Source organism: Pinus tabuliformis, chromosome 3_1, assembly GCF_031772625.1.
Source record: "Pinus tabuliformis cultivar Carrire ecotype Pingquan chromosome 3_1, CPIR1, whole genome shotgun sequence".
In the NCBI taxonomy this organism is placed as follows: Eukaryota; Viridiplantae; Streptophyta; class Pinopsida; order Pinales; family Pinaceae; genus Pinus; species Pinus tabuliformis.
This window is the reverse complement of record NC_142301.1, coordinates 130,268,320-130,340,408: the sequence shown is the minus strand read 5'-3', so window position 1 is coordinate 130,340,408 and position 72,089 is coordinate 130,268,320.

Below are 72,089 nucleotides of genomic sequence, written 5' to 3'. Positions count from 1 at the left end.
ATGCATCTAACGGATATCTATTGCGAAGAGCCCGTTGCGCTTTTCGTCATTAAACCTGTCTACAGGAGTAAAGTCAATTTTATTCCTACTTCCATGACTGCCCACAGTGTATTGAGTGATTCTTTCGGCATTAGCCAGGCTTACATCAAAGGTAAAGCTTAAATACAAACTTCCTTTGTAATACAGTTTGCCTTGTCGCTATTAAGCCTGCGAGTAGCCACGAAATACGGTGCGCTGGTCCTGGTTCAAATGCTTCAAGTGAGTGTATGCATTTTAGCGCATGTAATGTCTACTCGGTGTGTTCAGATTTTCTTCAATCAAATGCCTGAATCGTATTTTCTCATTTTGTAACGTCTCTGAGTTCTAGATGAGGAGTTAGACCTGTTGCAGCAGTATATAACGTGAACATCATCGGTTCTTCCATGGCTTCCAGACAGTATGATAGCAAGAAATGGCTATCTAAGTCTATCCTGCTATTCATACTATCTGGCAAACATGGAATATCCGTGGAAGAGAATCCATACAAGCCTCGAAAATGAATGTGTGCGGGCTTTACTTCAGGTCTTTTAAAGTGGTTATATATATGTATGTTTTCTTTTTATATGAGCACATTATATATATATTTATTCTTTTCTAATAGACTAGACAGAAGTCTTGGCTCTCTATCTCCGTAACAGTTCTCCGTTGGGTTTTTGCCAAATTTTAAACAGATCTATGGGATCTGCATACAGAATACATGTCGAAAATGAATGTCTGCCGTCTTTGTTTCAGATCCCTTGAGGAAGTGTGACACCTCGAATTATTTTTAATTCTAATCGTGTAAGGTATAACATTAGCATTGATAAGAAGTACATCACTTGCATAGGGTTTTACTAACTACGATGCAATTGGAAACATTCATCTTCTGAAGTTGATTTAAGGATCCCAACCTCCGGGTTCTACGGTTTGAAGCTTTCTTCATGGATCTTAATTCTTTGGGATATGTTAACATCTCAGCATATTGTGGGCATCAGACAACCTTAAATATATTTACAGTTGGCAGAGATCTAAGTTATCTATGCTAAAAATAATCTCCCCTGTTAGCTGAATCAAGTAAGACAATTAGATACTTATTTTTAAAAAGTTATTTTTAGCAGCTATCCCTTATGCATGTGTGAGGTAGAAATAGTAAGATTAGCATATCTATTTTTAACGGTTTTTAGTTTATTTCATCATGTATCTTCAAGTAATTGATTGAATGCAATTTACTACGCATTAGATTTGTTTCCTCATTCCCTCTTTGCGTCTCTGTATATCTTTTCATAACATGAGAGTTGTTGCAAAGGCAATTTTTATGTGTATAGTGGACTTTAGTATTTTCACTTGGTTCATGTTCATTTTTTTCTCTTAGTATAATGGGTATTTCATTAACAACTGCAACACATTACTGAAAGATGTTGCTCTTTTCAGAACATTTCAATTTTTTTTGATATAATTGTTGTTGCACTTTTGGGAAGAATATTGTCATCTAAATTTTTGGAAATAATAAATAATGTTATTGCATCAGTTTTCTTTGTTCATAAAGAGTTGATCCTTTTGATCCTGTGTCATGGTCTCCTAAACTATCTGATTTGAGGGTTCCTGAGACTCGTTCAAAACAAGGTTTCATAAATCATCTATTTCTAATCTGACTCTAGTTCTAATGGTCCAAAATTCATAATTTTTACCAACAAAGTACAAAGTTTTGACCAAAAAGAAGAAAAAAATTATACATACAGAACAGAAAATCACTTATGTCATCATAGAGAATTAAAACTAATTTTTCAAATCAATTTTAAATATTGTAAACCTAACTGACACGTAATAACCCGAAGGCAATAGTATTCACAGTTAAATAAAAGTTGTGAATAGTAACGAATGTAACCATTAGAATTAAAAGTAGTGTTACGGAAAATCTATCCAGTGCACCTTCCTTTGGAATTTAGAAGTGAATAACGAATTTTTTATATATGGTTTTAGGTATTAATTTACAATGTTTAATTATTCATTAGCAATTAGGTCATAAAATTGTAAGCTTAAATTTGATTGAGTTTTTCGAAATCATATTAACGGGGTTCATATTGATTTTTTCACATAAATTTCACAATAATATAGTTTTGGACGAATTAAGGTAATTTAATGCGATTTAGAAAATTGAATTTTTAATTACTTAAAATATTTTTTTGAATAAAGGAAAAAAAATTGTGTTTATGCAGTTGTTAATTTAGTTCATGAAATGATGTATATTTAAAAATAATTACATATTTTAGTTACTATGAGATGTATGTCGGTCTGTCCAGCATTTTTAATCAAATATTTATTTTGATGATAAAGAATAAATGTAAATAATTTTATATACATCAAATAATTTTTTTTAACTGTATAAGTAATTTGGATAAAGATTATGATAATTAAGTTTTATTAAAGTAAAAATGGTTTATTTGATTATATAAAGGTAAAATATTACTTGCGATTATCTAATATTTTATTTATATATTTGAAAGCATTAAGAGAAATTTTCTAAGATCACCATAGTTTTGCTAGTTTAGAAAGTTAATAAGGTTGGTAGTGTAAGAAATATTTTAAAATTTAAATTTAATATGAGTATAAAATGTGTTTTCATTCTCAAACCTCTTAGTGTCATAGAGACAAGATACTTTTCATCCCATAATTTTTTGAGAATTCACCCATGCCTAGTGGTAAGAGAAGGGAAATTTTTATTCTAGAGATTTTAGTTGATCATATTATTACAATTTTTTCATTTCCATTTTCCCTCTAACTCTTTATAGCCCCAAAATTTCTCCTGAAATTTTGATATAATAATATTTTTAGTATTACTCTTATTCTACAAAATGATCTCCTCCTTTTGTCCCAAATGCTCTAGCCAAGGCTATGTTAAAATTCCATAAAGAAATCTATATTCCATTAATCAGATATGCAATTACATATATACAAGAGTATTGTCTCAAGATAGGAAAACTATCTTGGACATACAATCTGTTGGTTGACAGAATATCTCAACCACATACCAAACTAGGGAAACCACTCCAATAGAATAGGAACAAACTCTTTACATAGAAAGTCACAACTAAGACATGTAGGAATTAATATTCCAACACACCCCCTTAGTGAGTACTAGTCTCGTTATCAATCTGCAAACTCTAATTGTGGTCAAACATAAAACAATATGTTGATGTCCATATAAAGGAGCAACCATCCACCGGAATGTATGGGTGCCAACCACCGCAACCGCCAGCCTTGTAGGATGTCCTTCACATACATGGTTCTTTCAACCATTATAACTACACACATGTACCTCTACCTATAAATCCCCCTCCAATATCATCATGTGTTTTAACGGATTACCCGTAACCATACTAATCTAAATGGATCCTTGATGCAGCCCAGGTCTCTCCCAGACCACTCCTACCAGGATCTTCGACAACCAAGCACATAGGAGCTTGTTTTGTAAACGCACATAAAGGTTTTGCTAACAAAACAGCTTGAAGTTTTCTTTATTTCATTCAGCAACATGCATATATGGTTTTACTTGAACGCGGTTTTTCTTCCCAACCTCCGTAAACAAAGGCGCCATATATTAAACCTGTGTCTCTGCTTGTCCATACACGGTCAACGCTTATGCATCCTTCGCAATCGCCAGACTGAAACGGACCCCATACGCATGCGGTTCTCCTCCATACTTTAATATAGCTGACAGATGTTCTCTGCTATCGGCGCCGGCTATGGCTGGTTGTTACTCTAAACAAAGGCTCACATATATATAGTTGCAATTGCTCAACCGACCAACGGCCTACACAATTCAGGGATCAATACTTTCACCGTGCTTGCCGATTGGCCCACACAATTCAGGGATCAATACTTTCACCGTGCTTGTAAATCAGCATTCAACCAACAGTTCCAACGAACTGTCGACACCAATCTATGCAATTTGTCATAGTTATATATATATTTCCACGCGCTTAAAGGATACCACAGATTTACCATAGATTGCCAACATACCTCTGTCCCTATGCCGATTTCGGTTAATGAATATATGTGGTAACTGTTCAAACGACCACAGCTGTAACTGCTCAATCTTCTACGGCCGATATATTTGTATACGGTCTTTGATAGGTAGCCAGTTCTACTGGTTGCGATGGCTCAACTGATAACGTCCGTTCCACTTCCGCTGCGCTCTCCTTCAGAAATTTGTTATGCTGGTTTGGATTTAAATGAATTTCCGTTGACCAGAAATCGGAGTTATTTAAGAACGATGGCCTGTACGCATTTAATATCAAGGAATAGCGATACGCATATCATAACAATACAGCGTGTTAGAGATCTTATGCTTGGCGGATTCATACATACGCTATATCATATAGCGTTGTCTCTACACGAGCCCGCATACAGTGCTATACCCAATCTTCCTTCCCCAACCGAGGCACATGCATAACAATTTTATGGAACCTTGTTACGCCATCCATACTTCCGCCGCAAGCAAACATACAGCAAGTATGTAACCAACTAATATTCAAATGGATTTTAAACACATGATACGCAGACAATATATCTATTCACATAAAACAAATATTTACACAGGATTTTCTATTCACGGGCCAGATATGCAATTCTATGGCCTTTTACAAACTGCCAAGGCTCCCAAGGAGAAACCTTGCTCACTCCTCACTCCTTGCACAATGCCTTTGAGGCTTCTTAATTTATTAACTTAGCATGATCTAAAAATCACTCAACTAAAAGCTCTAATTCTACATGCAATGAATACACATGGAAAAGCATCTTTTTAGCTTTATTCTGTCTTTTTCCTATTCTAAAATAGAAAAGCTATCCTTATCCCTTAATGTCCATATCCACTCCTTTATGCCTAAAAACTCTCCTAGTTTTATTTGAGAATATCTAATTAACTAATGCATGACCCCTATTATTTACAATAATTTCCCTTTGGGTTGGTGCTCCCGCATCATACTCCCAAGGTAGAAAATTTCATGATCTCCTGATCATGTGTTCAGCTCTATGTTTGTCTGGATCCCATATCTTGTACTGTAACTTTGCATTTTCCGCTGCTTCTGTCTGTTGTTCTTCTCCAGGTCTCCATACTTTATGCTGCTTTGCTCCACTAGCTATACTCTTGCAATCTTCTGTTGTCTTCCTCTTGCTGCTTATGCTACTTCTCTTCTTTGCTAATGTCTTTTTCTGAGACACTTTCAGCATGATTCTTCTGATTAATTCAATTTCCTTGTCCAACAAATCTTCAAGCTGCTGATTTCTTGCCTCTATGTTGCTCTCTGTTCTGACTTTCTCAATTCTTACTGCCACCCAATCATCCACCCCCTCTTGTTTTCTGGAACAGAGAACTTCTTTTTCCTTTATTTGACTGTTCAGCTGAGTCAAATGTTTCTCAGCACTAGCGACCATACCTTCATTTACAAAACACATGTTAAAATTAAAATCACAAGGAATCAGTGCCTTACTTCCCTCTGCCAGTATCTCAGTATGATGTTCCATCCCAATCAGCACATCAGTATGCTGATTTGCCTTCACCATGAGACTGTTAGCTAGTCCTTCCTTCTTACCATCTTCAGCTTTATGAATGTCATTCCCAAAGATTCTCTTCCCTTGTTTCTCCATCCAATCATTCCTCTGTCTCTCCAACTCTCTTCTCTGGAGATCTAGTTTCCTATACAATTCAACAACTTCATTAGGAGTAGACCTTGGAAATTTCACAGGATTTTCTATACCTCCACTAGTTTTTGACCAATCATCAGCTGGTCCTTCTCTTTCTGCCTCAACTTCCTGATTAGACTCCTTCTCCTCCACCTGCTTCTGAACAGCCTTCAGGTCCAACTCTTCTTCCACAAACTCTAAAGCTTGTTTATCTTCATGTTCTGTACCTGCAAACATGTGCAACTCATTAGTTTTTAAATCATGAGACCTTTCAGTCTTGACTGCTTCCTTCACCATTTTTCTCTTAATATATCTGCATGCGGGAATTTCAAACTCCAACTCTGGTGCAAGAACTCTAAGTCCCTTTTTCAACAAGGCAATCATAATTTGCTTCAACCTCTTCTGCAACTGTCGCCAAATCACTCTCTTTCCTTTCAGTGGAAAGATCCATTTTCCATTTTGATCTTTCTGCTCTTGCAGCCATTCTTCCAGCATCTGCAATTGTACCTTCATTACTGCAATCTCTCTTTCTCGAACTCCTGCAGTCATCCCATTTCTTTGTCTTTCACCTGCAAACATCCACAAATTGTCAGATTTAAAATCATATGACCCTTTGGTCTTACTTGAAGTTTCAGTCTTCAAGCCTTCATCTTCACTATCTCCCAGAAATTCTCCTTGTTCTGGTTCACAAATGTATTCTTCCATTTCAACTTCCTTTGGACTTATCTTCTTGCCATTTACCTTGGCATCCTCTTTCTTATGTCCTCTACCGTGGCTTTTTCCTGAACCTCTGCTATGACTATCAGTAGTCATCTTCTCCCTCGCCATGAGTTCCTCACCTATGAGTTGCATGAAGCCTCTGCCACAACAAACTCCCTTGCTGCCATTTACCTCACCAATCCTTCCCTTCGGATCTGGTCTTTTGGTAATCATTGGTCCTCTGCTGGAACCTTCCGAGCATTCTCCACTGCTCTTTCAGGCTTCTCTTATCTGCAACTTTCTTCAACCTCTGTTGATTCTCCTTTGCAACAAGCCTCTGCAACAGCTAGTCCTCTTAGCTGCAATCTTACCTCACTAAGCTCTCCTTACTTAGTCTTTTGGTAAGCACGGTTCTTTGTCTGGAACCTTCTTCTGAGCAACACCTTTGCTCCCTCTAGGCTTCTGCAATCTCCTTCTCTCTCCTGAGAACACTTCAGTTGTCCTCTTTATCCAATTCCTTATTGGATTCTTCAGGTTCACTGCCACTTTTCTGCAACCACAAACTTCAATTCAAATCAGAAAATTATCTCACCTCTTAAGACCTTGCATGATCTTGTCTTTTTTCTTCTTCTGCTATCCTGTTCACTTGTGGAGTTTGCATATTAGAAAAAAAATCATTTATCACACTTCAATTCTCAAAAAAACAAATATCTTCAGCTGAGCATTCTAGCTCTGATACCACCTGATGCAGCCCAGGCCTCTCCCAGGCCACTCCTACCAGGATCTTCGACAACCAAGCACATAGGAGCTTGTTTTGTAAATGCACATAAAGGTTTTGCTAACAAAACAGCTTGAAGTTTTCTTTATTTCATTCAGCAACATGCATATATGGTTTTACTTGAACGCGGTTTTTCTTCCCAACCTCCGTAAACAAAGGCGCCATATATTAAACCTGTGTCTCTGCTTGTCCATACACGGTCAACGCTTATGCATCCTTCGCAATCGCCAGACTCAAACGGACCCCATACGCATGCGGTTCTCCTCCATACTTTAATATAGCTGACAGATGTTCTCTGCTATCGGCACCGACTATGGCTGGCTGTTACTCTAAACAAAGGCTCACATATATATAGTCGCAATTGCTCAACCGACCAACGGCCTACACAATTCAGGGATCAATACTTTCACCGTGCTTGCCGATTGGCCCACACAATTCAGGGATCAATACTTTCACCGTGCTTGTAAATCGGCATTCAACCAACAGTTCCAACGAACTGTCGACACAATCTGTGCAATTTGTCACAGTTATATATATATCTCCACGCGCTTAAAGGATACCACAAATTTACCATAGATTGCCAACATACCTCTGTCCCTATGCCGATTTCATTAATGAATATATGTGGTAACTGTTCAAATGACCACAGCTGTAACTGCTCTATCTTCTACGGCCGATATATTTGTATACGGTCTTTGATAGGTAGCCAGTTCTACTGGTTACGATGGCTCAACTGATAACGTCCGTTCCACTTCCGCTGCGCTCTCCTTCAGAAATTTGTTATGCTCGTTTGGATTTAAATGAATTTCCTTTGACCAGAAATCGGAGTTATTTAAGAACGATGGCCTGTACACATTTAATATCAAGGAATAGCGATACGCATATATTACAATTAGAACACAGCATAACAATACAGCGTGTTAGAGATCTTATGCTTGGCGGATTCATACATACGCTATATCATATAGCGTTGTCTCTACACGAGCTCGCATACAGAGCTATACCCAATCTTCGTTCCCCAACCGAGGCACATGCATAACAATTTTATGGAACCTTGTTACGCCATCCATACTTCCGCCACAAGCAAACATACAGCAAGTATGTAACCAACTAAGATTCAAATGGATTTTAAACACATGATACGCAGACAATATATCTATTCACATAAAACAAATATTTACACAGGATTTTCTATTCACGGGCCCGATATGCAATTCTATGGCCTTTTACAAACTGCCAAGGCTCCCAAGGAGAAACCTTGCTCACTCCTCACACTCACTCCTCACACATCCTTCCTTGCACAATGCCTTTGAGGCTTCTTAATTTATTAACTTAGCATGATCTAAAAATCACTCAACTAAAAGCTCTAATTCTACATGCAATGCATACACATGGAAAAGCATCTTTTTAGCTTTATTCTGTCTTTTTCCTATTCTAAAATAGAAAAGCTATCCTTATCCCTTAAAGTCCATATCCACTCCTTTATGCCTAAAAACTCTCCTAGTTTTATTTGAGAATATCTAATTAACTAATGCATGACCCCTATTATTTACAATAATTTCCCTTTGGGTTGATGCTCCCGCATCAATCCTAAAAACCTCTAAATGTTCACATAATTAAAAACTATCGCATAAAGAAAACATTTAAGAAAGGTGGATTACACTATCGGGAATGAAAAACATGAAGAAAATAGTGAAATAAGGCCTATCAAAGGCTTAAAACAACTTTGCACAGGAGCCGTCGGATCTGGCTGATCAACGGTCCAGATCCGGTTGGCATATTGCAATTGGCGAAGGTAGGCAAAGCTTATTGGAAGCAACCATATAAATGTTGCAATAGCGATTAGTGGGGTCAACGAGGACCGTTGATCAAGCGCGTAGATCAACGGCCCAGGTTAACCCGCCATATCGTATCGACAGATTACAACGGAGCGCTTACAACGGCCCGGGGGCTTATGCGATATGCGATTGCAACAAGTCGCATTGCAATATCGTATCAGAGCAACACAAAGGAGTGGGGCTGATGCATGCGATTACAATAGCTGAATTTGAAGGGCTTATAAATGAAAACACATATATTTTGAGTTCCGGAAGACATGCTTTTCCTTTGTATTTCGCGCTTTCGTTAAATAAATGAAATACAAAGAACAAAGCGTCGATGCGATGAAAATGAACTTGACAGGATTATGGGAGATAGTTGATAATATTTCAAGTCCAGTAAAAGGGTTTTTTCAATGTAAATCGCATTTTCGTTAAATAAACAAAAAACCAAAGAAATGTGAATAAAGCGATGAAACCAGACCCGAAAGTGTTTATACATGCAGGTGTATATGCTTTGAGATCCGAAACAGGCATGATTTCGGGTGGGACGTAGGTGGTAAGTGGTATTGGTCGGGCTCCACTCGAGCCCGTACATTGGCTGCCACATGGCTAGGTGCCAGAGAGAGAAAACCATCCTTTTCGGGTGGTTAACCCCCATACGCATGAGCCGCCTGAAATGAACCTCAGTCGTTGGATCAAGATCTCTCAGATCAACGGTGGAGATGTGATAAACAATATAAAGGCAGACTTGATAGGAGTTATAATGTGGAATTTATAATATTTCAAATTCAATAAATGACAGATTGACAGATTTTCACAGTTTTGCATATATTTCTCTGTGTAAACAGAGAACGACCATTTTTTAGATTTCAAAGGCATCAATGGAGCATTACATTACAGAACAGGTGGCCACCATCCCTGAAGGCTTTTAGCAATGATTTCTAACTCTCAGAGGGAGATTCGAGCGGACAGAGACCGGGAGCCAGAGAGCCAGAGAAGGGGAAACGAACAGATAGTGCTGATTGGCTTTAAAGCCATAGAAGACAGAATATAGAGACAAGCAGTGCTGAGAGAGAGAGCAAACAGAGATAGAGAGTTAGTAAGGAGAGTATGTGTACTCAGAAAGACTTGGGGGATCTAGGTAAAGCCTTGTTGTTTTGTATCTGTTGTGTGAGACTCAAATTGAGCTCACTTCTGTAAAACTCTGTTTTCAAAGACATAATAGAGAGGTCACCACTTAAAGCTGGACCAGGAGATGTAGCCCAAGAGTTTTGGGCGAACTCCATATTAAACTTGTTGTGTTTATGTGTGTTGTCTATTATGTTTCTTTAACTGCTTCCTTCTCTATGTTATTCGCAATCTTATCGATCCATTGCACTAAGTAATATAGGAAAATCCATGCACATGAGTCTGCGATACCTTAATAATTGTCTAAGATCTCATTATTAGATCAAGTGGTATCAGAGCTTTAGGTTTGCTAAGGTTAGACAAGTTTGTGCTGGATTGTTGAATGCTAACTAGGTCAAAGCTCAACTTAGGAGAAGGAGAATTGGTTGAGGCTAACTTAGAAATTGGAAGAGTCTATCCTTGGAGGAAAATGGTAGAAGAGATTCCCTTGGAATCAAACTCTCAAATTCATAGACAGTTTCATGACCATGAGAGCCATGGTAAAAGAGATGTATCAAGAATTTAAGAAGAGTCGAGGTGAAAGTACTTCAACCTCCAAACAAGACAAAGGAATAGAGGAACCTCTTCTATATGGCCATTCAGAAGGCAAAGGGAATGGAGAAGAGCATTCTCCATTAACACCTCCTTCTATACCTGAAAATAAAAAGAAGAAAACTTCTTTGACTAAATCATGTAAAATTTGATTTACTAATCTGTGATGGAGAATTAAATGTAGAAAAGCTAGATAATTGGATTAGACAGATTGATGTATATTGCAAGGTGTAGAACATCGATTCAGAAAGGAGAAAGATTCAGCTGGCCAGCCTTCGCCTTGCAGGAACTGCCCTACTGTGGTGGGAAGGCAGGACACAAGCTGATTTGAAGAAGCATGGTAAAATTATTTCTACGTGGAGTTAATTTGTTTCTGCCATTAAAAAACAATTCTATCCACTAGCTTATATGCAACAAGCAATGATGAGTTAGCAAACTCTTCGCCAATTAAAGGGGCAAAGTGTACAAAGCTATACCCGGGAATTTATAAAAAGAGATTTAATTCTAGGCATTTCTTTAGATTCACATGAAACTTTGTTGAAGTATATAGGTGGTCTACATAGCTATTTCAGGCACACCATTCTCATGTTTAACCTTACTAGCATAGATGAGGTATCAGTTCAGGCTACATGTCTAGAGGATAGATGTAAGAATGTGAACCCAGAGATTGGGGGATCATCAAAACCCAATGCAAGAAAGAAAAAGGAAAAGAAGAAGCAGAAATCGAAAGAGAGGAAGGAAAATGTTGTACAGAAAGACAAACCTTAATGCACTCACTGCAAGAAGGATGGACATGATGATGCACATTGTTGGTCTTTGCATCTGGAGCTCAAACCCAAGAAGTTCGACAACAAGAAGAAGAAGATTGTTGCTGCTATTCAGAAAGACTTGGGGTCAGACTCAGGTGATGAAACAACAGTCACAACCACAGGTATAAAAGGTAAAAATTCTGAAGCATCTACTAGTAATTCTGCACAATCTATTAATAATGAAGAAAATGAGAGGAAAAGACATGAGCTTTTTCATATTAGATTTATTTCCAAGCATCGAAAGATTGATACTTTATTTGATAGTGGGTCACAAGTAAACTTGATTTCTAAAGAAATTGTAAAATAGTTGGGACTACTAACCACACCTCACAAGAAGCCATATCCATTAGGTTGGGTATCTCATAAAGCAAAGCTACAAGTGACTAAACAATTGTAAACTTAGGTTTTCTTTTGGGTCAAAATTTGTAGATGAGGTTGAGTTAAATATAGTTCCCTTGTATATATGTGGTATTATTTTAGGAAGTCTTTACTTGTATGATAGAAAAGCAATTTTCTATAGAATTGAAAGTAAGTATCAACTCACAAAAGATGGAATATAATATATTGTAAGAGCTCATCAGCTCAAAAATAACTACACTCTCATAAACTCAGGGCAGATGAAAAGAATTGTAAATTCATGCAAGCAATTTTTACTAATGGTTGTAAAGGAAAAGAACCCTGATAAACCCAATGTATTTGAAGATTGTGATGCTAAACAGAAAGCTGATTTAGAAAAACTTGTTTCAGAAGATGATATCTTATTTCAAGAACCTAAAGGTCTGCCACCCAAAAGGGAAATAGTACATGATATTCATTTGTAGTAAGGTTCTCCATTGCCTAACATCAGAATGTGTAGGTTATCTTCTTTAGAGAATGCAGAGAACGAGAAGTAGGTACAGGAGCTGCTCGAGAAAGGGACCAAGCAAATCACCATGCGGATCTCCAATCATGTTGGTAAGAAATAAATATGGTTCGTGGAGAATGTGCATTGATTACAGAGCACCGGATAAGATAATGATCAAGAATCATTATCCTCTTCCTCACATTGATGATCTATTAGATCAGCTAAAAGAAGTTGTCTACTTTTCCAAGTTGGACTTGCATAGTGGCTATCATCAGGTCAGAGTAGTAGAACAAGATGCATGGAAGACTACTTTCAAGACAAAGAAAGGGCTGTATCAATGGTTGGTTATGCCTTTTGGCTTAATTAATGCTCTTGCCACTTTCATGAGATTTATGAATGATGTACTCAAACCTTTTATTGATGATTTTGTAATTGTATATTTAGATGACATTCTTGTTTTCAGTAAAACATGGGAAGAACATTTGAAGCATGTAAAGCAGACTCTAGATGTTTTGAAAAGAGAAAATCTCTATGTGAAATTATCAAAATGTGAATTTGGCAAAACATCTTTAAATTATTTGGGTCATATTGTAGGGGGTGGTGAATTGAAAATAGATCCCTCTAAGGTTGAAGTCATTGTGAACTGGCCTAAACCCAAATCTGCTACAGAAGTTAGGAGCTTCCTAGGAGCAACACAATATTGGAGAAAGTTTATTGCTAACTTTTCCTTGATTGCAGCTCCCTTACATGCTTTGACAGGATTGAACAAGGTGTTTTAGTGGGGAGGCAAATAGCAGAAATCCTTCGACACCTTGAAAGAAAAAATTAGTACAACACCAGTACTAGCATTGCTAGATCTTCAAATACCATTTGAGATTGAAACAGATGCCAGTGACTATGCCATGGGAGCAGTGTTGATGTAACATGATAAACCCATATGTTATCATTCTAAGACATTTAATTCTGTAGTAGTTAATTATCCCACATATGATAAAGAATTGTATGCATTAGTGCAGAGTGTGAAAAAGTGGAAACACTACCTAATGGGCAAGGAAACAATTATACATACAGATCATCAACCACTTCAATATTTGCACTCACAAACTAAATTGCAGCAATCAAGACACTATAGGTGGATGGGATTTCTACAGCAGTTTCATCTTGTCATCAGATATAAGAAGGGCATACACAATAAAGTTCCAGATATGTTATGAAGACCAATCATAAATGCATCTACTATACTTAAGCATAACTCAGTATTGCATGAAAGCTACATTGAACAATATGCTCAAGATGTAGATTTTAAAGATGTATATGCAAATTTAAGTCAGGGAAAACAAGTAGAAGAATTGGATTATCATGTTAAGGACCAACTCTTATATCATTTGGGAAAGTTATGCATTCCTCAAACTGAAAGAGTTAACATAATTTGAGAAGCACATACTTCTCTAATATCTGGTCATTTTGGTGTAAGTAAAATAGTTGCACAGCTGCAAAGGTTCTGTTATTGGCCAAGAATGCATGAAACATTTTCTAGATATATTAAAGGGTGTACCATGTGTGCTAAAAGCAAGCCCAGCAATAGAAAATTAGGCTTGTACACTCCACTCCCAGTTCCTTCTCGTCCTTGGGAAAGTGTTTCCATGGACGTTGTTGGGGGACTGCCAAAATCTAGAAAAGGTCATGATTATTTATATGTTATTGTGGATAGGTTCAACAAAATGTGTATTTTAATACCTTTTAATAAGCAGATTACAGCTGAACAAATAGCAAAGATGTTCTTTCAGCATGTATGGGTTCATTTTGGTTACCCACTTCTATTGTATCTGATCGAGATTCCTGATTTGTTGGGAAGTTTTGGTCAAGTCTATGGGAGTTGATGGACACTAGATTGAAGAAGAGCACAACATTTCATCCACAAATAGATTGCCAAACAGAGGTGGTCAACATGACATTGATCTTTTTGCTCAGAGGCTATTGCAGCAAGCATCCCAAGCTTTGGGATGAACATTTGTGTTATGTGCAACATGCTCACAACCGTGCCAAGCACTCTTCTACATAGAGATCTCCTTTTGATACTTGTTTTGGTTTTACACCAAGGTCTCTCTTGGATTTTGTCTTTAGTAAAGACATAGCAGTTGATGGACACAGTGATGTGGACAAAGCAACCAAGTTCATTGAACAGATCCAAGAAATTCGCCAAGCAGTGCAAGAACAGCTGGAATAAAGCCAGGCCAAGTACAAGGCAAGGCATGACAAGCATCAAATTGAACATAGCTTCCAAGTTGGTGATCAAGTCTAGTTGCACATCAACAAAGACATAATGCAAGCTGAAGGAAAGAAGCTGAAGCCAATAAGGTATGTGCCTTTCAAGATACTTGAGAAAATTGGTGAGAATGCCTTTCACCTTGATTTGCAAGCTTATATGCATATCTATTCAGTCATTAATGTAGAGAACTTGAGACTATATGAACCTTCATTGATTGAAGACCCCGAAGAGCAAAGTGAGTTGCCATGTATTGATGATCTGTTTCCTGAGTATCTCAATCAGTTGCAGGAAGATACAGTTCTGGACAGGAAGGTGAGAACTACGTGTAGAGGGGATGTTGAGTACTTAAGAATAAGACTCAATGGTTCAAAACCAAGCAGTGCAAAATGGATAGAGATTGGACAAGTGGGGAAGCTATACCCTCACTTGATTGATGCTTAAAAACCGACTTTTGGTGGTCCAAAAGCCTTTTCAGTGGGAAGGCGTGATCCAAATGGATCCTAAAAACCTTTAAGTCTTCACATAGTTAAAAACTATCACATAACGAAAACCTTTGAAAAAGGCGAATTACACTATCGCAAGTGAAAAACATGAAGAAAACAATGAAATAAGGCCTATCGGAGGATTAGAAAAAGTTTGCATAGGAGCTGTCGGATCTGGCCGATCAATGGTCTAGATTCGATCGACATATCACAATCGGTGAAGGCAGGCAGAGCTTATCAGAGGTGACCATATAAATGTTGCGATAGCGATTGTTAGGCCCCTATACTACTAGTGTAACCCCTTATTGTTATTAGTACAACGATATAATAAGTGGTTTGTACTAACACTGTTTCGACCTTATGAATGCTCCCGATGGTGTAAGAGCTTCTGATAAGTATAAGTGACCCAGTTATTAAAGGGAGCATTCATATAGTGCCACGTGTCACTGTTTCAAACTTTGGATCTGAAAAACATATACAAGAAACTACATTCCGTCCTCTTTCTGTACCTTCTTACGAATTTTCAATCTAATGCCCAGAGAGTTATGATGATTTTCCCCAGGTCACCTATTTGGAATGTAATTCAGGAGTCTGCAAAAAGACCAACTTCCTCAACTCATATCTCCGCAAATATAGCACGAAAATATCTGAAATTTGGACTCGAGGTTCAGAGTGATTTCTTCTCAAATGGGTTTGTTTTGCAACTTCTGAAACGTCGCAGAAAAAACGTTATAGCGAAAATGGCACGATGACCTATTTGGAGCAGCGAAACCCTAGAATCCAAAGCTCTCATACCAAATGTTATGAAACCAGCTCAAGAAAAGATAGAAAAGATAGATCAACGCCTTAGAATTCAGCCTCTTCGAGGGGGCAACCTCCTTTACATTACATAAATGAACAATTCTTGGATGATACAAATGAAAAGACCTCCTTTCTATATATAGGAGTCTAAGGGGTCATAACATAATCAGAGCCGACATAACAATAATAATGTAAGGGCACAATAATAACAATAGTGGGCTTCTATGGGGCACAATAGTAACAATATGGGCACTACATGGGTACAATGATATAATAAGTGGGTTGTACTAATAAAAATAAGGGGTTACACTAGTAGTATAGGGGCCTAACAGTGATTAGCGGGGTGAATGAGGACCATTGATCAAGAGCGCAGATCGACGCCCCAGGTTAACCCGCCATATCGCATCGGTAGATTACAACAGAGTGTTTACAACAGCCTGATGGCTTATGCGATATGCGATTGCGACAAGGAACATCACAATAGCGCATTGGAGAAACACAAAGGAGTAGGGCTGATGCATGCGACTGCGATAGCCAGACCCGATGGGGTTATAAATGAGAACACATATATTTTGAGTTCCGGAAGACAGGGTTTTCCTTTGTATTTCATGTTTTCGTTAAATAAATGAAATACAAAAAACAAAGCACCAATGCGATGAAAAAGGACCCAACAGGATTATGGGTGATAGTTGATAATATTTCAAGTCTGGTAAAAGGATTTTTTCAATGTAAATTGCATTTTCATTAAATAAACGAAAAACCAAAGAAATGCAAATAAAGCGATGAAACTGGACCCAAAAGGGTTTATACATGTAGGTGTATATGTTTTGAGATCTGAAACAAGCAGGATTTCGGGTGGGCCATAGGTGGTAAGTGGTTTTGGCCGGGCTTCGCCCGAGCCCATACACTGGTTGCCACGTGGTTAGGCTCCGTAGAGAGAAAACCACCCTTTTCAGGCGATTAATCCCTGTATGCATGAGCCGCCCGAAATGAACCTCATCCGTTGGATCAAGATCTCTCATATCAATGGTGGAGATGTGATAAGCAATATAAAGGCGGACCCGATAGGAGTTATAAGGCATAATTTATAATATTTCAAAGTCGATAAATGGTAGATTGGCAGATTTTCACAGTTTTACGTGTATTTCTGTGTGTAAATAGAGAACGACCATTTTTGGGATTTCAAAGGCATTGATGGACGATTCTGTTATAGAACAGGTGGCCACCATCCCTGAAGGCGTTTAACAATGACTACGAACGCTCAGAGGGGGGTTTGAGCAAACAGAGACTGAGAGCTAGAGAGCCCGAGAAGGGGAAACGAACGGACATCGCCGATTGTATTTAAAGCCACAGAAGATAGATTAGAGAAATAGAGAGTCAGTAAGGAGAGTCTGGTACTCAAAAAGACTTAGGGGATCCAAGTAAAGCCTTGTTGTTTTGTATCTGTTGTGTAAGACTCAAATTGAGCTCACTTTTGTAAAACTCTGTTTTCAAAGACATAATAGAGAGGTCACCACTGAAGGCTATACCGGAAGATGTAGCCCAAAAGTTTTGGGTGAACTCCATATTAAACTTGCTGTGTTTATGTGTGTTGTCTATTATGTTTCTTTAACTGCTTCCTTGTCTATGTTATTTGCAATCTTATCGATCCATTGCATTAAGTACTATAGGAAAATCCATGCACATGAGTCTGTAATACCTTAATAATTATCTAAGATCTCATTATCAGATCACATGCTCTAGGTTTTATCAGATCACCCTCAACCATGCCTCCAGGGGCTCTCATCCAAAAAGGCTAAACACAGCTACCAAGGCTCAATTCAGCCATGAAAACTCAACACAGCCATGAAGGCTCACCACAGCTACTCTGGGACACAAATTTTCCACTAAGGCACTCCAACCACAAACCTGCCACTATGGCACTCCAGCTACTAAGGCTCACCAAAGACTCGACTCAACCAGGACAAGGGTTTTCTCGGCTAACCATAAACCATGTGAATAGGAATCTCTTTCCCACTTCACTCTTACATGTGGTTTCTGGCTTACCACAAAATGACACTGTAAATACAAAGTGGTTTTTAGATTACCATGAACTGTATGGGGATACACATGCCTTACAAGGCTTACAACACAAGTTCAACTCTTCGAGTTACAAGGTAAATACATTACAAAGACGACTACAAAACATCCTAGAATTTCTTACAATTAATATGTCTAACTCATAATAAGTCTGGTTTATTTCAAAATACACTCATTTACTTTGTTTTCCCTCTAATTTTGCTTGAATAAACTAATATCCACTGCCACAATTAACTTCTTCTAAAATCATATCCAAACTTGGTGTCTTCATCTTGAATCTTTCTAACTTAAATTCACAATTGTTAGAGTGATCAGTTCTAACCAATAGCATTTACATGTTAAGTTGATCAGGCTCAACATGTCTCATTTGTAAAATCCAAAATGATTCAAGAAGAAATCATTTTACCAAGCAACACAACATATCCATGGTTCGAGTAGCTAAATGCACAAGCAGTGCATACCACGCCACAATCACTATTGATCCAGTTAACAAAGCCCAGTCACAGGCTCACATAACACACTCTTGTCTTTGACGACCTTGGGATCGAATGACCCCTCCGTGCATAGAGTAGACGATGATTTGTTACTGTTGCCCTCTAGAGCAGCATCCCCACCATAGAAAATAGGCACGACACATCGCGTGTTCAAGTCGTTTCCACTATACAATGACACGCCACTAATGAACGCCTCGTTTCCTAGGCATACATCTGTGGGTAATTCACAATCGAGAGTACCGGACCCCACTGGTGATCCAAGGGGCAATGTTTGACACCATCGGAGCACTCGGGCCATCGTTCCTTGCTGACAAAAAAATGAACACCCCCCGCTTCACTGCCTCGAAGGTGCCAATCACAAAGCCATCTTGATTATAAGGATGGTTAGGTCCTCTGATTGATAGAGAAAGAATGTTTACTTCGTCGTCTAGCACCTTGTTGAGAGCAGAGAGTATGTATGATTCCATGCAACAAAGTATTTATCGCCTGCAAGAATGTATCCTGGAATCAATCCCTGGTCAGCAATTCCTGTGTCTCCCAGAGTATTCCTTAGATTGGAGAGCCGTGATGTGAAATCTGAGACTTTGTATGGATATGGCACCACCCGGTCATCCTTTTGTTTAAACAATAAAGCACGGATAACCGCGTCCTGTCCCGATTCCACTCCAAGAAGCCCTGCTACCAACCGCTTGGCAGTGGTGTGTTGAAGCTTGTAGACCACAATACGTTCCTGGGGCGCTATTCCTTTCATGGATCCCTTACATACCCCAACATGTTGGCTCCGTCAACGAATTGTCCCGTGGTTGTTGAGGCGATGTGAGTGCCATGGTCATTCGAATCCCGTGCTGAACGGATCTTCGGGGTCTCGTTCAAGGGACCATTTACTACTTTGTATCCTTTGTAGAAAAAAACGCACTCCCACCAGCTTCCAATTGTAGAGGGTCCATGGGAACCTCTCCTCACTGTCGCATTCACCTTTCCAGTGCTTGGGAACAGGGCCTATGCCCTGAATGATGAAGCTTCGTCATTTAAGTCAGATGCCAAAGTCTGGGAGACCGATCACCACATCGTAGCCATACCTGGATTTCACCCACAGGCCTTTTCCATCAAGCGTATCCATGCCGAGGAAACATGGGGACCGCGTTGTGTGCAGCTGGTGTTTACAATCCAGGAAGATGGTGAGAACGCCCGACATTTTTTTCATCTTAGCAGATTCCTCCTCCGTTAGCCTTGGCGAGAATCCATGCAACATCAAATTGTAAATATACATTGTTGTAGCATCTTTGAAAAATGAGGATGGACAAACTTAAAAAAATAAAAAATATATATATTATCACTCTTATTTTCCTCGACAAACTTCCCTCAGCCTGATGGGCCAAGTCCAAGAGGGGCCAGGCTCTGAAGGGCTCTAATACCATGTTAAAATTCCATAAAGGAATCTATATTCCATTAATCAAATATGCAATTACATATATACAGTAGCATTGTCTCAAGATAGGAAAACTATCTTGGACATACATTCTGTTGGTTGAGAGAATATCTCAACCACACACCAAACTAGGGAAACCACTCCAATAGAATAGGAACAGATTCTTTACATAGAAAGTCACAACTGATACAAGTAGAAATTAATATTCCAACAAGCTATGGTTTTCTCTAGAGTTCAAAAGCATTTTTAGGAAAACTCTTGTATTCCTTGTTTTTTACCTTCTTAGTATACATAAGGTACCTGCTCATAGACATGCTTTCCATAGTGTAGAGACCTAGTTGAATCAAAAAAACATGATAGGGTGTATTTCGTCTGATCTTACGAATGTGGGTTATTAACTCCTTTTAGATTTGTTCTATCTTCATCCATGACTTTTTCAAAATGATACAACTTCAAATCTCACATTCATATTAAATAACATAGGTGAGAGGATACTCAAATAAGATTTTTTCTAAATCTCTAATCCAATTTATTTTTAATTTACTTTTATTTTCAACTTTATAATAAACTTTCCATAGTTTATTTATATTTTTTTCAATATCATTATTTATAATTTCTTAACATAAAAACATTTAGAAATCTCAATAATTTTTGTAAAAATAATATTTAAATAAATATAATAAATATGCTTTTTGATATGTGGGTTAGTCTTTTCTCAATGTTGTTTTTTATAAATTTTTAAATAAAAATATTTATATTTCAAACGCATTGTAAATATTTTTTTCATCATTTTTTTCCAAATCTAAATAAATAAGACAAATAATTTTATTCAGCATCCATGGATTTGAAATCAATTCACTAAATGAAAAGAATGAATAATTTAAATATACAACTATTTTATATATATATATATATATATATACCTGTATAATTAAAAATATTGTATTATTAAAATTATATCAATTTAGAAATATGTATTTTTTTAATTTTATTATATTATTTTATATTCTTACTTTTAATTTTATTATATTATTTTATATTCTTACTTTACATACATGTTAGTGATTTCTATTCAAATACAATTTTATTTTTATTTATTATTGTTGTTTTAAGTTATAGTGGCACACTGTTTAAGAGGATATTTTTTGTTGTGCGAGGTGATATGTTCAAATCCAAAGGGGTGGATTATTTATAACTCTATAGAGATTAGTATTCAAATTATTGTGTTGAGATGGGTAACTTTCTTCATAAATAACGTGTGTCATACACACATTTAGTGTTTAGTTTGGGTGTACTTTCAAATTGGATTATTATTATTATTATACAAAAAATTTAAAACATATTAGTTATTGTTGGCATACCATGTAGGAATCTAAAACAATAACATAATTCCTTCATCTAAATTATTATACTTTTAATGATAAAACAAAAGTATACCAAAAGAGCCTGTCACTATCTTAAAGTATTCTACTGAGCCTATTAGTGTGGTTGTAATGATCAGGAGTGTTTCTCTTCAGAAGCATAGAACTAAAATATAGAATGATTTACATGCTAAACTAATGGAGAGTCCATAAGAATGGATTCAGGGATGTCATTGTCCTCCTCTGTAACTAAAACATCTAAGTAAACCATCTTCATTTCCATTAGGGTGACCTTTTGGTCATGTTCCTTGACCTACAATTGAAGAGAGTAAAAAAAGAGAATAATTTCATGTTGTGTTTCACTTCTTTTCATAAGCACTTTCCCCATGATTGTATTGATTTTCCAATAGAGATATATTATTTACAAATAATTTTTCTTTCAATTATGAGTGTCGCCTATGTCTAGGACCAATTACCTTACAAATTATTCTATACCTTCATTCTAAAGAAGAATGCCTTACATGTTAGATTTGGTATTCATTACGTTGATCTAGGCTCAAGCTCTATGAGGAGTAAGCTCCCAATAGAGGGTGTCATAGGCCTTTTCATTTCTTTAGGGTCAAGAGATTATATGGTTGTGATACATGTGACATCCTCGATGACCATAACCAAGACCATGGCAAGCCATAGTGACAAGTTCAAATGAGTAGGAAAGGAAATAAGGATAAGGAACTAGAGTGAGAAGCCTCAATGTGATGGTTAGAAACCAAGACTTATCAAGGAGGGACATGGAGAGAATCGATTAAAGAAGAGAGGCTTTCTCGAGAAGGAGGAAAAGTAGTCTGTGAGAGATAACCCCCTACTCCAGGCCACCAAAAGAGCTTGGATTATAAAAACATACATATACCACTGAAAGAAAATGAGTGAGGATAAACAACTTATAGGGAGAGGTAAGGTACTTTATCAGTAGGGTTAAATACCAGGCTTGTTATGGCCATGAAATCTTCCTACACCAGCCATAGTATCAATGCAAGGATGAGAAAACACTCGCAACCTCAAACAATGACAAAAGGCAAATGGAAATAGTGCATAAATGTCCATAATGGTTATGGGTTAGGGTATCCCATTAATCTACCACATCTAATGAATGTTATGGAAGTAGTGTCACCTTGCCACCCATGTAATAATCAGGAAGAGAAACAAGAGCTAATGACTGGTCAAAGATAACTTTGCACACACAAAAAAATCCTTAGATCCTATTTGGGCTAAACAAATAAAAATTAATGATATTATATAATTTCTGTAATTGATTTTATATATTCCAACTCAGAATAGATGGGGTGGTGACAGGGTACAATATTAAGGGAACTCCTTCTATTAATGTCCCAAGCTAGAAACCCTATGGACACAAATCCAACCACCTTAAGGGTCGATGTGGCCCAAGTCGAATGCAATGCCCGAATGATTTTGATGGCTTAGATGGATTTGGGTCATAGATTCTTAATCACAAAATAATTCCACATGGCACAAAAAAAAACTAACAAAAATAAATGAATAAATAAAATTTATATAAACCCATTAAATAAAATTTAAATTCAAATGTATTATCTTTACCTTTAGATTTGGGTTATAACATTGTACATAAAACATATATCCAATATATAATTCTAAAATTCCAACATCATAAAACATAAGGGAAAATATAATTCCAAGACATCCATGTTGCGCTGCTATGATTAGCCAAATGAAATGGAAAATTTGGTCTATCGAAAATCAACAAAAGGGAAGGCACTAAATATGTGTTTGAAATTCTCATCATTATTTTTGCAAAGATGACACAAAGATGAGCCTTCAGATCCTCGATAGATAATACAATCCCATGTAAGTTTTTTGCAACTAACAAGTATTTAGAGGAAATAGATAATTTTAAGCTAGAGCTTTAAGTTCCAAATGCAAATCCAGGTTGAGTCCTTGGGAACCTCGCCAATCTAGGAGGCTACAAAATAAGCCTCCTTAATAGAGAAGGAGCCAACAATTTTGTATTCCCATATTAGTTTTTTGTCCCATTCTATAGCAGGGATGTTCTTGTGGGTGATGATCTTCTCCATAAGAGTCCCCTAAATAGGGGAACTTCTAGATCCTAGTCCTCCTTGTTTTCTAGATACACTAGGTTGTGTTATTTTCTATCAGTTTCCAATAATGATTCACAAATGTGTACCCATACACTTTCATTAGAGTAGCAAGATGAGAGTGTTCTCCCTGGTGACTTAATTTGGGCATTTGTTGCCAAGAGTCATCTTAGAATCTCCACAATTTTCCATTTTTTAATTCCCAATAGTAGTGTTGTTGGATAAGGTGTTTGCTTTCATTAGAAAGGTTCCATATGATTAATTCTTTGAGTGTTGTATTTCTCTCTGATTCAATGCTAAGTTGACTTCCACGGGTTATATTTGTTTCTCCATATGATTTTCCAGAGGTCGTTTCCCACTTGGCTCCAATTCCAGTAAAGCTTGGCAAACATTGTAGGAATTTACAGGGTAAGTTCCTCAAACAGAACACCAAAGGACGCCGCTCACAAACAGATCACAGATCAGTACACTAGTACATTTGACATGGTTAAAACCCTAAAAGAGGGAAACAGTCCATGGCCTGAGCCAATGTGGCCACTTCAGGCAATTTATTAATAAAAGAATGAAAATTTACATAAGCTTCTCTCATGAACGGTTAACCTACAAATGACCCTCCATGCTCTTTAAATAGAGATCATGGACCAATCGAGTGTTAATCCACGGATCAAGTGTTGGTAAGACCGAGGAGAGAATAAACCGTCGGATCACTACATATCGTGACCGTCGGATTGTAAGTTACAAAATGTACATAGTAAAGAAACACACTTTACCTAACTCTATACTAGACCAAGTTATACTTAACTATTTCCTATGTGTCGGAATATCCTAACATCGCCCCTTAAGAACAACTTGGGATAGGATTGAAGGATTTACAAATATGACACAATAGGAGAAGGAAGGAGGCACTAGAGCCTATCCCCCCTTAGTGACAACTTCCTGAACTCCAAGCATAAATCGAAGTTTAGTGAACTTTGCTTCTATGAGAGCCTTTGTAAAGATGTCTACAACTTGATCATCTGTTGAACAATATTGCACTTCAAGAACATGGTCGTGGATGAGCCTTCTGATGAAGTGCATGTGCAGTTCAATGTGTTTGTTGCGCTGATGTTGGATTGGATCTTTGCATAGTTGAATGACACTTTGATTATCATACCAAAGTGTAGTCGGATGTTGCTGCTGAAAGCCAAACTCTGACAGGATCTGACGAAGCCACAAGGCTTCCTTACTAGCTTATACGACACCACGATATTCTGCTTCTGCTGAAGAAAGAGAAATGGCACCTTGTTTCTTGCAAGCCCATGTAATAGGTCCTGAACCAAGAGTGAACACATAACCTGCAGTAGACTTCCGATCATCAGGGTAACCAGCCCAATCGGAATCAGTGAAACCAACCAATAGAGGAGATGCTTCGGCACTGTAATGAATCCCAAACTGAACTGTACCTGGAACATAACGAAGTATTCTTTTAGCTGCTTTCCAATGACTTTCACATGGATTTTGCATAAACCGAGCAACAAGGCCAACAGCAAAGGAAAGGTCAGGACGAGTATGGGTTAGATACAAAAGTTTTCCTACAAGTTGACGGTATAAGGTAGCATCAACTTCGGGAGAGGTACAAGTGACTAAAGTTTGACTCCAGACTGAAAAGGAGAAGGGGCTGGCTTACAGTCTTCCATGTGAAAATGGCATAGAATATCACAAGCATACTTGGACTGGGAAAGGGAAATACCTTCCTTGGATTGCAAGACTTGAAGACTAAGAAAATAATGTAAGTGTCCAAAGTCTGTCATTTCAAACTTCCTTTTAAGGCTAGAATTCACGTGGTTTATGAGGTTGGGATCACTACCAGTTAGGATAAGATCATCAACATAAAGAACAAGAATGATAAGAGACTTGCCCACTTTCTTGGTGTAGACAATATTGTCAGAATGACAACTAGAAAAGCCATTTTCTAAAAGAAAGCTATCCATTTTCGCATACCAAGCTCGAGGAGCTTGCTTGAGACCATAAAGGGATTTCTTAAGCCGACACACAAGGCTGGAGTTTGTTTGTATAAAGCCAATAGGTTCTTCCATATAGAGTTCTTCATGCAAGTCCCCATGCAAGAAGGTAGATTTAACATCCATCTGATGGACTTCCCATTTGAAAGAGGAAGCAAGGGAAAGAACAAGGCGGATAGAGTTCATTTTGGCAACAGGGGAGAAGGTTTCAGTGTAGTCAATGCCTTCAACTTGTGGAAAACCCTTAGCAACAAGACGAGCATTATGTTTATCAACTTTCCCATCTGGTCCATACTTGGCTCTATAAACTCATTTGCATCTAACAAGTTTTCGTCCCTTTGGTAGAGGAACAAGATCCCATGTATCATTTTCCAATAATGAATGATATTCTTCATTCATAGCTGCTTCCCAATCTGGATGGCCTGAAGCTTCTGCAAAGGCGTCAGGATCATAATTCACTAAAGCTTGAGCCAGTAAAGAGGAGGCTCTATCAAATTGAGAACATGTACATCGCTGATCTGTAGGATCACCAGCAAGATCACCTACTGCATCTCGAGTAGCACGGACCCACTTTGGAAGTTGAGGAGCTGAAGGAGGATCCTGAGAAGGTGGGGGGGGATTGTCATCCTCGCTTTCATCATCTGAAGAAGAAATATTTTCAAAAGTAGAAGAGATAGGAAGAGGTGGCACATCCGCCGAACTAGGCTCGTATGCCGATATATTTTCAGCAAACTTTACATCTGTTCTAATGATAACATTCTTGGACTTAAGTGGAATAAGTCTATATCCTTTGACATCTTCAGAATATCCAACAAAAATACATTTTTCACTCTTAGGTTCTAAAGCTTTATGTTTCTCATCTGGAATATGGGCCCATGCTTCAATTCCAAAAACACGAAAGTGACTTACATCTGGTATAATTGAGCTCCATGCTTCTTCTGAAGTGATATTCTTTAAAACCTTAGTAGGAGTGTGATTTATTATGTAATTTGCACAGTTAATTGCTTCTGCCCAATAATTAAGACTAAGTCCTTTATATTGAAGCATACAATTATCCATTTCCTTTAAGGTGCGATTCTTCCTTTCAGCTACACCATTTTGTTGTGGAGTATATGGAACAGCATGTTGCATTTGAATTCCATGCTCAGTGCAAAAGTTTATGAAGTTGCTTTTAACATATTCTCCGCCCTTATCAGATCTTAGCTTAAGAATTTGATGTCCAGATTGTTTTTCAACAAAGGCCTTAAAGGCCAAGACATGTTAAATACTTCACTCTTGAGTTTTAAGAAGTATACCCAAGTGCGTCTGGAGAAATCATGAATGAAAGTTAAGAAATACTTGTAGCCAGAGAAGGAAACAACTGGAAGTGGACCACATAAATCACTATGCACAAGCTGTAAAGGGGCTGAGGCGTGCCAAGAGGCACGTTTTTCAAAACTATCCCGATGATGTTTTCCGAGTACACATCTGGAACAAACGCCATCTCTGCAAGATACCATTGGAAGACCTGTCACCATATTTTCTTTACATAGAATCTGAAGAGAGCGATAGTTTAAGTGACCAAATCGCTCATGCCAAAGTTTGCTCACTTCATCATTATGAGCAACAAATACTGAGGGAAGATTTGATGACCCAAAGTTGTGAAACTTATACAACCTTGTAGAATCATCAGCAATGCCAGTAGCTAAAATCTGTCTAGGATCTCTTAGGTCCTTAATTACAACATCGTGAGCTGAAAATTCAATGATTTTACCTTCACCTGAATGGGTTATCTGATATACAGATAGAAGGTTGCAGGATAAGGTAGGAACACATAATACATCATTAAACTGACCATTGTCTATATGAACAGTTCCAGTCCCTACAACACTAAGAGATCTATCATCACCAACATATATATTTTTGGTGTTACAATCATTTAAAGAAGAAAACATGGCTTTGTTTTTGGCCATGTGATAAGAAGCTCCAGAATCAATGAGCCACTCATGAGAATGAGAAGAAGAAGATACATTTAGTGCATAGCCAGACTGAGATGCTTGACAACCACATGCAGAAAGTGCCATTCCTAAAGATGAAGTTGAAGTTGAAGAGTGCTCCAAATGGACGTTATGCTTCTTCATTGCTGCTTCCAAGGATTCCATCTTCTTAAAGCATTTGGATTCTAAGTGGTCATCTCGATTACAAAAGTTGCAATGTCTATCAGTCTTCTTCCCTTTGTTTTTATTTGTCTTATCATTTTGTTGAAATGATTTTTCATTTTGAGGCTGAAATTGCTTAGGACCCTTGTTTGGTTTAGGACCATTCTTTTTAGGATACAACTTCTTAGGATTCTTTGGATTTGGTTACTGCTGGGTGGCTAACGCTTTCTTAGAAGAGTTTCCAAGATTAAGAAGATCAAGGTGTAAGAGTTTTTCTTGTTCTCTTATTAAAGAATCACAAAAAGAATCAAAGGAAGGGGACTTGTAGTCTTGTCCTTGAGAAATGAAGGCTTCTCTTGTAGAATGGAAGGTGGAAACAAACACAGAGTAGGCTGGTCCCAACTTAGTAAGAATGGAATATATAAGGTTACTATCTTCTTTCTTAACCTTAACACCTTCCAAGAGAAGTATAAGGGTCTTGAACTTGGACAGAAAATCTTCAATGCAAGAAAAATTATTGGGGTCTAATGTAAGCAACGCATTTTCAAGTTGATGGGCTCTAAGTTCATTTTTAATTCCAAAGACTTTAGTAATCTGTTTCATTGCTTCATCAAGAGCATCAAGTTCTGCAATATGGAATCTAAGATCTGGAGAAATAGACATCCCTATCAACCCACTTGCTTGATCTTGCCTATTTTCCCATTTAGCTGCCTTATCTTCATCTTTCGGTTTGGTTTCTTGGCCTGTGGCTATTCTGTAGAGACCTTTACTTCTAAGTAAATCCACAATGTAGGACCACCATTGGAAGTAGTTGGTGCTGTCAAGAATAACTTGGCATGGACTTTCCATTTTAACATAAATTGAAGCTATAGATGCTGAAACTAAGTGTTCCAATGGAAAGATCTCAAAAAATTAGGCTGTTTAAAAAAAACGGTTCTGAAAACGGCTTCCGGATGAAGAAGTTATGGCTTTTTGAAGAAAATTTGATGAAGTCGCCGACGAAGTGCGGGAATGTGCGGAAATGAAAAATCCACCCCCACAAAAAGGAGATTTGAACTCAAGACCTCTACTCTCATAAATTAGCTTTGAACCAAGTGAGCTATACAAAAAGTTTGAGAGAGAGAGTGAGAGGGGGGGGGGGGGGGGGGGGGGGGTTGAAGCTTTGGGTTGCGTGCTTGCTTTGAGAAAGCTCTTTTTCCCTACAAAATAAAAAAACACAATACCCAACACGGAAATACAAAAAAAATGAACCTTACGACTCAAAGTTAGCTTTAGCTGGAAACTAAATATTTTCCTCAATGTTTCTGATTTTCCGAGATCACAGTAAGGCATAGCGGAAAAGAGCATACACATGAGAAAAATCCTTCCTTTCTGTTTCTGATTTGCCCAGATTGCACAGAGTCGCGGAGCAAAGAGCATATGCAGAAATGAAAGGTATAGATCCGGTAATAAAAAAAGCTAAATAAACCGAAACCGAAATAAACAGAGAGAAAATAACTGTAAACTGCAAATAAACATTGTATACCTCCAGATCTTAAAAATGACACAGCTAGGGGTACCTGAAACCTTTTCGCATGAAGCGAAAGGGGCTCCTCACTGGAACAGATGCTCCCAACACAACAGAGCAGTCTTCTCGGCCCGAAAGCAGTCAGAAACAGTAGATCTAGGAAACGGTAGTTGGATGCAGTTCTACTGGCTTCAGATTTGGGTCACCAATGGACACGCCCCTCAAATAGCTCTGATAACATGTAGGAATTTACAGGGTAAGTTCCTCAGACAGAACACGAAAGGACACCGCTCACAAACAGATCACAGATCAATACACCAGTACTTTTGACGTGGTTAAAAACCTCAAAGAGGGAAACAATCCACGGCCTGAGCCAACACGGCTACTTCAGGCAATTTATTAATAAAAGAATGAAAATTTACATAAGCTTCTCTCATGAACGGTTAACCTACAAATGACCCTCCATGCTCTTTAAATAGAGATCATGGACCAATCGGGTGCTAAGCCACGGATCTAGTGTCGGTAATACCGAGGAGAGAATGAACCGTCGGATCACTACATATCTTGACCTGTCAGATTGTAAGTTACAAAATGTACATAGTAAAGAAACACACTTTACCTAACTCTATACTAGACCAAGTTATACTTAACTATTTCCTATGTGTTGGAATATCCTAACAAACATGACCTTGGTGAGAAGTTTTGGGTATAAAAGGAAAAAATAGATAGGTCATTGGTTTATTTTTTCCTTGATAGGTTAAGCTCATGTTTTGGTTAGCTCGAGTCTTGGATGGAAAAACAATCTACCCACCTATAATATGTTGTCAGTAGTATTGTATTTTGCTAGGTTGATCCCTATGCTTCATGGGAGAGTTGTAACCCCCATTGGTGGCTAGCACCCCCAACTATTCCCCCATGAGATTTCAATCAGAGAGGCAATCATGACTAAACTCCACACAATCATTACTTAAGTAACGAAGAAAACCAAAAAACTAATGGATCAATACTTGGACATAAGATTATCTACAAAAATGTTTTTTTTTAACGAGCATAGATCATCTGAACTCAAAATCTACCAAGTCCCAAAAATGATTGAACATTTCAAGATGAACCTTAATAGATTTGATTCATCCCATCTAGGATAAATTCAAAGTTAAAATAAATCTATCTTAATTCTTTATAATCCTATTTTCCTTTTACATGTTTAATAATCTTTTTATTTTAAATTTTTTATGTGATATGTGTACTATAGATTATATATGGATGTTTGGAAAAGAAAAACATTATAACTATTAAGTGTTTATATAATTATAAATTAAATTTGTGAGGATAGGAAGCTCAATTGGTGATTGAAGTGATGTGAATTTACAAACTAAGTCATTCAAGGTTCAATACTAATGTCATGACCCCCTATATGGAGAAGAAGACACTTTCTAAGCCCTTAGAGATATAATAGCAACTACCAAAATTGACAATGTCATGCTTTAACTAGATGCCGATTGTTTCGAGTACAATTTTTTAATTTATATTAATTAAATTTAAACAAAAAATTCTAATAATTTAAGAAATTATGATTTATTTAAATTAATTTTATTATCAATTTTTCCGTTTATTAGTGAAGTGATAAATAGTCAAAATCACCTGACAATTAACATGAATCACTTGACATCATACCCCATCATCCTCTATTCTACATCCCGCCACAAAATTTATTATCCATTATTTTTATAATAAAATTATAATACAATATAATACTTGAAATTAAATAAAAATATTATTTTTATACTTAAATTCTTTTTATAATTATTTTTTTAATTTAACGTTTAATTAAAACATTTATCCCCGTACTGACCGTATAACTTCACCCTCTGAAACATAACTCCCCTCAACCAAGTCAGCGATCACTAACGAAAACATCCCTAATACTGCGACTGAGAGCAATTTTTCCTGATTATTTGTATTGTTTTTTTCTGAATATGAATATGATTGTGGCGGATTGACTTAGAAATAACATTTGATAATTTTTACACTGAAGAAGTGAACTTGTAAAATCGTGATCCCTTCCTTCCACCGTATCTTTGAGATCTCTTTGTTCGGTTTGTATGTCGATATATCATGGCCAGGGTGGAACATCAGGAATTCCTGCACTCTCTATTTTTGAGATAGCCTTCTCTTGAATTTGTATCTCAATATTTCAGGGCGCGTGTTGGAACATGACGATCTGCCTCTGTCGAATTATAATATCAATAACACTTTCGTACTATTTTAGCTTCGGTTATGAATCTATGCAACAAATTTTCATTCAACGGCTTTGCTACAAGGCTAGTTGGACAGCCACTTTGCCACTAATGATCATGATTATCACTGTGCAGAACGATTTGTTCCTTTCATCTCCTTGGAATGCTCATATCAGATGATAAATTGAACTAAGGATTGAATGAATACATCAACGACCATGTGAGAAGGGCCCATTGTGCCGTATTGCGCTTTTCGTCGTCAAACCTGTGAAGAAATTGCAGGCTTATATTACCCATACCTACAAACGGTAGATTTTACCTCTCGCTTTCTGTCATCTCAGAAATAAAGTCAGTTCTAGCTTTCTTCTTACTTCTTAATGTAGATTTAATCACTTGCTTTCTGTCATCTGAGAAATAAAGTCAGTTTTAGTTTTATTCTTACTCGTAGGAATTTGGGAAACGTAATGTTCAATTGTATGTCTATGTAGATGGGTTTTTTTTCAGTTGTTAATTGTTATTATCATTTCATTATAACATGTTGTCACTGGAGATGTTTTCGCATAAAGGTACCTTTTTTTTTTAATATATCTACTTAAATTAATGAAAAATAAAAAATAATATTGAATATGTTTATTCAATTATATATATATTTATATATATATTATTATTGACAATAAAAGACAATTAATCATCCACAAAATCCAAAAAATTAAAAAGAATATAAAGTTTATGTACTGAAAGAAGATGGTTGTCCAAAACATCACTTAAAACATTTAAATCTTCAAAAATTCTTAATCTATATAATCTCACCTATAGTAAGGAAATGAGATTATATGTCTATAAGTTTTGTTGAAGTAAATTTTACAAGTAAAAAATAATCAGTATTTGAGATATATAATTTAGGTAAATTGATATTGTGTGAGTTAAATTTTCTGAAAAAAAAAAAAAAAAAAAAAAAGTATTTTTGATGTATAAAGTAGCATAGATCCATTTTAACTTTGGATCTATTAAGGGGTAGAAGGATCAAATTTGTTAGTGGAAAACTTGAAAAGAAATTGAAACTTCCAGGGATTTGATCCCTCCAGAGGCTAAAAAAATTCAAAATTAAGATAAATCTATCTTTATTATAATTAACTTCAAGTTGTAAAATTTACAAAATCATAAAAATAACTAAATTATAATATATTTAAAATAATTATTCATGGTAAAAATAATAATATATCACTTAAACATATATTTATTTAAAAAATAAAATAAAATTAGCTATCCAATTTTTTATCATATATTTATTTTTATATATAAATGAGTTTTTTACAATACTTTAGACTAAACTAATATCATGTATATCACACGAAAAATGTGTCTGGCATTGAATATAGAGTCTTGTTTTTTCTCATTTAAATCTAACAAATTTGTATTCAATCACTTTGCCACATGGCGATTTGGACAGCCACTTTGCCACTAAATGATCATGATTATCACTCTGCATAACTATTTCTTTCATCACCTTGGAATTCTCTTACCAGCTTATACATTGAACTAAGGATGGGTCTAAGGGCAATGTATTGCGAAGGGCCCATTGTCCCTTATTGCCCTTTTCGTCATTAAACCTGTGTACAGGAGTAAAATCAGTCTTATTCCTACTTCCATGTCTGCCCACAGTGTATTGAGTAATTCTTTTGGCATTTTACATGTTTACATCAAAGGTAAAGGTTAAATACAAACTACCTTGTAATATAGTTTGCCTTGCCGCTTTTAAGCCTCCGAGTGGCAACGAAATACTTCTCCAGGACGGTATATGAAACTAGACAGCAGCCTTGGATATCTATCTCTGTAACAGTTCTCCGATGGGTTTCTGCCGATTTTTAAATAGATCTATGACATCTGCATACAGAATACATGTCGAATATGAATGTCCGCCGTCATTGCAGAAGTGTTACACATACGCCAACTCATGAATTTTTTTTGTTACATTCAAAACATAACCGTCTATTCTTAATATCAACATTAAGGTAGGTAGGAAAATCTAATGAATTGAAATCTGTTGCCATAATTTGTAACAAGCTATTACTTATTAGTACAATTATATTTATTAAAGTGATTGATATAAGTTGATATAATATAAAGTGATTGATATAAGTTGATAGGCATATATGAAGCATATATATAATCATATTTTTCAATATAGTTGATATATGTCAATAAGTTATATCAACTACATTAATAATTATTATGTATATTGTTTTAAAAACCAATGTTTATTTTTTCAAATACCAATTATTTATTATGTGTATTTTTTTAAAGACCAACTATTCTTATATATTTATAATTATTCTATTAATATTATAGTAATATTATTATATAATTATTATATTAATATAATAATATAATTATTATTATATTATTATAATAATAATACTAACTCATAATAATATTAGTAATATTAATTAACAATAATAATTTTCATAACAATAATTATTTTAGTAAATGTTGTTCATATACTTATAAGGCTTCATTTCTATCTATGATACAAATTATTACAAATATATAATGATGATGATGATGGTGGTGGTGGTTAACATCCACTGAGACCAAACTTTGTTCTATTGGATCTAAAGAAACAAATTATTTAGTTTGATTTAAGATTTTATTCCCATGCTCAAAAAGCTTGGAGAGAAGCCTCCCGAGCTTACTATAATTTTGACATCGTAAAAGGCTAGGAAGGTCAGTATTGCGACAAAGATTATGAAACTAAGATCTAATGTGGTTGTACATGGGGCACTCTAAGAGGAAGTGGTTTTCATCCTCGATGTTCCTATTCTCACAAAGATGGCAGATCCTTTCCATCCATGGTGATTTAGGAACTGCTCAACGACCTGTTTCACTATGGAGCTCATGAGAGTTTGTTCTAATCTTTGCTATATTAATTTTCTTCTTTGAGCTAGTTAAAACAGAGAGATACTTTTGAGCTTCTAAGGTGGGGTTGATGACCTTCTTATAATAACTTAATTTTATTTTAGCTACTAAATCTTTCTCACACCACATTTTTTCTTTGAACTTAGAAGTAACAATTTTTTTAATGTTATTAGTGTTTTACAAAGCATCATTATCGTTGATCTCCCAAAGGTTTAACTAGGCCTTCGTGTCTTTATACCACCCCCGCTTGAGCCTTAGGTGGTTTTGGCTGGAATTTAAAGCTAGCTTAGGAAGTCTATGATCTCCTATGTTATTGAGTTTCTGCTTGTACAACAGAAGCCTAGTCATAGCTAGGCTCTCGATAGGGGAAAGACCTACTTCTATAAGGAGAATAGGATAGGTTGTATTGCTTTTAATTTTCAGGTTATACATTATAAAGTGCTTTTGGATTTGCTCAATCTTTCTCCAGGATTCTATAGAGATGCTGCAACCCCAGACCTCACATCCATATAAGATAAGAGGAGTGACTAAAGTTTCAAAGAGGAACTTATTTTTATCCCACATTACAAGGTTTGCTGTTTTACAATTATTTTCAAGACCAAAATAAGCTTTCCACCCCCCATTAATCCTTTTCTCAATGCTATAGTTCTAGTTGAGCTTGTGATGAATATCAATTTCTAGGTACTTGTAAGAATACACTTCCTCCAAGTTATTATTGTCATACATAAAATTAGCGTAAGTGTTCTTGTTGGATTTGATAATCATAACTTTTGTTTTGTCAGTGTTAACAGTCATACCCATGGTAGAGAAGAAATCATTAAGAAGCCTAAGTTGTTTATCAAGATCAGATGGAAACCTTGCGAGAAGAACAATATCGTCAGCATAGAGAAGAAGGATGATGACTATCCTAGCTAAGATCATGCCAGCACAACCTGCTTCCTCTAAATAGCCTTCAAGCTTGTCGATGTAAATGCCAAATAGGGTAGGGGAGAGGGGGCGACCTTGTTTAACTCCAATATTACATTTAATATCTTTCGACCATCCCTCATTGCTTTTTGGCTTGGCAATTACATTCTCGTATGATCTTATAGTGACAGCTCTCAACTCGAAAGGGACGTTTAGCTCTTCTAATCTATTCCAAAGGTTGTTTCTACGAACCGTATCGAAAGCCTTTATAAAGTCCACAAAGCAACAAAAGAGATTGGATTTATCATTACGACATTCCTCCACAATGATCCTAAGCGTAACGAGGTGGTCTGTTGTTGAGTGATTCCTTTTAAAACCCACTTGGCCTTGAACCCACTTACCTTCATTTTCAAGCCATATGCTCAACATCTTTTCCAAAATAATACCATATTGCTTGTCTAAGAGAGGGCTGATCATAATGGTCCGATAAGTAGAGTGGTTATTTGTATCCACACTTTTAAAAATAGGGATAATGAGGCTCTCAGTCCATGGTTTAGGAAACCGTTTCTTGACTGCTTGATTGAAAAACTTGTGGATGTGGCAGATGAGGATAGGACCTCCAATTTTTATGATTTCTGCCTGGTATCCTTCGATGTCCTTAGCTTTCCCATTTGCTAGGCGTTTAACCCCAAAATCAATGTATTCTAATGAGAAAACTTCTTTTGTTGTGAGTAGGGTTCAAAGTTATCCATGACATTTGGAGATTCATAAAGCTTTTTAAGATAGGAATTCCAATCGTGTAAGGAAATTTTATTATTTTCTTTAGTTTTCCTAGTCAGAATCTGCCTCCAAAATTTCCTAGGATCTACCTTAGAGAGGTGTAAGAGATTCTCGTGTATTTTACAAATGTACTGCCTCTTTTTCCTTTTAGTTAGGGCTTTGTATATTTTTATCTTGCCCATTTTAAGAGATTCATCAACAACTTCCTTAATTGCTCTCCTTGCACTTTTACAATATTTGTCATACCATGGGTTGGTTTTTCTATTTCTTTTATTATTTGAAACATCAATTGAGAACTTGTCAATATAATATGAGAGGGTTGTAGTAAAATTATGATAGAGGTCTTCTATGTTGTCTATACTAGATAAAGGAAGCAAATTAGTTTTAATTCATTTAGAAAGAGATTGTTTTTATTTCTATCAAATATTAGTTTCTTTTGGCTATAAGGATGATTTTCTATGGGATCTCTATGCATGACAAAATTGAGAGTTATAAGTAAAGGCCTATGATCATAGTCAGGCTCATGGTCATTTAAGATGTGAAAAATTATTATTTCGTTGTATAAAGGGAGATTGGAGATAACATAGTCTACCACGTTGCTACCATGCCCAAGGATGCAAGTCATCTGGCTAGAATTGGGCCACTTCTTTAGACCGTTGCAAATTATGAGATCCTGAGCACTATAGAGCTTGACTAGCTCTGACCCAAACAAATTCTCCCCGAGGTCTTTAGGGCTCCTTTTGTACCTACTAGCCAGAGTAGGGTCTTCGTCTAACCAAAGAGGATTAGGGTTGGAATGATTACTTAGAATAATAGCTTGGTTTCTTGAAGTTCGAGCAGTAAAGTCACCTATTAAAAGGATATTACCTTCATTGCTTAGGCTATAAATATCATTCTCTAAACCATTGTAGGGACTATTTTTATCTAGATTCTTCTTCTTATAGAATTTAGAATTGATGGGGTGAAATAACATATTGGTATTTAGGTATTTTTATTATTAATGTCAGTTATCTCTATCCAACTATATTGGTTGTAAAGGTTGTTTTTATAAATCCTAGCATGGGGGAAGATGTTCTTCTTAATGTAGCAAGCTATTCCCCTAATGCCTCTATGGGAGGATCTCTTGTTCCAGGTAGACCATAGCGTAAAGCCATCTTTGTTAGGGACCTTATATTCTTCGTGCACCCAAGTTTCAACAAGCAAAATAATATCAACATCATTTGAGATCCAACTTAGCTTGGGCCTTTGTTCCATGGAAAACCCTCGCAGTTCCAAGAAAGAATCCAGAGCATGTTGAATTGCTATTTATTACTATCTTTTTGGTTTCTATCTCGGATAAAGGCTTTTCTATTTCTGATTATTGCCCATTTTCCTTCCTTCCTAGCTTCTTTTACCTCTTGAACCTCCTTTCATAATTCTGCTTGATGTTTTGGAATGAGATCTTCATTTATAAATATTCTCGTTCCTTTTAGACTTGAGGTTTTACTAAGTATGTCATACTTATGATCAGTAGAGCTCACCTTTATTCGGATTAGTCTTCCTTTATTCTCAGTTAATTTCCCCAACCTTGTTGCTTCTGTGAGACACGTTGTTTCAATTTGTAATCTATTATGTAATTCTGTCTGGGTTATGGCTAAAGTATCCTCATCTACCTCCAATTTTAAACCAAAGATTATAAGTTTCAAGGCCCTTTTGTTATGCTCATGGTCTAATTCTATTAATTTTTTCATTTCATCTTTAATTGGTTTGATATGTAATTTATCTACCACATTATTTAGGGTGAGGCAGCTACTAATTTTTTCTTCTAGTTCTTTAATCATGTCCTTCATTTTAAAACTCTCTAAAGTATCAACATCTCGTTGATGGGATGTTTGGTTAGTATCTTGGTTTTTTTTTTTCTATAACCTGCAACTTCGTCTCCATTGCCACCATTTTATTCTCCAATAGTTCTAGTTTATTTTCTCTTTGTTTTTGGATCATGTCTTCAAGAGATGCAAATTTATTTTCCAGCATGGCTTCTAACTCTTTTTGTAGCTTGACTTCTCTTTCTTCTCTACGTTTCTCTAAAGACTCTATATACTCATAAAGGCCTTGTAGAGTAACTATGCTAGGTCTGCCTTTGGTAATCTTTGGTAGTTGTGGTGAAATATGCATACTTGAAAATATATGAGCAAATATGTATTAGAAAAAGATAAGGAATTTGTGCACCTGATATCAGCAAACTTGACTGCAGATCGCATTTGCTTTGGATGGGATTGACTGTAGATCCAAAGGTAAAAACACATGAGTTTCTAGTAACAAAAAATGGCTCGTTATAAAAGATATTAAATTATTACTGCAGAGAGATCGTAAATACATCACCCTAAATTATTATCGCAGAGGATCCCATAGAAAATAATCCTTATAGCCAAAAGAACCTAAATAATAATACCATTGTTGAATAATACTAATAATAATATTTATTATTCATTTTTTATAAAATGTAAGTAAATAATTATTTATTTTAATAAAAAACATTAAATTTTAATATTGTTTTTAGAAAAAATATAAATGTTTTATTTTATTTTATTTTGTAAGTTATAAAAAAATAGTAATAATAATTTACTAATAAAAATAAATAAATAATAGTTAAAAAGTTAATTATTGCTAAATAATAATAATATATTTTTAATTAAATATTATTAAATAATAATAATATGAATATTAATTAATTAATTAAAAATAATAATAATTAATTCATATTTACATAATAATAATTAGTATTGATTCACTATGTTTGACCCAAAGGAATAAAAAACCATTGGGATTAATACAAAAACCTAAGATTAACCATGGTTGACCATGTTTGATTATATAAAACATGCTTGACCATGATTGACCATGGGTGACCATGGTTGGCAATAATTTTCCATGATTTTTATATGAACACAATTTTTCTCACAATGCGACATCCCACCATGGTTGGTTATGGTTGACCATGATTGATATTATAAACTCAAGTTAATAATAACCCCAAGGGATTGATATTATGAACCCAAGGGAAAACTAAATGCAAGGGATTAATACTAAAATACTAAAACCCCATGATTGACCATGGTTGACAATGGTTCACCATGATTGATATTATAAACCTAAGGGAGTAATAAACTCAAGGGATTGATATTATAAACCTAAAGGAATAATAAACCCAAGGGATTAAGACTAAAACCCCAAGGAATTATGAACCCAAGGGAATAATATTAAACGCAAGGGACTCATATTATAAACCCAAACTATAAAAAGGTTAAGATAAATATTAAAATTAACAAAATAAACATGTTTGAGCACGAATTATTTTCATATTGAGATGATCCTTGTCACAATGCGATATTGGACCTTGGTTTATTATGGTTAACCATTGTTGAGTATTATTAAACCCTAGGAATATGAACCATTAAATAAACCCAAGAGATTTGTATTATAAACCCAAGGGAATAATAAACCTAAGGGATAACAATTATAAACCCAAGGTATATAACCCTAACATCAATATTATAAACCCCAAATAAACATTGTTGACCATGGTTGACTATGGTTGATTTCCATATAGAGACAATCCTTGTCACAATGCAATGTTCGACCATGGTAAACCATTGTTGACAATGATTGACTTTCATATTGAGACAATCTTTGTGGGACGCAACGTTAGACCATGGTTTACCATGCTTGATTTCCATATCCAACCTTGTTTGACCATGGTTGACAATGATTAATATTATAAACCCAAGGGATTAATACTAAAGCCCCAAGGGATTATGATCCCAAGGAAATAATATTAAACCCAAGGGACTAATAATATAAACCCAACATATATAAACCTTAAGATAAATATTATAGACACTAAAATAAACATGATTGAGCATTGTTGATTTCCATATTGAGACAATCCTTCTCACAATTCCATGTTGGACCATGGCTGACTATGGTTGACATCATAATAAACCATGGTTGATCGGGGAATAATAAACCCAACCGATTGATATTATAAACCCAAAGGAACAATAAACCTAAGGGATTAATACTAAAACCCAATGGATTAAGAAACTAAGGGCATAATATTAAACCCAAGGGACTAATATTATAAACCCAATATATGAAAACCCTAAGATAAATATTAAAATACTAAAATAAACATGGTTGAGCATGATTGATTTTCATATTGAGACAATCCTTGTCACAATGCGACATCGGACCATGGTTTACCATTGTTGAATAATATTGAACCCTAGGAATATGAACTCTTGCATCAATAAACCCAACGGATTGATATTATAAACCCAAGGGAATAATAAACCTAAGGTATAAAAATTATAAACCCAAGGTATATAAACCCTAACATGAATATTATAAACCCTAAAATAAACATAGTTGACCATTGTTTATTTCCATATAGAGGCAATCGTTGTCACAATGCAACATTGAATCATGGTTAACCATGGTTGACGATGATTGATTTTCGTATCGAGACAATCTTTGTCAGAACACAATGTTGGACCATGGTGGACCATGGTCAATTTCCATATCCACATGGTTTGACCATGGTTGAACATGGTTGGCTATGATTGACCATGGTTTACCATGATTAATATTATAAATGTAATGGATTGATATTATAAACCAAAGAGAATAATAAACCCAAGGGATTAATACTAAAACCCCAAGGGATTATGAACCCAAGGGAACAAGATTAAACCGAGGGGACTAATATTATAAACCCAATGTATATAAACCCTAAGATAAATTTTATAAACAAAAAGTAAACATGATTGACCATGGCTGATTTTCATATTTAGACAATCCTTACCACAATGCCATGTTAGATCATGGTTGACCATGGTTAATTATCATATCAAGACAATATTTATCGCAATGCGACGTTGGAACATGGTTGATCATGGTTGATTTCCATATCGAGCAAATTTTTGTCACAACACAATGTTAAAACATGTTTGACCATAATTGACAATGGTTGACCATGTTTGATTATATAAAACATGATTGACCATCATCAACCATGGCTGACCATGGTTGACTATGATTGTCCATGATTGTGAATGATTTTTATATGGAGACAAATTTTGTCATAATGTGAGATCGGACAATGATTGACCACAATTTACCATGGCCGACCATGATTGATATTATAAACTCAAGTTAATAATAAACTCAAGGGATTGATATTATGAACCGAAGGGAAACATAAACCCAAGGGATTAATACTAAAACCCCAAGGGAATAGTATTAAGCCCAAGGGACTAATATTATAAACCCAACATTGGTAAATCCTAATATAAGTATTATAAGCACTCAAATAAACATGGTTTTTTCATGGTGAGACAATCCTTGCCACAATGCGACTATGATTGAAAATGGTTAACCATGATTGATATTATAAACCTAAGGGAATACTAAACCCAAGGGATTGATATTATAAACCCAAAGGAATAATAAACCCAAGGGATTAATACTAAAACCCCAAGGGAATAATATTAAACCCAAGGGACTAATATTATAAACCCAACTTATATAAACCCTAAGATAAATCTTATAAATACTAAAATAATCATGATTGACCATCATTTATTGTCATATTGAGACAATCCTTATCACAATTCCATGTTAGACCATGGTTGACATCGTAATAAACCATGGTTCACTGGGAATAATAAACCCAAGTGATTGATATTATAAACCCAAAGGAACAATAAACCTAAGGGATTAATACCAAAAACCCAAGGGATTATCAACCTAAGGGAATAATATTAAATCCAGGGGACTAATATTATAAACCCAAGGTATAGAAACCCTAAATGGAGACAATTTTTGTCATAATGCGAGATTGAACCATCATTAACCATAGTTGACCATGGTTGGTTATGGTTGACCATGATTGATATTATAAACGCAAGGGATTGATATTATGAACCAAAGGGAAACATAAACCCAAGGGATTAATACTAAAATCCCAAAGGAGTATGAACCCAAGGGAATAATATTAAACCCAAGGGACTAATATTATAAATCGAACATTGGTAAACCCAAATATAAATATTACAAACACAAAAAATAAACATGGTTTATTTTCATAGTGAGACAATCCTCGTCACAATGTGAGATTCAACCATCGTTGGCTATGATTGACAATGATTGACCATGATTGATATTATAAACCTAAGGGAATAATAAACCCAAGGGATTGATATTATAAACCCAAAAGAATAATAAACCCAAGGGAATAATACTAAAACCCCAAGGGATTATGAAGCCAAGGGTTTAATAATAAACCGAAGGGACTAATATTATAAACCCAGCGTATATAAACCCTAAGATAAACATTATATATACAAAAATAGACATGATTGAGCATCATTGATTGTCATATTGAGATAGTCCTTATCACAATTCCATGTTGGACCATGCTTGACCATGGTTGACATCATAATGAACGATGCTTGACTAGGGAATAATAAACCCAAGCGATTGTTATTATAAACCCAAAAGAACAATAAACCGAAGGGATTATGAATCTAAGGGAATAATATTAAACTCAAGGGACTAGTATTAGAAACCCAAGGTATATAAACCCTAAGTGGAGACAATTTTTGTCATAATGTGATTTTGGACTATCATTGACCACAGTTTATCATGGTTGGTTATGGTTGACTATAATTGACCATGATTGACCATGATTGATATTATAAACCCAAATGAATAATAAACCCAAGGGATTGATATTATGAACCCAAGAGATTAATACTAAAACCCCAAGGGACTATGAACTCAATGGAATAATATTAAACCCAAGGGACTAGTAATATAAATAGAACGTTGTTAAACCCAAATATAAATATTAGAAACACTCAAATAAACATGGTTTATTTTCATGGTGAGACAATCCTTGTCATAATGCGACATTCAACCATGATTGGCTATGAGTAACAATGATTAATAGAATTAGCAATATTTGACCACATTGGATTAAAACAATTAAAACGTAAATATTATTAATGTTATTTATTAATATTAATATTAATACACTTTATATTAAGAATATTAATGTTAATATTTTTAATATTGTTAAAATGAATAGAATTTTCAAATTTTATTTTTTATTCATAATTTTATTATCAACTAAAAAAAATATTATTAGTCTTATTTATATAGTGGGCCTAATGGTTAAGAGCATGTTTTTCCTCCTAACAGGTCATAGGTTCAAAACTAGAGGGGGGTAGGGTATGTATGCCTTCGTAGACTTAGCAGTCAAAACACTGCGTGGAGGTGGGTCCCTTGTCCCACAAACAAGGGGGTCTCTTAGACAAATTTGGTGTTTAGCTTGGCCATGACCTTAAAAATGGATAATAATAATAATATAATTAATACTATTTTTCATTCGAATTAAAATACACATTCCATTTATTTTTAATTCATTTCTGTACTATGTTACTACTTGAAGAGATATAAAAGCTAAGACAAAGAAAAATTCTATTATGCTTTATTCAACATAGGTTTCTCTAAATTTGAGAATGTTTTACATATTTTCAATATGTAGATCTTGGCTATCAGTATTTTCACTTAATAATTTTTTTTTAAATCCAGTAAAGAATGTAACCGAAAATTGGAATACCAAATTTAGTTTATGTTTGATTAGTTTTAATTAATTTTATTAAAAAATAAATTATAAATTATAAAATTTCTAAAATTTAAATTTTATAAAGTTTTTTCAAAATATTTAATTATTTTTTATGTTAAATTATTTTTTATATTAAAAATATCAATCAGATAGCTTCAACAAAAATAGTATCATAAAAGTTAAATGAAGAAAAAAAGCGAATGTTTACATCCCATAATAATTGATGGTTTCCTTTTGCATATGAATGTACAAGAAAATTGAAAGGCACGAAGTTAAGAAAAAGAAACATTCTTGGATTCTTCAAAGCTTTGATTTCCCTTATCAGCTTTGTCATTCCCGCGTGAATTTGAGAAGTATTGCATTTATCAAATCTCAAAATGAAAAAGAATTGGGAAATAAATATGTGGCATAAAATACCAGTGATATCAGATTTGACAGATGTTGATGATATAGAGATTTATAAGTGTTCAAAATCTTTGTTTTATTTTAAAGTAAATGATTGTGAATGATCTTTCATTGAGACAAATTTTGTCATAATGCAAGATCAGACCATGATTGACCACAGTTGACCATGGTTGGTTATGGTTGACCATGGTTGAACATGATTGATATTATAAACCCATGTTAATAATAAACCCAAGGGATTGATATTATGAACCCAAGGGAATAATATTAACTCAAGTGACTAATATTATAAACCAAACATTGGTAAACCCTAATATAAATATTATAAACAATAAAATAAACATGGTTTATTTTCATGGTGAGACAATCCTTGTCACAATGCGACATTCAACCATGGTTACCCATGGTTGGCTATGATTGACAATGGTTAACCATGATTGATATTATAAACCTATGGGAATAATAAACCCAAGGGATGGATATTATAAACCCAAAGGAATAATAAACCCAAACGATTAATACTAAAACCCCAAGGGATTATGAACCCAAGGGAATAATATTAAAGCCAAGGGACTAATATTATAAATCCAATGTATATAAACCCTAAGATAAATATTATAAACTTAAAAATAAACATGATTGACCATCATTGATTGTCATATTGAGACAATCCTTATCATAATTCCATGTTGGACCATGGTTGACCATGGTTGACATCATATTAAACCATGGTTGACGGGGAAATAACAAACCTAGGCGATTGATATTATGAACCCAAAAGAACAATAAACCCAAGGGATTAGTACTAAAAACCGAAGGGATTATGAATCAAAGGGAATAATATTAAACCTGAGGGACTAATATTATAAACCCAATGAATATAAACCCTAAATGGAGACAATTTTTGTCATAATGCAAGATCGAACCATCATTGAGCACAGTTGACCATGGTTGGTTATGGCTAACCATGGTTGACCATGATTGATATTATAAACCCAAGTTAATAATAAACCCAAGGGATTAATATTATGAACCCAAGGGAAGCATAAACCCAAGGGATTAATACTAAAACCCAAAGGGACTATGAACCCAAGCGAATAATATTAAACCCAAGGGACTAAGATTTTAAACTGAATATTGATAATCCCAAATATAAATATTACAACAACTAAAATAAGAATCATCTATTTTCATAGGGAGACAATCCTTGTCACAATGCGGCATTCAACCATGGTTGGCTATGGTTGACAATGGTTGATCATGATTGATAACATAAACCTAAGGGAATAATAAACCCAAGGGATTATGAAATGAAGGGAATAATATTCAACCCAAGGGACTAATATTATAAACCCAATGTATATAAATGCTAAGGTAAATATTATAAACACTAAAATAAACATGATTTACTATCATTGATTGTAATATTGAGACAATCCTTATCAGAATTCCATGTTGGATTGTGGTTGACCATGGCTGACATCATAATAAACCATGGTTGATTGAGGAATAATAATCCCAAGGGATTCATATTATAAACCCAAATGAGCAATAAAACCAAGGGATTAATACTAAAAACCCAAGGTATTATGAACCTAAGAGAACAATATTAAAACCAAGGGACTAATATTATAAACCCAAGGTACATAAACGCTAAGTGGAGACAATATTTGTAATAATGCAAGAACGGACCATCATTGACCACAGCTGACCATGGTTGGTTATGGTTGACTATGGTTGACCATGATTCATATTATAAACACAAGTTAATATTAAACCCAAGGGATTGATATTATGAACCCAAGGGAAACATAAACCAAAGGGATTAATACTAAAACCCCAAGGGACTATGAACCCAAGGGAATAATATTTTTTTTTGTAAACTTGGTGTTACCTCCTCTATCAATATTATCTATTCAAAATCAAATCTTCCATTTGTTCCAGGTGGTCTTACTTACCTGAATGAAACCAGGTAGCCACCTATCTACATTCAACCTTGTCCAAAATTTAAAAAGGTCTTTCTCTATCCATCTAGAAACATTGTCTATATTATCTATACTACTGTTCCAGTTAAACAAGTAAGAATTGTTCATCATAAAACTTCAAAAAAAATGTACTGGACCTCTGATTCAATCCTCATCCGAGGATATTACTAGGGCTGATGCTTTGGTAGTGGTGCCCAACTTCTCACTCCTCTTCATGTCTTGCAATGTTTGTTCAATTCTCCCCAGTGCCAAGTTGTTTCTGTAAGTTTGTATCTGAACTATTGCAATCTCCTTGAGGAGTTCTGCCCTGACGGGATCCTTTTCCTTGGTGTCGTACTTTACTTATAGTCCATTGCTTGTTGCTTGTTCCTGATTGAGAGTCATAGCCTGGCCCACCACGTTCTTCATGACCCAATACTGTGGTATTTTCTGTCTGAAGAGAAAGTGTCGTCCTCGGAAGTTCCCTGCATCCAGAACCATGATCTCCCATTCCTCCATGGGAATGTCTTGGTTCCTTATGTTGTCATTTAGGCCTTGCTCCCAACCAGCAATTTGAGCTCTAACTTCAGGTGGGTTCCCTACCATGTAAGCTTCGATGAGGGTTTCCATGTGTCCACATCCAGACTTTCACCGTCTCTTTCTTTGCTCTTTCTTTAAGCTGCTTGACCCCTCTGCCACAGTTTTGCCTGTGTCTCTCTTACCCTTCCTAGTCGCCACGTTGCCTGCGTAACTGTTGTTGGTTACTTCTTTCTGTTTACTATCCTCCTCACTATACTGGGCATATTTTGAGGTGAGACCTATCACATAACCATAACAATTATCAGTTTGATATTGTATAGACATCCAAACAATTTCCCATTTACCTGTGTCACGTTTTTTATCCCTTTCAGGGCCAGAATTGAGGCTTTTTATGGTTTCTTATAGATTTTCCCGTCTCATCTCATAGTTTTGGGTTCTTCTAATTCTTTGTTCTCTTACCATCGTGTTTTTCTCACATCGAAATTTGTCACTCAGACAACACGACGGAGGCAACCGCTTGGGACCGCCTCTAGGATAGACTAGGTTACTCTTCCTTGCGTCGCAGGGAGGCTTGGTTGTGGGGATGTTTTCCAGTGGTCTAAGCAGAAGTACCTTGGCCCTATTCTCTTCTGCCACTAGTGAGATTTTGTTTTTCCATTTACCTCTTTTCTCTGTTCTCTTTACTCTCAGTGGCTCTTCGTCTTTTCCCTCTATTTTTCCAAGGAGTCCCCAACAGGAATCATTATGGCTTCACTCTCTTGCATTTCGTTTCTTGGGGTTACTATGGTGAGACCTCTCCATTCTTGTTTTCTACCTCCTCCTCTCTTGGCTTACTCACCAGGATTTTCATTACAAATTCTATAATTTTCATCCATCTAGGGTCCCAAGAATTCCTGGGTTCCTCCCTACCAGAATCAATCCCTATCCTGTACAAATTTCCTAATTTTTGCAGAAAGACATCCTAATTCTTAAGATGTTGAGGGCCATAGAAGCAACATACCGACCTGCAGAGGTGGTTCTACTTCTGTGCTCAATATGCGACGTCATTCCTCGGCCACCTTTCCTCTCTCCGGTTCTTGTTTCCTGCCTGTGTATGCGTCTGCCTATGGACTGTTTTCTCTTATGTTTTATTCCCCTCCTCTTTTTGTCGTTTCCCTTTTCATCCACCTATCTGTCATAATAACTCCACTCATTTATCCCTACACCATCACCTTAGAATGGTTACCCTCCATCCTATCTTACACTATCTCCCATTAGCACTCACTTACTCTCGACTGCTCTTGTCGTATGTCCTCGTCCCTCTTCCTGCCACTTGCTAGTGTCCTTCTTCCCACACTCTTACTGGCCCCCCTGCCATCCTCATTTTCTTCCTTTCCTATCTTCACCAGCCTTCTCTCGGGGTCTGTTCCTTCCCTGCATTGTCCATCCACTTGCCCTTTCCCCTATCCTCTCCCTCCACTTCCCACTCTTGTCCTTTCGCTCACTTGGACACTGCCTCCCCCTTCCCAGTCCCATCTCCCCTGACCCACTTCCTCCACTGTGCTACACCTTGATTAGGGGTTCTCTTCCCATTCCTTGTCTTTTTCCAGGATTTTAACTAATTTTTCCATCTCCTACATCTGATGTAGTTCTTCCACTTTTATGTCTAAAGTTATGCCTACCTGGCCGCTTCCCCAATTTGCTAGGTTATCTGTTGCCACATTGCCTTTCCTTCATATGTGTGTGGGGAGTATGTATTCTATCTGTTTGATTAGTTTACTGATCTCCTCAACTAGCCATGCAGTTCTCCAGATTAGGCTGATCTTCTCCCACTATGTTCGTTGCTGTAGTTTTTTTACTATTTCAATCGCCATTTTAGAATTGCCTTCTACCTATAATTTTTGAAATCGCTCTCTTATCGTGATTTATAGCCCTTTTTTCAGGGCATGAAGCTCTGCTTCATTATTTTTCGCATTGCCATAGTCCATCATGTAGACTTTGAGTGTCTTACCCTTATCATCTCTGAATAACCCTCTTGTCCTTGCCTCACCAGGGTTCCCTTTTGTAACACCATCGAAGTTTAGTTTGATGAATTCCTTCTGTGGTCTTTTGAATTGGTTTATTTCCACTCTTTTAGTGGTGTGGTGCTTCCATGCCGATGTATGAAGCATGCTTGGTTTTAGGTTCAGGCAAGTCATTATCTTTTCTTCCTTTGGGTTAGTTTTCCAGTCCTCCTCAAACCCTTTCTCTGTCAGAATAGTCTCTTGAATATTTTGGATTATTTGGTTCCATTTTTCTACTTTTGATCTTCCTTCTTCCTTGAGGATTAGTTTTTTTCGTTCTTTCCATATATTCCACAGGACAAATCCTAGCGAGAGTCTCCATGCACGGTTCAGGGTTGTGTTCTGGTATGGTTTTTTCCTCCAGTTCTCTATTGTTGTTTGCATGCTATTTGGATTGCTGTCACTGATTTCAAAAAGTTGATGGTGTTGTTTCCATAGGTTGTTGTTGTATTCGCAAGCATTGGTAAGGTGCTCCATTGTCTCTTCCTGTACTCAGAATAAGGCACATATTGATGGGCCTTGCATTCCTTTTTTTTGCAGTTGGTCCCATGTTAATGCTCGCCTGTGGCTGAGGATCCAAGTGAAGAAAGCGATCTTTGACCATGTTTTTTCCTTCTATATGCTTTCCTAGTTATTTGTTTCTTGATGTCTGAGGCACTCTTCTTTTAATTGATAACCTTCTCTAATAGTAAACATTCCTTTGATTCTATAGCCCCATCTTAGAATGTTTGATCCTTCCTTTTTCGCTATTTTCCTGGTTTCCATTTCCTTTTCGTATAACTTCCATTGGGGTGTTTCTGGCACTTCTGGACAATCATGTTGTTGTTTCCACTTTCTCCAATATTCTCCTGGGTCTATGCACTAGAAGTTTTGCACTGTGTTTCCCCCATGGAGGTCAGTGAATTGGTTTATTTCTGCTAGCTGCGGCTGGCTCTTTAATTTTCCTCTCTGTTGCCATGCTTCTTCCCAAAAGTTGGCTTTGTCCCCTCCTTTGATTTCCCAGAAGCTATGGTTGTTGATTAGATTCCTATTGACATTGGCCACATTCCATATTGCAGAGCCTTTCTTCTCATTTTGGCTTCTCAGCTTTCCTTCAAGAGACTTGGGCATGCCATACTTCCTCTCCCATAGTTTTTTCCAAAGGTCTACCCCTCCCTGTATCCATCTCCACCACAACTTTTCTCCCATTACTTGATTCAGAATGTATGGGTCATAGATTCCAAGGCCTCCTTCTTTTAGTGCTTTGCTGAGCCAACTCCACGATAGAAGCGCCCATTTTTTTACTGTGCTAGGTCCTTGCCATAAGAATCTTTTGAACATGTCTACCATTTTATGGCAGATTGTTTTAGGGATCACTTGACTAGTTAGTTGGTATATTGGAATGGATTGTAATACTGAATTTAGTAGTATTATGTGACTTGGAATGTTCAAAGTTCTGAATGTCCATCTTTGCATTTTCCTTTGGATATTTTCCAACAAGATTTTCCAATTAGCCACTCTGTTCTACTGGTCATTTAGCTGGATTCCTAGATACTTCGTAAGGAAATTTCCTATTCTGAATCCTATGGATATTGCTAGGAAGGCTTGAGAGGGTGCTGGGGTGTTAAATAAAAAGATATCTAACTTCTCTTTGTTTATCTCTATCCCTGAAGCACTAGTGAAGTCTGTGAGGATTTCCGTGATTTTCCTAGCTTCCTTGAGCGATGCCTGTCTCTATAACATTACGTCATTTACGAATTGCTGGTGGGTTAGTGGAAGGTCATTCCCCCATAGTCTTAGGCCCGTATATTGTTCACTGTAGAATTTTGCTTTTATATATCTTCCTAGGCCTTCTACTGCTAGAATAAACAAGAAAGGCAATAGCGGGTCGCCTTGTTTGAGCCCTCTAGTGGCGTTCAATGCCTATGTAGGGAATCCGTTGAGCATAATTGATAGAAATAGGGTGGTTACCATTGACATTATCCAACTTATCCATCTTTCATCGAAGCCAAATGCCTTCAGTATTTTTTGTAGATACACCCAGTTCAATCTATCATAGGCTTTGGCCAAATCTAGTTTTACGAGCATTCCTTTGGTTTTTTATTTTTTTAAGGAGTGAATTGCTTCTTGTGCCACCACTATGACATTTTTTATTTGAATACCTTTGAAAAACCCTATTTTCTCTTGGGATATCAAGCCATGTAATATGGGTTTCAATCGGTTGACCATTATTGTGGCCAAGATTTTGCATATGACATTGCAGAGTGCTATTGGCTGGAACCCTTTTGGTTCTTCTGAGTGCTTTGTCTTTGGGATCAGGGCTAGAAATGTTGAATTTAGGGCTAGGTGCATTCTTTTGGTACATCTGGACTCCTCCAATATTTTCACTATGTCTTCACTTAGGAAAGCCCAGGTTGCTTGGAAGAATTCGGTAGTGAATCCATCTAGCCCTGGTGCTTTGTTTCTCGCTAGATTCCTAATTACCTTCTCCACCTATGCTTTAGTTACTTCCCTTAGTATGGTCAGGTTCTGGTCTTTTCTCACCAAATCGGGGATATGTTGAATGATTTTGTTAATGCTATCCCCCCTTCTAATGTTTGGTTCTACCAGGATCCCTTTGAAGTGCTGAACTAACAGATTCTCCATTTCTTCCTTTTGGGTGAGCCGATTACCTTGGTGATCCATTATGGAGAAGATTATGTTTTGCTGCATGTGCTGTATCATTGCTTTATGGAAGAAATTTGTATTTCTTTCTCCTTTTAACCATTGGATTCTTGATTTTTGTTTCCATAGGATGTCCTCTTGTTGTCTCCTTTATTCCAGTTTGTCAATCAGTAGCCCTTCCTCTTCTACGAGCTCTTCACTTTTACCCTCCTCGATTATTTGATGTCATATTTGCTTCATCTTTGTATGAATTATCTCCTATTCCTTCTGTATGTTACCAAATTCTTCCTTGTTCCATTTCTTTATCTTCCCTTTTAGATCTTTTAGTCTGAGTTGAAAGGTGTGCATCTGGTTTCTTCCTCCTATCTCTTTCTCATTCTCTTTCCAACATTCCTTCATTTTATCTATAAAGATGGGTTCTCTTAACCAAAATGCCTCAAAACTAAAGGTTCTGTTTTTGTTTCTTTAATTGATTTAAATTTGTAGTTTAATAGGCTAGTGATCTGACCCTAAACACAGAAAAATTGATGCTTCATAGAATATGTCTTTGCCAATGAAGTGTTTTGTTGCCAAGAATCTGTCTAGCCTAGAGGCTATCTGTCTGCTCCCTCCCCTTCTGTTGTTCCATGTATATTTTCCATTTATGATTGGGATGTATACCAATTTGATATCTTCTCGAAGATCCCTGAAGCTCTCCATTTCTATCTCTTCTCTTTGCAGTCCTCCTCTTTTCTCCTCTATTGATGTTATGAAATTGACGTCCCCTGATATCAGCCAGAGTTTTTCCTCGTGAAATTTTCCTAGCTTCTGTATTTGTTGGAGGAAGTTTCCTTTTCCCACTGGAATATGAGGGCCATTTACTGTAGAGATTAGAAACCATTCTCTATTTCCAATTAGTCGGAACCGCCTTGTGAGGATTTTTTCATGCCCACCCAGTAATATACTGTGATCTTTGTTGGGTTCGAAATTATTTCTATACCTCCCACACTTCCTTTCACATCTATGTTCATGCACTCGTACCTTAGTTTTATTTTATTTAGTATTTCTTCCATTCTCCCTCCTATGATTTTTGTTTCTTGTAGTAGCATGAGTTGAGGATTTTCTTTTCTTAGCCTTTCCACTTAGTGTCTCTATTTGCCTTTACTATTAAGGCCTATTATATTCTAGGATGTAATTATCATTGGGTTACTTGGTTTAATTGATGAAATATCTCCAATAGTGGTACTACCCTCCATGTATTCACTAGCATTCCTCCCATAATCTGTATAGATTCCTGTAGGTTTCGTTGGCCTCCTTTTTTCCCGCCTTTCATTTTATTTGGATAATCTTAGTTGTTGTCCTTATGCAACCCCAGCTATTCTGCCATCTCCACCTTCCCCTACCCCTGTTTAACTTTATACTGCTGGAATGTTTCTCTGTATAGTCATTTTTTATCTTATGGAATGAATTTCTCATCTAGATGTCTCTATTCATTCAATAATTTCCTCAACACCTCTTCTTCCATGCTTAGTTATTCTCCCCTACCTGTATATATTCCCATTGTAGTGTTATCCATCTTCTCTCTATCTCTCTTCTCCACGTTCTTTGTCAGCTCGCTTTAGGCTTTCCTCTTAGGTTTTGGTTTTCCTTGACTCGAGCTACTTTCCTTTCCTTTACCCCCCTGATAGTCCATTGTTTGGATCTCTTTATATTCTTCTTCTTCTTCTTCTTGTAGTACATCAAAGCTATTTGTTATACTTGGCTGGGCATGTTGTCCTATTCTCCCCTTGCTGGTATTCTCTCTTACTTGTTTTATTTTTATATTCACATCTTGAAACCCGTCCTTGTCTTCTTGATTTTTCCTCTGCTGTTTATGCATGTTCTCTCCCTCTTCTACATTCAGTGGGCATTCCTTGAATAGGTGGCCATACTCATGGCATATTCTACATCTGAATGGGATATGTTCATAGTCTAGGGTTTGTTGCCAGACCTCTTCATGGTACTCTAGTTCTACTGAGTCTGGGATGGGTTCAGCTATATTCATGTAAACACATATTCTAGCATATGAAGTATATCTTCCTTTTTTTGTCGTTTCTGCTATTTTGACAAATCTGCCTATCATGTTTCCTATGCCCTCTAGTATCTCTAGGTCCCAGAAGTCCATTGGGAGGCCAAATAACCTAACCCACACCAGGGCTGCCAAATTTTTTTCTTTGTCTAGGTCATAGCATTCTTCCCAGTATCTCATAAACAATCCAGCATTATAATGAAAGTATGGACCATTTTCAAATACCTTTTCTTTGTCTTGTAGGTTCAAGAATATTACTGTGAAGAAGCCTCTATCTCCCAGCTTGAGCTCGATATGGCCTCAGGGCTGCCATTTTTGCTGAATCCATTTGGTGAGGTCCTTTTCTGTCGGCCATACTCCAATGAACTTGCATATTAGCACATGGTATTTCATATAACTTCTATATCACTCCAGTTTGTTCATCGGTATGATGAATCTTGGTTTCTCCGTCGCACATGGTAAATATTTGCCTCTGCTACCTGCCTGCCATCTCGCTCTGAGGACTGGTCCTGACATTCTGTTTGTTTCTCCTTCTTGTTTTCAGTTACTAATATTTTGGCAAGATTCCCCTGCTGCCGCATTTAGATAGGAGGGGATATCTCACCCCCTCTCGTCCTCTATCATTTCGCATTGTTTCGTGGTCTCCGGTGTCTGCAACTTTTCAGTGGTCTGTAGGTTTTTGGAATGTAGTACCAGTTATCTCATGGATGCATGGCCATTAGGGTTGCAGAGCGCTAACAGCATTATGCGTATTACTGAACCCAAGGGAATAATATTAAATCCAATGGACTAATATTATAAACCGAACATTGGTAAACCCAAATATAAATATTACAAACACTAAAATAAACATGGTTTATTTTCATAGTGAGACAATCCTTGTCACAATGCAACATTCAACCATGGTTGGCTATAAGTAACAATGATTGATAGTATTTGCAATATTTGACCATATTTGATTAAAATAATTAAAATGTAAATATTATTAATGTTATCTATTAATATTAATATTAATACACTTTATATTAAAAATATTAATGCTAACACCTTTAATATTGTTAAAATGAATAGAATTTTCAAATTATAATTTTTATTAATAACTTTATTGTCAATTAAATAAAATATTATTATTCTTATTTATATATATTAATACTATTTTTCATTGGAATTAAAATATTCATTCTATTTATTTTTAATTTCTCTTTGTACTATGTTACTACTTGAAAAGACATAAAAGCTAAGACAAAGAAAAATTCTATTGTGCTTTATCCGTTCTAGCTTTCTCTGAATTTTAGAATGTTTTACATATTTTCAATTTGTATATCTTGGTCATCAATATTTTCACTGAATATTTTTCAAAAATCCAGTCAAGAATATAACCTAAAATTGGAATACTAGATTTAGTTTATGTTTGATTAGTTTTAATTAATTTTGTTAAAAAAATATAATTTAAAATTATTAAATTTCTAAAATTTAAATTTTATAAAGTTTTTTCAAAATATTAAATTATTTTTTATTAAACTATAACTTTATTACAAAACTTGACCAAAAGGATAGGCTTTTAGCCCCAAAACTGTCCTTGGGGGATCCCGTTCCCAACAAGCTGCCAACACAAGCATCGTGACTCGTCCTCGAGTCACTCTACGGGTGCAGAGACCTTAGCACGAAGACCTCCCAGCTTAACATGTATGATATCAAACTCGATAGTGCACTGTGCGACTCCCTGCTTCGCTTCTTCAACCATCTTCTTGGTCACTGCTCCAGAACTGTCGGCCCGAAGCTTTTGCTCAGTTACTTGCAGAGACACAAGATTTCCTTCAATAGAGTCGTAACCGCATAAACCTCGTCCAACCAAGGTTTCAATCATGTCTTCAGCACTCCCTCTTTGTGCTGTGCTTCATCTACTTTTTCTTTCAACTGCTTGACCTCCTGCAACTTTTCCAGTCTTTGTGTGAGCGCGACGGTTCACACTGTGCCTTTCACCTCGTCATAGCATTGTTGCAGATCTCGCGCTTCTGTCTCCAGCTATTGTACATTAGGGTCTCACTGCAAGCTCTTCAGGACCTCGAGTGACTGCTCAAAAAGTTGTGTGAAGTCTGCTACTGCACTGTCGCCCGTCGTTATTGCTTCTGTGACAGCGGTTGCACGATGCTCCTTTACTTCTAGTAGTGTTGAAGGTTGGGCATTCAAGTGTAGTTTGTTGATCTGTAGGTTCAACTCCAGCTGAACCCTATCCATCTCGGTGCGAACGTCATGCACCCCTGTAGCCAACTTGTGGATGCGCACCTCAACCAGTTATTCCTCCGGAATGGCCAACTCTGGGACCATTTGGCATGCCTCCTCCATGACCTGAATTATACGCTTTTTCTGATCAATTACCTTGGTCACGGCAGCGATGGCAGAGTCTCTCTGTAGGGGCATCTGTTCGTTATTAATCCTCTACTCGCTGACCACCTGTAGGGCGTAGTTCGCGTGGGTCCTCAGCGTCATGATCACTCCATCCGAGAATAGGTGGAGTGCCTCACCATGGAGTGCTGCCAAATTCATCCCCACTCCCTTGAGGGCACTGGCAGTGGGCCTGTCAGCTTTATTCTCCGTGGTCAGTGCTCCATCGTGCAGCACTATCGCACTGGAGACCTTTGCATGCAGCATCTCAGAAGCTTTTGAAGTGCCGATATCAAGGCTGGTGGACACCGTGCCGACCTGTGACGCGTGGGTCTACAGCTCCTGTAGACCTGTCTGGATGGCCCCAAATATTAGTTGCTGCTGCTGCTCAAACTGTTGTAGGGCCTCTGCGGTGACTTCTCGCACCGTGTCTCCAATTTCTTGCAAATCACCCTCTGTGAGGGCGATTGGGTCCAGTGACGTCTTAGTGGCCTTGGAATTCTTCCTTGACCTTCCTTTCTCTTGTTCCCTTGGATGCTTGATGTGGGCAGATGTCGCCTGTAGGTCCATGTCGTGCTACTCTATTTTCTCATCCGTCTCTTCCTTTGTCTCGAGCAAAGGCAACCTCGTGCCTTTGTCATAGCCCCGCTCTATTCCACTTGTTTGCTTCTTCGTCTTCTGATCGGCATTGCGCTTAGCCTGGGCCTTGCCAGTAGCCTCCTTCTTCCTCTTCTCGGTTAGCTATTCCATCTTGAGCTTGGCCTCCTCCTTCTTACGCTGCGCAGCGGACTTTCTCAATCCCACCGCTAAGTCTGATGTAGTGTTCCATTATGTCGGTCAATGATTAAGCATTGCATCAATTGCATCGTCCATTTCCAAGTAAGGCAAGTCATACCATGTCTGCAGGTTCCTTTCACACCCTAATCAACACATGGGAAGATATGCCTTGAAATAGGCGTAGCCCTGCATGTTGGAAAACAAAGTAGGCGACAACTGTGGTTTGAAATTCATAACCATGCGGATGTTCCTCTCCATCAAGATCTATAATATCTTGTTGTCCTTGATGCATTGCACATCCTTGGTCGTCCATAATGAAGCATACTTTGTGACTTCTGGTAAGTTCGGCATGACAATGGAGAATTGAATGTACTCTGAAGGTTCCCATGCTACCAACACAATAGACAACAAGTGCCACATGTAGTGGAACGTCTTGCTAAGCTCCTGTGCCTGGTGGTAGTTCGCAAGGATCTCACCATAGAGATAGTGCACCCAATTGAACTAGACTCCTATGGTGCACTGGGATTTTAGCATGATGATCGGTGCAGGAACCTCATTTTCATGACACTTCCTCATCACCGTTCCAGCGTAAATCTGCGTGGCCACCTTGTCTGCAGGGTCACTGATACTTGAGATGGCACAGCCCCATGGCTTCTTCACTAGCTTAAAATTTTCCTTCATGGCCTCCGCGAGGGCCTGCTTGCCACCTTTTCCACCAAACATCATGGTTGTATTTTCACCTGTGTAGGGCAGCAACATGATCCTATAGATCAATCTATTAGTGATGGGTATTGGCTCCTCCAATCACAGACACCCATCATGCACCAAGCATAGCAGCTACTTGATCACCAATACTATAATCGGGGTGCAGTTGTAGTGCGACACCCAGAGTAGGCTGAGCATAGATGCCTTGTCTACTCCCCTGAGCCACTTTCATGGCTCCAATGCAGTCATCCCAGTGGTTGTGCCAATAATGTGATGCATTAGCTGCTCGATCACCAGGTGTGGAAACTTCTCATGGTCAGCTAAGTCCCATGCTTCGAGCTTTAATAGAGGAACCTACCCCAAGCACGGTCCTTCAAAAACAATCTCATTCGATAGCAGAGGGGTTTGCAAGGGGACCTTGCTTTCGTCAATATCTTTTGGCACCTTGGTCATGCCCTTGTGCGGAGGGACATACTTGAGCAATCGAGTGATAGGGTCAGCAACATGGACTTCAGCTTCCTCTACGTCTATCCCCACATCCTCATCATCCATCAGTATGTCTTCAATTTCTTCCTCCTCCAGTTTCTGATTGATGGTTTTGCCTTTTTCTTGTGTGGTGGGCTTGTCCTTTGGTAGATTTCTTCTCAGTAAGGCACGCACCAGTATTGCAGGCTAATTGCCTTTCTTATCCTTAATGCTCTCCTTGGTTGGGGATGGCTTTAGTCTAGGTGTCCGTGGCGATTTGGGCACTTCAGCTAAGACTTCACCAACCTCTAGAGAAGCTTCCTCTGCCTCCATAACGATTTTCGACACAGCCTCCTCACTTGTCACTAATTCAGTATCCATAACTTCTATGGGTGTCTACATGATGCTATTCAATAGTTCTCATGTCGTCTCTAGTAATTTCTTAAACACTGAGCTTGCTATCAGAGCTGCGAATAATTCTCAGTTCATATGCACCTGAGAGCTCAACAACTCAATTCTCAAAATGCCAAGTTTTTTTTGCTGGGTAGCCACCTATAATTTATAGGGAATTTTGAATGCAAATCCAACTGTTCCACCCACATTTGGTTCATTAATGCTAGATTGGCAAAAACATTTCAAGGATCTAACCCATAAATTTCATCTTAAATGTTGTCCACCTACTCTATTTGGCCGCATTTCTACTGTCAAAATCATGAACAGTGACTTTAACGATCAATTTTTGGCTGACCTGCACGATTTCTCCTTGGGTAGCGCAGCTCCCTTCATCTTGTTGCAAACCTTGTGGCATTTCCTCGCTTCACACCATCCTCCAATCGCGCAGCTCACCATCCCGGGCAGTGTAGTTTATAGTAGTGCTCTGCCTTTCAGCTACCTGGAGCACTAAGACTGTGCTACCTTCATATAGCCACATGGCTGGACCACTGGTGTATGGCTTCAATCTACTGCCATTCACCTTTCATGGGAAGGGATCTCCATTCAATTTAACCAGCTGAACCGCCCCTCTATCAGTAATTGGCTTAATGACATATGGCCCTAACGAGTGCATTTTGAATTTCCCTCGAAATTTACCAAACTTGCCATCATATAACAAAACTTGGTCATTTACCTTAAAGGTGTGCAACTTAATGTGCCGATCATGCCATGATATTTTGTGCTACTTTTGGACCTGTTGGTGAAATCTAGCTAGAAATCTCTCTTCGTGAAGCTCAGAAAGCTGAATGAGCCTCCCTTCCAAGGCTCCATGATCTATCATACCCGTTAGTGCTTCTATGCATAGACTAGGAATAATGTACTCCATGGGCATTATTGCTTCAACACCATAGACAAGCCTAAAGGGTGTCTATCTAGTCAACTTTTTGCATGTCGTCCGATAGGCCCATAATATTGCGGGTATGCGTAGGTCCCAATTACTTTGCTGAGTGTTGAAAACCTTGTCAGCACGTTTTCTAGCACCTTATTGAATGCTTCCACCGTCCCATTAGCCTTTGGGTGATAAGGCGTGCTCTTCTGGTGATATACCTGAAATTCCTTCATCAGCACGTTGTTCGTCTCATTCAAAAAGTGCATACCACGTTCACTCATCAGAACCTTTGGACACCCAAATCATGTCAGTACATACTCAAAGAGGAACTTTGCAGCAGTCGCGCCTATCCAATCCTGAACTGGCTGTGCCTTCGCCCATCAAGTGAAATACTCAGTCACAGTGATATTGTACTGTGCTCTTGTCTTCTTCCCTTGGGGCTGAATGGGTCCCACAAAATCTATTGCCCATTTCTCAAAGGGTTGTAATGTCATCTGCGGATTCAGAGGTGGCTCATCCCTCTGCAATGGCTTGCTTGTACTTTGACACACATCACACCCCTTGTAATAAGCTTTTGAATCCTGATGGAGGGTTGGCCACCACAACTCAGTGCGTAGAATCTTCTGCACGGTCGCTCTTCCTGCATAATGACCTCCCTCGATGCCCCCATGTGCATCCATGAGGATACTGCCCCATTCAAACTCCGATACATATCGTCGCAATTTTCCATCAAACCCCATTTTGTACATATGTCTAGAAATGACAGAAAAGTCTGTTGTGCGCACCACTAACTCCTTCTTCTGTTGGATGGTGTAGCCTTCCGGGGCAATTCCTATCATTAGGAAGTGTACGATATCTTCAAAATGACCGTGTACAATGCGCACAACAAATAGCTCCACGTGAGGCAATCTCTCCTCCAAATTAGTGTTCTCTTCCCTTGTTTTGATGCACAACAGATGGTTTGGTCCCACGTTAAGACATCCAAGCTTCACAATGGCTTCAAAATCATACTCCTGTAATAATAAAAACCACCTACAAATTCTCCCCCCCAACACAGGCTTATTGACTAGGCATTTTAACGCAGAATCATCTGTATACATATTAAAATGTCCACCCAACAAATAGTGTCTAAACTTCTGGAGTGCATATACCAAGGCTAACCCCATGCTTGGTGGTGGAATAGTTCTTCTCACCCTTGGATAACCTTATGCTCGTGAATGGTATAGGATGGTCCAATTCTCCTCAACCAGCCTATGTCAGCACTGCTCCCAGTGCTATACATGACGCGTCGACATGTACATAAAACTCCTTCCTCCAATCTGGGAAGACTAAAATCGACGCGGTGACCATACTTTCTTTCAATACATCCAAGCTTTTCTTATAGTCATCATTCCAACTAAACATGACATCCTTTTTCAACAACTTTTCCATAGGTGTGGTGATCTGGGCATAACCCTTGATAAACTTCTGTAATACCAGTATGTCTTAAGGTTGTGCAAAACTGTTTCACACTCCTCGGTGCTTCTAAGTTAAGATCACCGCTTTCTTCATGGGAGGTACCATTAGTTCTTGTCTACAAACCACATGACCCAATAGAGTCCCAAAAGAAACACAAAGTAGGCACTTCTTTAGATTCAATGCGATCTGGTACCTTTGACTGGTATCTAGCATCAGGCGCAAACTTGCCACATGGCTTTTCACCAGCCCAAACACATTCCAGTCATCAAAGTACACCTCGAGAAACTTATGAATAAATTCCTTGAACACAGCAATGACTACGCATGAAAAAATTGTAGGCGCATTCTTTAATCTGAAAGGCATTATAGTGTACTGAAAACATCCCCACTCCATCCCCAAGGTTATCTTGCTTCTATCCTCCGGCGTGATTTTAATCTGATGGTACCCCAAGAACCCATCAATGAAGGAGTATGCTTCCTGGCCACCTAAATGATCTAATACCTCATCTGTAAATGGACTCGGGAAAGGATCATGTATGCAAGCGTCATTCAACTTGCAGAGATCTACGCATATACTTATCTCATCTTTCTACTTCTTTTCCTGTACCACCATTGGGCTTACCCAATTAGATTCTTCTATGGGCTCAATGATGTCTGCCGCAAGCATCTTGTCTAGCTCTAAGTGGAACTTCTCCTTATACTTCGGATTAAGATGGTAAGGTCTTTGCTTAACTTATTTCGCGTTGGGTTTTAACGTGGTATTCATAACGCCCAAGTCTCCTATTATCGCTTTTAGATTCGTAAACTTGGTAGGGAACAAATCCTAGTATTCGTGGAGCAATTCAGCGACCTTATCCACCGTCTTGTCATCCCAATAATATCCAATCTTCGCGAATTTGGGCTCTGCCTCCTTACCAATATTTACCTGCTTCATTTTCAGTGGCATGGTTATATCAGGATTCTCAATCTACGATCCCTCAATGTCACTGTGTCCCTTTGTTTTAGGGATGTTAATATTTTGTGGATCCTCATCTTCTTCTTCAGCAGTCACGTTATAGCATTCCAGTGCGTGGCTCAGCTGCGTAGTCCAATCTGGTTGAATTAGATCCAGAGGATCCTGCGGTATCCTAAAGATTGCTGCTTTCACTTCTTGTAGTGCTTCATCAATACAGTGAAACCCATCCTCAAAGCTGAATGTCATTATGAATCCTTCGCGGAGAATATCCCATTCACTTATACCATGGCGGAGCTCTATTTCCAAGTACCAGTTCATCAGGATGACATCCAAGGTGTGATAGAACAAGTGCACCCATTCCGGTTGGGGCTTTTCTCAATAAGCCTGAGCCAATTTGGCCAAGTGTGCTCGCAGATCATCCTTCCCATCATACTTGTCTGTCGTTCATACCTTCGACTTCCCAAAGCATGTCCTCATCATCCTCCTACACTCACGCCAATCATCAGAGCTACCCATGTGTGTACCCCACCATCTTGCGGGTGTAGCGCACAATGCCGATTCCAAATCCTGGAAGGGCTGCTTCTCTGCTATTTCCCTCTCAAATGCATACAAAAATACATCTACATCATTCATGTCATCATAACTGGGCATATCTCTTACCTCTGACGACAAGTAGTGTAGTGACCGGGTCATCATGTTACAGCTTAGCATGGTTATGTCATGTAGTCGATTCTGCCAGCACTCTAATTCTTCGTCAGAGTTTGAGGTGTAAGAACTCTCGCGATCCAATGTAATTCATCCATCCGTTTTTGGATTCACCCAATCTTTGTCTCGTGCAATTATCTTTTATATGTATTCCAAATCCTCATCGCTCTCATAATCGTAGACTGGTTTAGTATAGCGTGATCCTTCAACAGGATCTAGGGGTACTATTACGCGGAGCAATTTCTTCTCAAATATCATCTTCCACTTCTTTAGGTTGATTACCTCGTTCATGTTAGTAGCCCAATCAATGACAAGGAGTGCAGGGTAGGGGTTGCTATCATCCACAATTTCTATTACTTCTCCGCCAATGTGCTCGTGCCTTCAATATCTATAGTCACCCCTTGTTGTCGCCCCATGGGGATGATCTTCTGTTGATTTGCCATTGTTAACTGAATCGGAGACCACTACAGCACAAGTCTTCCCATCCGCTCCCAAGTCTGCTTCAGTAGAACGTTCTCATCTGAACCCAGATCCAAAATAAACTGATCCATTTCATATTCTCCTATTTGCGCGGTAAGTCTCATCTTTCGTCCTATCCTTGCTTTATGCTTACCAATCTTCCGTACCACATGCAGTTCACCGAAGTGTTTCCGACACATCTATTTATAAGCTGCTGTAATCCCTTCACAACCTTTCTATCGCACAAAAACTTCATGCAGGTTTCTAGAAAGTTCATAAGCATAGAAGGGTCTATCTCCTAATTAGGCTTATCCTTGCTCCCTGAAGTGGAGGCCTCAGTGAAGCTCTTCTTTGCTTCCATGAACATTTCGCATGCGCCCTCTAAGTCAAATTCAGCCTCCTTCACCAGAGCTTTGTAAACCCATCCGCTATCTTCAGGTTGTTTCCCCTTATCATCCCCTACTGCAATTCCACTTCAGAGCACTATATTCACATTTAGATCCTCTTTGCAAGGCTCATACCTCGTCATCTGTAGGTTCTGAGTCGGCTGAGGTGCTAGTGGCCTTTGTCGCATATCCTTGCTATCAGCATAGGATAGTCCTCTGTTTCATGATCAATCGGAGTGCAATATTTGGACGATGGACTCATTGGGTTAGTGAAATTGTAGGCATAGTGTCTTGGTCCTCTGCAATTATAGAAGATTTTTTGTCCCTGACCTCTGCCAGGTCTTCCTCTGCCTCGGCCTCATATGTGCCTCTGAAAGCCTATTTGCGCCATCCGTGCGCTCTGGTCAAGGGGCCGTGTTTCTCCTTGAACCCTATAGGCGGGTGTTCTGTCCATCATCAATTCATAACTTCTGTAATTGTGATCATCATGCCCTACTGACTTGCAGAATTTGTAGAACAAATGTTGTGGTGTTTGTACAAACTTCTACAGCAAATGACAGTTATCTGTCACATGTTTTCCTGCTACCTGACATATAGCGCACCACAACATAGGTCCCGCATTTGGCCCTACTTGCGCCTCTGGCCTCAAAGGCATCAACCCTCCTCTTGTAATATAGTTCCCAAAGACTGGGAAATGGTCTTTGTCATGCCCCTCACATTTACATTTCAGGCTCCATACCTCTTCGCGCACCTTCGGTCAAACTGTTTTGTCCTGCTTTAGACTTTTCATTCCAAGGCAAAGATTTTGCAACTGCACATGGATCTGCTAAACCCCCATATTCGAATCTTGCATCGGTGTTCATGCAGTCCCATTGCAATATTCAAGGCCTTTACCTGAGTCATTATCTTCTATTGTGAGGGCACAACCCTTAGGTGTGGCAGGAGCGAAGCCACAAACCACTCGCGGTGATGCCCATATGCTAAGTTCATATTAGCTTAACAGATTTTACACTTCAACCTTTGATCCAATTCCTAAGAGGTCTCACCTGGTTTCATCACGATTTCCTTGAACCCCACAATTGACTGTGCCTTGGATTTAGGCCTACTGAATTCTTTATTCAACGTGGTATGGATGTCCTCTACTACAGCGTTGGGGTTATCGTTAGAGTACTTGATGTACCAGGTTAGCGCACGATCCTGCAAAGCACTAACCAATGTTTTCTTCTTCATCTAATCATCTGTAATGACTTGAGCTTAGCATACAGCTTTCACAACGAACCAAAACTGGTCTGGGTCCTCATTTACAAAGCCTTTAAACAAAGGTAACTTCCCTAAATTTTCCATTCTAAACTGCGGTGGAGGTGGTGGTGGTATCGGTGAAGTCGCAGGTGATGGTGGTGAAGTTGGAGGTGGTGGTGGCATGGGTGAAGTCGCAGGTGATGGTGGTGAAGTTGGAGGTGGTGTGGGTGGAGGTGGAGGTGGCAGTTGCGGGAATCCTTGTCTTATCAAATGAATTGCACTTCGCAGAGAAGCCTACGCTACTCCCTCTTCGCCACATAATGGAGGTGAAATCAATGGACTATATTTAAGACCCTTTCTTCCTTCGTTCCTGTAATTCTTTCTACTTCGCGTAGCTCTAAACATCAAGGTAGCTGCATAACCCGTTTTTCTTACAATAACATCTTAATCCAGGTATTCAAAGACTTCAAGTACTCACCTCGCGGACCTTTGAAAAAGCATCGCTCCACCTCGTTGTAACTAACTGAGGTATCGACCATGAATTCAGTCACAAATCCTCCTATGATGTGATCGGGCCAATGATTGACAATGCAAGTGACCTTATCCTTAAAGGCTTCTAGTATCTGTACTAACTCTGGGTCAAGACAATAGGACCATCAAGTCTCCACCTTCCTTGGCTATCCACTAGCTTCACGGTCCACTCGTATAACTCAACCAGAAAGGAACAGAAAAAGATCTCGTGAATTTTTGTATATAAGTACCTATCCAACCACTGTTCCTTTGTCAGTCACAAATTTCTATTCTCCTACACTGTGAATTCGTGGATCTTTCTATCCAACTAGTGTTCGATCTCTTTCTTAGTTGGATTCCAATGATACAACATCACACATCTCTTATGCAGATTCCTGTCCCGACAACGAAACCATTTTTTGGTTGTGTGGGGCCTGACCCAGGTTCAACGTTAATTAGCCAAACAAATCCCTACACTACTGGCTCTTTGGGCATCAGCTCATGGAGTGCGGACTGAAGTCTCACCCGAAGCACTATGGGGGGATGCTAGAACCAAGTTTTTGCACCTTGAGATGGTCGTGATGCTGGTTTATACCCTCTATTCCTGCTTTCACGTAGGTCACTAAGCTCTCGGGCTCTGTCAGTCTAGCCCTTTATTCCATCCTTCAGTACCTCCGTGAAGGAGTACAATTGACCTTCATGCACCCCTAACCTGTGGTCCATGTACTTTCACATTCCTATGAAAACATATTATACAGGTTCCCAAGTTGTCTTAAGTGTTTGGCTTATCTTACTAAACAATCACAGTTAGCGCCGCGTAAACTGAGATTCTCACTTGCGTTTAATTAACCAACATAATTACATACATTTGCACATCACATAAGTATTGTAAATGAAATCCATACATAATATGACAAGATGTATTAACAGGAAATAAATACACAAGAATTGTGGAATACTTCTCTTTATTGATATCTTCAGATTATTACAGACTCTATCTACCCTATGCACATAGTTGCAGGGGTCCGACGTCTACCCTAGGCCTTTGTTCACTCAGCTGGAGAGCCTCTACCTATGCTAAGACCTAAAACTTATACTTCTCTACCAAAACTATAAGCCTTCTCTTCTACCCCCAAAAATTTATTACTACTTAGAGCTTGCTTACTTAGCTCTTTTTATACAATCCCATGGTCCGCAAACCATGGGTAGCTCTTTATAATCGACTTTACATTTTACGAAATAAGGGCGGAAAACCCTTTATGAATCATGACACCTTCGCACTCCGTGACCACAAAATGTGGAGACTTTATAACTTTATTACAAAACTTGACCCAAAACATGGGCTTTTAGCCCCAAAACTGTCCTTGGGCAATCCCATTCCCAACAAAAAGCATCTAAAAATCCACCTATTTGGAAAGAGAATGAGCTAATAAACTCTATGGATATGCTTTCATGAGAAGGGGAGCTATTTAGATCTCATCACTATTAAAATTTACTCACTAAATCTACAGAGAGTTTTTGGGATCCATTACATGATAAAGAAATATCTATGAGTCAATGAAATAAGCATGACACATAAAGAGAAATTGATTCGAAGAAATATGAGGGACAGAAACCAACTTCTTGTACGGTGAAAACGAGCATGACTTGAAGGACAAATTGAACAGGATTTGTTATATGAGAAATTGAACCCAATTCCTTACGGTGAAAAAGATCATGGCGTGAAGGAGAAATTGAAGACGAGTCGTTACATGAGAAATTGAACAAGATTCATTACGAGAATGTAGGGTTGGAAATATTTTCATTATACCTCCACATTGTTGCGGTTTATTCTCGCACATTTAATCATACATTTGTTTCAGAATTTAAATCAAAACAGACGTGTATCTTTTCACATCCACATTCCACAATAATTTTTTAAAATTATAAATGCTAATCCTCCTACGTGGAGATAAATAAGAGGCAAAATAATTTTTTAATGATCATTTGGTAAAAACTTAATTTAAGTAGGGCTTAAACACTTGATTTAGATGCAAGGAGGTTATCACTTTCAATTTCAATCATTGATGGAGTGGCTACGACGAGAATATAATGGCATATTTTAATTTACACCATCAGATAAAGTGCCCAATTCCAATAGGAGGGACACTTATCAGCGTAAATATATATCCCAGAATTACATTGATTAATGAATCCATCCATAAGAGTTAATGAGGTTGTTTAACAAGTCAGGCAGTATTTACGGAATTTTGTATGCCACAGTGAGTATGGTATTAACTTATATGTGTGGATGGTTTTTGATATATTACAAGGCACACCTCCAGAGGTATCACCCTTACTAATGCAACACATCAACCCTCCAATGAGGGTCTCACCTGAGGTTCATCCTATAGTTATGATTGATTGCAAAAGAACTAGGGTAACCTCTTTTCCAGGTTTCTACGGGCAGAACTCATTTGGCTCCTTCTTGTCAGGTCTGATGGCTCTGGAATCCCCATTTTCTTGTTATTCCTTTCAGGCAAAAGAGGTGCATAATTCCAGCGATACCAAATTCACTTAGCACTCCAGCTTTACTTGGCCTCGAGCTACTAAGGAAATCCTAAATTTCCCACTCGCATGGTTTCTCTACTATAAATATGAACATTTTTGTCATTTACGCAGGGATTCTCCATCGGCTCAGGTAAATTTCCTTTTTTTTTGTTTGCTTTCCAGCTTCTTTTACTTGATTGTTTTGATCCACCCTTTTAATGTTAGACTGAACCTAATCTGACAGGTTTCTCCTGCAAGTAAAGAGGGCATTTACCAGGGTCATCGACTCCTTTGCATTACCCAGAAAGGCTAGTTGCTCACCTCTAGGTTGGCCTTCAAGTTACTTTTGTTTCTTTTCTTTTCCTTCCTGAAGGACCTTGTGTAAATGAACCATTTGGGGAAAAACCTTCTAGGTTTGGACTCCCTACCCAAGTGAATGGTATTTCTCTATTTTATTTTCTTTGAGTTTGTTTTATCACCAGCATTCGCTAGCGACATGCTAGACGGTAGAATCCTCGGCTTGATTATGCTCAGCGTTTTCGCTTATTGAACTGTTACTGCATTCAAGCTATACATTTGGAGTGATTTATATTATATTGACTACTCAGACCCCTCCCAGGTCGAGTTGAGTCCTTTTTTCTAAGATCCTATGGTTATTTGAGTATATGCTCTGGTTCAAGGGTCTGGTCCTTTGTGGCTGTCGAATTTCTTGGTTATACAGGTTGTATTGACGAAAGGTTATTGTTTCGTCTTTTGAGAGAGAGTATTATGTTTCTATGTGGGCCCATGAACTCAATTTTTTTTCAACCATGGACTTTTATTAAATTCTCCTTTCATAGGGTTGTCTAATGTTATTATTTTCCACCTTTTTGTACGCAATGAAGTGTTTCTCATATAATTTTATGCATCTATCCCTATATGAATGCAAAAGTTTCTCTTATGGGTTGGTTATATTTTGTCAAGTTGTCTTGACCAAGAGCACAATCTCTATTAGTTCTTGTAAATTTTTGGGTTATATAGTTACCCAACTGCCTTGTATGCATTGGGTTGTGAATGGAATGAATTTTTCCAAGTCCTATTCATTGTCAAATGCTGCTTAATTTTATTGTGTTGACCAAATGGTCTCTAGCAGACCTTCTATTAATGTTCTTGAAATTAGTTCGTTTCTTGTGAAAAATATTCTGTTAATTTCACACAATTTAGGCATTGTTGAACCTTCTTTGTTGTTACATAAATGTACAGTCTTCCCTTTACAGATCGTCGACTGTCCAATAAGGGAGTATATGAGAATTACTACTGATTTCTACATTCTTTTCATACAATATCAAGCTATGAAATTATTTTTTGTACACATGACACATGATTTCTTTTTATATTAAGAAACAGTCCAAATCTTTGCACAAGAAATATGCCTTTTTTTATTTATTAAGAAACATAATTATATTGCTTCATTATATTCTTCTGTGTTTTTTTTAAAATAAAACATAAACACTGTTGTGAGATATTACTTCACATCTCTTTCCTATATAGGGATTTGCTATGCTAATTCTATCCTCAACATAAACATATAACAATGGATTGTTCTATTTATTCTTAACAAATTATATGGACTATTTATTTTTCTTTCACTTTCTTAGTTAGAGTTGCAAATCTGTAACAATTAAAACACAATAGAGATAGTAATGTAAATGCATTAACTATACCAACCAGAACCAGGAAGTCTCTCCTCCTAACACTGAGACCGGAAATGATGTCTAGTCTCCCCCTGAGCTTCCACTTGTCCAGGCAGCATAGGTTTTAGTCCCAAGTCGTCTAGTCTCCAAACCTCAAGACCCCCAGTCCAGTTCAGAGTCCCAACTTTCAAGGATCCTTCAAGGGTTCCACTGGCCCAAGTCCAGCTTAGGAACTTCTCATAACAACAATATTCTTCTCACTTCTCTCTTTCGTTCCTCTGGCTCTATTCTTTTTTTCCCAAAAAAAGAAGAAGTGCCTTCTTTGGAACTACCCTTTTTCTAATAGGGGAAATATACCCAACTAACCTAAATATCTAGAGAGTTTTTCTTTATTCAGTTATACATATATAAAAAAAATTCTTTTAATACTCAAGAACTTAACCAAGTCCGAGTCACTACATTTATTTGGTTTTCCACTTAGATCGAAATTAGTTCCCAGAGCTCATAAGAATTAAATAATAATAAATTCAAAACATGAATTCATGAAAATCTTACGAGTGTCACATTTTCCCCCCTAGACGAAACACCATCCCCGATGTTTATTTCAAATTGTTTAATCAAGTTTGGATATGCTTGTCGCATGAATTATTTATCTTCCCAGGTGGCTTTTTCCGGGCAGAAGTGCTTCCATTGCACTTTAACCTGGGTGATATCTTGCCTCCGTAACATCATTTTTGTCTTCTCTAGGATTTGCAAAGGTTCTACCAATAGTTCTCCATCTGGTTCGACCTGCACCAAAAGGTTGATGGTATCAATATCAATCACATCTGCAATGTTTATTTCGCAATTTAATTCAATATATGAGTTACCTGCATATCTTGCCAACTAATCACATGCCTAGGGTTGTAAACATATCGCTTTAATAACGATACATGGAACACATCATGGATCCTAATGTGGGCAGGTAGGGCTAACCGGTAAGCTACTGGTTCAATTCTTTCAAGAATTTGGAAGGGCCCACAGTATCTGGGTGCCAATTTAGTGCAACTACCCCACTACAATGTGCTTCTTTTAGGCTTAATCTGTAAATAAACATGGTCTCCCACTTGAAACTCTCGGTAGGTCCTCTTCTTATCTGCATAAATCTTTTGCCTACCTTGGGAAACCTTTAGGTTCTAACGCACCTTTCTAGATTCTTCTTCTTATAGAATTTAGAATTGATGGGGTGAAATAACATATTGGTATTTAGGTATTTTTATTATTAATGTCAGTTATCTCTATCCAACTATATTGGTTGTAAAGGTTGTTTTTATAAATCCTAGCATGGGGGGAGATGTTCTTCTTAATGTAGCAAGCTATTCCCCCAATGCCTCTATGGGAGGATCTCTTGTTCCAGGTAGACCATAGTGTAAAGCCATATTTGTTAGGGACCTTATATTCTTCGTGCGCCCAAGTTTCAACAAGCAAAATAATATCAACATCATTTGAGATCCAACTTAGCTTGGGCCTTTGTTCCATGGAAAACCCTCGCAGTTCCAAGAAAGAATCAAGAGCATGTTGAATTGCTATTTATTACTATCTTTTTGGTTTCTATCTCGGATAAAGGCTTTTCTATTTCTGATTATTGCCCATTTTCCTTCCTTCCTAGCTTCTTTTACCTCTTGAACCTCCTTTCATAATTCTGCTTGATGTTTTGGAATGAGATCTTCATTTATAAATATTCTCGTTCCTTTTAGACTTGAGTTTTTACTAAGTATGTCATACTTATGATCAGTAGAGCTCACCTTTATTCGGATTAGTCTTCCTTTATTCTCAGTTAATTTCCCCAACCTTGTTGCTTCTGTGAGACACGTTGTTTCAATTTGTAATCTATTATGTAATTATGTCTGGGTTATGGCTAAAGTATCCTCATCTACCTCCAATTTTAAACCAAATATTATAAGGTTCAAGGTCCTTTTGTTATGCTCATGGTCTAATTCTATTAATTTTTTCATTTCATCTTTAATTGGTTTGATATGTAATTTATCTACCACATTATTTAGGGTGAGGCAGCTACTAATTTTTTCTTCTAGTTCTTTAATCATGTCCTTCATTTTAAAACTCTCTAAAGTATCAACATCTCGTTGATGGGATGTTTGGTTAGTATCTTGGTTTTTTTTTTCTATAACCTGCAACTTCGTCTCCATTGCCACCATTTTATTCTCCAATAGTTCTAGTTTATTTTCTCTTTGTTTTTGGATCATGTCTTCAAGAGATGCAAATTTATTTTCCAGCATGGCTTCTAACTCTTTTTGTAGCTTGACTTCTCTTTCTTCTCTACGTTTCTCTAAAGACTCTATATACTCATAAAGGCCTTGTAGAGTAACTATGCTAGGTCTGCCTTTGGTAATCTTTGGTAGTTGTGGTGAAATATGCATACTTGAAAATATATGAGCAAATATGTATTAGAAAAAGATAAGGAATTTGTGCACCTGATATCAGCAAACTTGACTGCAGATCGCATTTGCCTTGGATGGGATTGACTGTAGATCCAAAGGTAAAAACACATGAGTTTCTAGTAACAGAAAATGGCTCGTTATAAAAGATATTAAATTATTACTGCAGAGAGATCGTAAATACATCACCCTAAATTATTATCGCAGAGGATCCCATAGAAAATAATCCTTATAGCCAAAAGAACCTAAATAATAATACCATTGTTGAATAATACTAATAATAATATTTATTATTCATTTTTTATAAAATGTAAATAAATAATTATTTATTTTAATAAAAAACATTAAATTTTAATATTGTTTTTAGAAAAAATATAAATGTTTAATTTTATTTTATTTTGTTAGTTATAAAAAAATAGTAATAATAATTTACTAATAAAAATAAATAAATAATAGTTAAAAAGTTAATTATTGCTAAATAATAATAATATATTTTTAATTAAATATTATTAAATAATAATAATATGAATATTAATTAATTAATTAAAAATAATAATAATTAATTCATATTTACATAATAATAATAATTAATAATGGTAATAATTAATAATAATAATTAATTCTTTGTCACAATGTGACGTTGGACCATGGTTGACCGTGGTTGGCCATGGTTGATTTTCATATTGAGACAATCTTTGTCACAAAGCGACATTTGAGCATGGTTGACTATGATTCACTATGTTTGACCCAAAGGAATAAAAAACCATTGGGATTAATACAAAAACCTAAGATTAACCATGGTTGACCATGTTTGATTATATAAAACATGCTTGACCATGATTGACCATGGGTGACCATGGTTGGCAATAATTTTCCATGAT